This window comes from Mesoplodon densirostris, chromosome 19, assembly GCF_025265405.1.
Source record: "Mesoplodon densirostris isolate mMesDen1 chromosome 19, mMesDen1 primary haplotype, whole genome shotgun sequence".
NCBI lineage: Eukaryota > Metazoa > Chordata > Mammalia > Artiodactyla > Ziphiidae > Mesoplodon > Mesoplodon densirostris.
Window position 1 is genome coordinate 10588098 of NC_082679.1, and position 56401 is coordinate 10644498.

Consider the following 56401-nt stretch of genomic DNA (forward strand, 5'->3'; position numbering starts at 1 on the left):
TGAAGCCCCGCCCCTTCCCCCGTCCCCGCCCCACCCCCACCCCTACCCCGCGCTCCTCCCTGGTATTTGAGCCCACCCCGGCTTCTCTCCGCTCAGATCTTCCCAGGGGAGAGCAGCGTTCAGTGTGGGTTGCCTGAGCCGCCTGCACTTGGTCCTTACAGAGTCCCCCCTGTGTGGAACCCGATTCAGAAGACAGAGGACAGAACACTTGGTAAGTCTGTGTCTCTTGTTTGTTTATTATTGCATTTGTTTCGAGACCGTGGTCCACCCACCCCCCCAGCCCACCCCCGTCCTGCCACACACACACACAGCACACTACTCTCTATTTGTGGGGTGATAAAAAAAAAAGAAGGAGGCTCTGGGAGCTGCAGGCTCCTCAATCATGTCTTCATCTAAAGAGAGTGAAGTCCCATCTGGCTTCTCCCCTGAAGGGTCCCCCAGCCCTGACTCGCCAAACTACATGCTACTCTCTAACCATCCCCAGGTTTCTGCAGGAGTCAGCCCATCGCCCACAGGAAACACTTACTAACAGAACTCACCAGCTTCCTCCCCCATGTCCCTTATCTTTTCACCCACAACCCTCAGAGAATCCCCTGTGTCCCCCAGCTATTGTCACACACTTTGCCCGCAGAAGGGACACTTCTAATGGCCGACTTTACCACATTGGCCATTGGCAGCCCTTGGCTGGGCAGTGTGACCCTCCTGCCTGATTCCACAGAGGGTCCCTTAATCCAGAGAGCAGGTGGGAATGACAGAGGTAGGAGCACCTGATACCAAGTACCACCTCATCCTTCTCCCCAATACCGTGGCCTTGAAGCCTAGAACCACAGTGATTGTTTGGGCCAAATAGTAGAGATACATAGTACATACAACTCCAAATGTCATTTGTTGGAGGATGCAGATTACCATGTTAGGCTGACCAATGAAAAGTAAGGAGCAGAAGAAGCGGAGAATGAGAAATGAGCCGAAGGTAGCTGAGTACCCAGTTTTTGACCTTGACACTGGAGGTTTCTTGATCTTTCACAAAGATCCCGAGAATCACTGCTGTGAGTACAGACAAGGAAAGAGCAGTGCAGGCCAGCACCATCCCTACAGTGTCTTCAAAGGCCAGGAAGGTCACGATTTTGGGGAGACAGCGGTCTCTCAGCGTTTGTGTACTAATGACTTGAGCACGCCACACAGTGTTTCATATCTGAAAAAACAAAAGCAAAGAGGATTTCACATTGAACAATTCATGCTTATTCCCATGACATTATCACATTTTTTATCACTGAAAATACTGTCCACCTCTGACATGATTTTTGGACACAAAACTCATGTATCAGGCCGGAGAACCCATGAGCATGATAAAGTAGTTGTTACAGAGACTATATCAAGGTTAATACTGTCCACTTCTCTATCGGAAGTAATGCTTTCACCCACAATCATCAGAATGTTTTATTCCACATTTGGGGTGGCTTTTGCTGTTGTTTATTTGGTGTGTTGGTTTAACAATATCATCAAGGTTCACTTTGATTTCTTCTCTCTGCTGTCCACAAGAAATGCTTCAATGTATGGTTTCTTCTCAGAGTTATGTGGTGTGGTTTACAGCTTTATCATTACCATTTGAACTGAGAGAGAAAGGCATCCTGTAACTTTTCCAGAGGAGCAAGGAAGAAATTTTCTAAGAATCCTCTACCACCCGCATCCTTCAATGTGAGGGGTGGATGTAGATATCATTCAGTCAATGAATCAACCTTCAACCTCCGATTTTCCTGCACTCTGATGTTTCTGCGAGGGGGCAGCGGGATTTAGGGAAGAGAACACAAGCTTTGAAGACAAGAATTCCTGATTACAAATTCGTTTCAGCATTTCATTGGCATCTTACTGGCTATGTTACTTGGGTAAGTCATGGCAGATGGAATTAAGGTTGCTCATCTGCTGCTCTTTTTTTTTTTTTTTTTTTTTCTTTTTGCGATATGCGGGCCTCTCACTGTTGTGGCCTCTCCCGTTGCGGAGCACAGGCTCCGGATGCGCAGGCCCAGCGGCCATGGCTCACGGGCCCAGCCGCTCCGCGGCATATGGGATCCTCCCAGACCGGGGCACGAACCCGTATCCCCTGCATCGGCAGGCGGACTCTTAACCACTGCGCCACCAGGGAGGCCCCCATCTGCTGCTCTTAATGTAAGGAGATTGCCCTGAGTACGGGTGGCCCAACATAATCACAAGTATCCATAAATAGGGGAGAGGTAGGCAGAAGTGTCAGGCCAGAGTGATCCATTGTTGGTTTTAAAGATGGAGGGAGAGGGCCACGTCCCCTAGGCATCAAAGTGAGGTTTCTGAGAATAGGGAGTTAGTATAACTGATTGATACGGTTGCCATGTGGACAGATCCTCATTTGTATTCACATTCCAAGTGGGCTAAATGGGAAAAGAAAGGGAAGAAAATATAACTTCGGGGGAAGCACCATATGGCAGATTATATTTTCCAACAAATCCTCTAAAATCCGTACTTTTCTTACACTGTGACTTTAACATTCCTCCCACTGAGAGGTTGGGGGAGGCGCATTGATCTTCTTTGCCCTTGAATGTGAACAGGCTTTTGATGATGATGACAGCAACACTATATGTGACTTTTGATGCCAAATCATAAAAAGTGATGCAGCTTTCCCCTTGTTCTCTTGGAGCACTCACACTTGGAACACAGCCGTCGTGCTGTGAAGCAGCCTCGGAAACCACATGGAGAGGCCATGTGTAGGTATTGTAGTTGACAGCCCCAGCTGAGGTCCCAGCTGACCGTCTCCATCAACTACCAGTCATGTAATTCCATTCCCCAGCTGTCAAGTTACCACCCAGCCTGTGGTTCTTCCCAGCTGAGGCTCCAGACATCATGGAACAGAAGAAAGCCATCCTTGCTGTGCCTTTTCCAGTTTATGACCCATGAGCATAATAAAGTAGTTGTTTTAAGGCACTAAGTCTGTGGTCATCTGTTAGACTATAGTAGTAAGGGGGACCTGCCACATAATCACTATGATATATCAGGTTCTTTTTCTAGGCACTCAAATATATACAAGAAGGCAAGCACATGATCCAGCAGTCCCACTCCTGGGCATATATCCAGATAAAACTCTAATTTGAAAAGATACATGCACCCCTATATTCATAGCAGTGCTATTTACAATAGCCAAGACATGGAAGCAACCTAAATGTCCATCAACAGATGAATGGATAAAGAAGATGTGGGGTATATATATATATATATATATATATATATATATATATATATATATATACATATATGTATAATGGAATTCTACGCAGCCATAAGAAAATAATGCCATTTGCAGCAACATGGATGGACCTAGAGATTATCATACTAAGTGAAGTAACCCAGAAAGAGAAAGACAAATAGCATATGATATCACTTATATGTGGAATCAAAAAAAAAGATACAAATGAACTTATTTACAAAACAGAAACAGACTCACAGACATAGAAAACAGAGAAAACAAACTTATGGTTACCAAAGGGGAAGGGGGGTGAGGAAGGGATAAATCAGGGGTTTGGGATTAGCAGATACAAACTACTATATATAAAATAGATAAACAACAAGGTCCTACTGTATAGCACAGGGAACTATATTCACTATTCTATAGTAACTCATAATGGAAAAGTGTGAAAAAGAATATATATACACACATATATAATATATATTAATATGTGTGTGTGTATATATATATATATATATATGAATCACTTTGCTGTATACCAGAAACTAACACAACTTTGTAAATACTTAAAAAAAAAAAGAAGGTACGAGAAGTCCTCTTGCTGAGAAGTCCTTCTCAGCAAGGAGTTCGGATATTTGTTTTTAGCCACTCAGGACTTTTAAAAGGTGACCTTTTTTACTTAGGGCAAATGCAAAGACAGAGAAGAACAGATACTGTATGATCTCACGTGTGGAGTCTAAAAAGGTTGGACTCATAGAAACAAAGAGTAGATTGGTGGTTGTCAGGGGCTGGGAGGTGGGGGAAATGGGAAGATACTGGCCAAAGAGCACAAACATTCAGTTATAAGATGAATAAGTTCGGGGGATCTAATGGTCAGCATGGTGACCAAAGTTAACAATACTTTACTGTATACTTGAAATAAGCTAAGAGAGCAAATCTTAATGTTATCACCACAAAAAAGCAAGATAACTGTATGAGGTGATGGATGTGTTCACTAACCTTATATATCACAATGTAGACATATACCAAATCATGACATTGTACACCTTAACTTTACACGATGTTATTTGTCAGTTATATCTCAGTAAAGCTGGTTAAATAAATAAACAAAAGACAGCCCCAACCAAAAAAAAAATCAAGTCAAGAGCACTAAATAGGAAAAGATCAATGTTTACTGGAAAAAAGTACCAACCATAATGCTTATATAAATATAATAATCATGAACGGTTAGTGATAGAGAAGAATTGGGGGGTAACCACACCTCTTGCATTCAGTAGAAAAAATAAAATACACATAGGAACTGATCCACATATTCAGTCATTTTCATACAATAACATAATGGATAAAATGGTAGAGCTTCAGGAGATGATAACTTATATTGAAATACATATGGCTTGTTTACAGTTTGTAGACCAGAGTTTCCTAAAACAGCCAATTTCAAATTTTCCCTGACTGTCTAAAATTATGCTATTTCCTGTGCCCTAGCCTAGGTTTGTGATTCAGTGGGTTAAGAGTAGGACGTTGGGCTGGGAATATATATTTATTATAATTTCTCTGGAAATTCAGCTAAGCAGATTGGATTGTGATCTACTGTCTATGACCAAAAAGCAATGAGGAAACAAAATATTAAATTGTAAAATACACATATATATGTATATATACATATAACAACACAGAAATCATTCAGTTAAAATTTTTATATGTCAAGACACTAAAAAATAATTAAAACCATCACTAGCAAGACTAAAATCTCTTACTATTTAATCTTGGTTTATAAGGGAATTTAAACTCACAATTAAAGGATGTTCATGTAAGGTAGAGGAAAGCAGCGATCTAAACAGGGAATATTAAATTTTATAGTTTGCCAAAATCTTTAGCAGTTTCCATAACCTTAAATGCTTGTTATAACAACAGCAAAATATAACCAATACATGAATCATAGAACTCAAATTGGGAAGTGGAATGAAAAATAATTGAGGATTAAGAAATCAGTAGGAATGGAGATAAGATGAAAGCAGGATAAACCTACACGGGAAACAAAACAGAAAAAAAAGAAAGAGCTTAAAACCCAAACAGCTGAAATAATCTCTAGAAGAAAACAGAGCATTCAGAATGTACATTTGAGTATGAACCATAATTAGTATTTGACATGGTAACATTTCAAATCAGTTATGAAAACTGGGTAAAAGTTATATAAATAGGCAATTCACCCACCACTGATATATTAACATCTATTCAACATCTCCATAATGAGACACTGTGTTTGGTTTATCAAATTGGGAAAATTTCAAGAAAATTATTATCTCTAGTTTTGATACACTAAGACTGGAAGCATAACTTCACTGGTGGACAAGGCTGTAACATCTAAAACTAAACAATTCTAAGCAACCACTTAAAATTATTCCATTATTTAGTAACGTGGAAAGATACCCATGATATATAAAGTGAGAGAAAAAATAGTTCCAAAATATGCCAATTTTGTGGGGAGAAAAATATTTTTTAATACATATTTACTCTCATAGAGGATCGAGAAGTAAATGGGCCAAGATGTTAATGATGATTGTTTCTGGGTGCTAGGATTACAGATGACTTTAATTTTATCCTTTTTTCTTACATTTTTCCTTTTTTTTTCCTTACTTTTCTCCCGTGTTTTCTTAACATTGACCATGCACTATTTTGGAATTTTATATATATATATATATATGTAAATATGTACTATAATACAATATGTATACATATATAATACATATGATTTTTATATGTTATATACTTAATACATATAAATATATAATAATTATATATAGTTTACACCAAAGCATCAGTAATGCTTTGTATCCCCTGTAAGGGAATGTGGATTTGTTTGAGAATATTGTCAGACTTCCTACAATATGAACATGTTAGTAGTGAGTGGTAACTTTTTAAATTTTTATTTATTTATTTACTTATGGCTGCGTTGAGTCTTCGTTGCTGCGTGCGGGCTTTCTCTCGTTGTGGTGAGTGGGGGCTACTCTTCCTTGTGGTGCATGGGCTTCTCATTGTGGCTTCTCTCGTTGCAGAGCACGGGCTCTAGGTGCGTGGGCTTCAGTAGTTGTGGCACGCGGGCTCAGTAGTTGTGGCGCATGGTCTTAGTTGCTCCGCAGCATGTGGGATCTTTCGGGACCAGGGTTTGAACCTGTGTCCCTTGCATTGTCAGGCGTATTCTTAACCACTGCACCACCAGGGAAGTCCCCAACTTTTTTTGTTTTAAAGAAAGAAAAGTGTAGCGGCGCCCCAAAGCTGAGCGCTGCAACCTTCAGCGCCCCCTGCCCTCCGCCACGCGTCTGGCAAAGCTCCAGGTGGACGCTTATTTCCATCACCATCTGGACTCAAAGACAGAGCGCCGCAGAGGGTTCTGGGAAGTGTAGTCCGGGCCCTTCCTAGTCGCCCACTTCCGCTTCCGGTCGGCGCACCTCTTCCTTGGTTTCTTATGCGATGGTGAGTAGGGAAAGGGACGTGAGTGTTCTTGGAGGTCTTTGTTCCGGCCGCAGGCACAGGGGCCAGATCTCGAGGATCTGAGGGGGAAAGGGCAGCGAATGGCGGAGGGTCGGAACCAGGGAATTTCAACGAGCTCGGCTTGGCGAAGGAAGGGTTTGAGGAGGCGGGTCGCCGAGCATCCCGGGGTGGGATGGGGGTCGAGGCCCGGGCCGGCAGCCCTTGGTACCCCTCAGGCTCGGAAGGAGCAGTTTGAGGCCGGCAGCTCCGACTCTGAGACGGGCATCTCCCGTTTGGGAGACTCCAATCCAGGCAGTCGCGGATTGATGGTATCTTGAATTCTTTAACGGTAGCCACCCACCCACTTCTGTACTAATTTCAGAGATTTCTGTCTGTGAAGGCATTTCTGTATAAAGAGCTGCGGAAGTTGAACCTTCATGTTCTGTATGTGTTCCTTAGAGAATTTTAAAGCACTGTGCAAGTTGTGAAAGATTCTTTTGCTGATGTATTGTTGCTGCATCTGGTTTTTGTCGCGTCTGAGGTACACACAGGTTGAATTCCACTCTGAACGTCACATAGCTGATATAGTGACCAAACTAGTGGTTACCAGTGGGGAGAGGGGTAAGATTGGGGTAGGGGATTAAGAGGTACAAACTGTTGTGTATAAAATAAGCTACAAGGATTTATTACACAACACAGGGAATATAGCCAACATTTTAGAACTATAAATGGAGTATAACCTTCAAAAATTGTGAATCACTATATTGTACACCGTGTAACATATAATATTGTACATCAACTATACTTAAATTAAAAAATCCTTCCTCCTCCCCCCAAAATTTAAATGTCACATAGCATGTGGGAGTCACAGCTCTGAATTCAATTCGAGACTGTGTCCTGATTCTTTTTGTCTCCTGGGAGCTACAGTGAGTGCAGGCTTGTAGACAAGGCGCAAAGCAGGACTGGCATGGGCCCTTCTCTCTGAGTCCTGTAGGGAGGGTCGTCCCTTTCCAGGACACCTGAAGGAAGTAATAGGAGTAGATTACAGGAAGGGTAGGTTAAAGGGAGGAGTAGATTACATCCAGCTGGTGCTCAGAGATTTTTCCCTGTGGTGTGTTGAGAATTATGACAAAATCATGTTATCTCATGGCTCATTTCTTTTCTTGCTCTCTTCCAACTGTTCCTTTGCCAGAGAGAACTGCATCAAAGAGGAAGGAATAATCCCAGGTCTCTTGCTACGGAGCTCCAGGTGAGTAGGACTTTGGTCTCTTGTTGTTGTTGTTTTATGTCAATGCTTGCTGTCTTCCCAAATGGAGATCTGTTTTTCCAACCTTATTGTTCATCCCATGTTTTTGACACATGTCCCGTTCAGGCCCCTCAGGCTTACCTCCTTCACTCAGAAATGGGTTTCTTCTAAGGTTGGGGAATTTCCTGGTGTCTTATTAGTATGTTGTCTCCTTGGCTCCTAGCAGTGGTTCATTTGATCAGTAGATCGCTCAGGCTTACACTGTTTCAAGGATGTGCTACGTATAGGAAAGAGGTAATAACAGTAACTAATGGTATGCATTAATTAAGCGGTTATTGTATGACAGTTATTATGTTGAGGGCTTTCACTGCTGTATCCCTGGTCCCTGGAACTGTGTGTGGCATATAGTAGCCTGCCAATAAACATTTGAGTGAGTAAATTAAGTTTTCTATTTATTATTTATTTATTTATTTGGCTGCACCGGGGTCTTAGTTGCGGCATGTGGGATCTAGTTCCCTGACCAGGGATCGAACCCAGGCCCCCCCTGCATTGGGAGTGCAGAGTCTTAGCCACTGGATCACCAGGGAAGTCCCTGAGTAAATTAATATATATTTAATTTGCTCAGCAACTGCAGAAGTTAGATAATATTAGTCCCACATTACAGATAAGAATACTGAGGCTTAGAAAGGTTAAGAAACTTAACAAGTGTCACTTGGCCAGATGTTATCACCAGAAGGCAGGGCCTTTGTCCTTGCACTTCCCTCTGTACTCTTCTCATGCCGGATCTTTACACAACTGATTTGTTTTATTTATTTATTTATTTATTTGCGGTACGCGGCCCTCTCACTGTTGTGGCCTCTCCCGTTGTGGAGCACAGGCTCCGGACACGCAGGCTCAGCGGCCATGGCTCACGGGCCCAGCCGCTCCGCGGCATGTGGGATCTTCCCGGACCAGGGCACAAACCTGTGTCCCCTGCATCGGCAGGCGGACTCTCAACCACTGCACCACCAGGGAAGCCCTAAGCCAGCATTTTAAACAGAGTGTGGCTGGGTCCCAGAGAGTTTCATCCTATCTGGTGCTGGCAGGAGAAGGCTTCGTTAGAAAGGAGTTCTTGAGGGCCTCCCTGGTGGCGCAGTGGTTGAGAGTCCGCCTGCCGATGCAGGGGACGCGGGTTCGTGCCCCGATCCCGGAGGATCCCACATGCCGCGGAGCGGCTGGGCCCGCGAGCCATGGCCGCGGGGCCTGTGTGTCCGGAGCCTGTGCTCCGCAGCGGGAGAGGCCACGGCAGTGAGAGGCCCGCGTACAGCAAAAAAAAAAAAAAAAAAAAAAAAAAAGAAAGGAGTTCTTGAACTCGAGTCCATGGTGTAATGCAGCAGGTCCATGAACTTGAGTGGGAAAAAAATGTATACTGCTCAAACTGAAAATTAGCATTTCCTTCCATTATGAATGTAGGCTGCAAACTGCAATAGTATTAGCAGAACCTGTGACTCTGTTATCCATGTAAATCATAGATATTCTTTTTTTTATTATTAATTTATTTGTTTTTGGCTGCGTTGGGTCTTTGTTGCTACACATGGGCTTTCTCTTTCTCTAGTTGCGGCAAGTGTGGGCTGCTCTTCGTTGTGGCGCACGAGCTTCTCATTGTGGTGGCTTCTCTTGTTGTGGAGCACAGGCTCTGGGCACGTGGGCTTCAGTAGTTGTGGCATGCGGGCTCAGTAGTTGTGGCTCACGGACTTTAGAGCGCAGGCTTAGTTGTGGTGCATGGGCTTAGTTGCTCCGCGGCATGTGGGATCTTCTCAGACCAGGGATCGAACCCATGTCCCCTGCATTGGCAGGAAGATTCTTAACCACAGCGCCACCAGGGAAGTCCCATAAATCATAGATATTCTTATAATACAGTTGGTGTAGATGTTTCAAAATATTGCTTCTGCTCATTACTATTTTGAAATTACAGTAGTTGATTCATTCTTGATAATTAATAAACAAGCACACACTTGATGTTTTAATATTTTTGAAGGTTGTCTTTCAGTGTAATTAGCTTTTAAAATCATCCTGTGTTGTATTTTATGCATTTAAAACATTATTCTGAACAGAAGTCCATAAATATCACCCAACTGTCAAAGGAGGTCATGGAACAGGAGAGGTTACAAACTCTGATTTAGAAGACATTTGCTCACCCATATCCTGATTTTTGTTTTTATTTTTAAAATTTTATTTTATTGAAGAATAGTTGATTTACAGTGTTGTGTTAATTCCTGCTGTACAGCAAAGCAATTCAGTTACACATTCATATACACTGTTTTTCATATTCTTTTCTTTCTTTAATATTTATTTATTTATTTATTTGGTTGTGCTGGGTCTTAGTTGCGGCAGGCGGGCTCCTTAGTTGTGGTATGTGGGCTCCTTAGTTGCGACACTCAGGCTCCTTAATTGTGGCATGCGAACTCTTAGTTGCAACATGCATGTGGGATCTAGTTCCCTGGCCAGGGATCAAACCCGGGCCCCCTACATTGGGAGCATGGAGTCTTAACCACTGCGCCACCAGGGAAGTCCCTCATATTCTTTTCCATTATGGTTTATCACAGGATATAGGTCCTGTGATATACAGTAGGACCTTGTTGTTTATCCATTCTATATGTAATAGTTTGCATCTGCTAATCCCAAACTCCCACTCCATCCCTCCCCGCCCCCTCCACCAGCAACCACAAATCTGTTCTCTATGTCTGTGAGTCTGTTTCTGTTTCGTAGATAAGTTCATTTGTGTTGTATTTTAGATTTCACATACACGTGATATCATATGGTATTTGTCTTTCTCTGTCTGACTTATTTCACTTAGTGTGATAATCTCTCGGTCCATCGATGTTGCTGCAACTGGCATTATTTCATTCTTTTTTTATGGCTGAGCAGCATTCCATTGTCATATCCTGATTTTTAGAATCCTTGAGGACAGGGATGTGGATTTTTTATTTTTGCAATCCCCAGACTGTTGCGTTAGTGAAGCTTTTACACTCCAGGTTTTCCTTCACAGGGCACAGGTCCTGTGTGTTTGTTCTGCTGCTGGGCCCTCCCTGCAGACACTCCTCTGACTGTACAGCCATCTGCGACATTCATGGCTCTCTGGACTGTGAGTTCCCCCAGAGCAGGGACTGTGCATATAGCCGCTCAGTACATGTCCTCTGAATGAATGGCATCCAGAGGGTGTGAACTTCAGGGCCAGAAGAAAGAACTCAGATAAAGTCAAGTTCCTTCTTGAGCCCACAGGTCTCTGGAACATGGAAACCAAGAAGCAGGCTCTGGAGAGTGGAGGTGGAGGTAGGTACTTGGGACCTCAGGTATCCATCTGAAGCTCCTCATCAGAGCTTGGACAGTCTCAAGAATGAAGAACCACTGGATCTTCTGCTTCTCCAGTTTAGGAAGATCAGAGAATAAATAAAACTGCTGATGCTCCAGAAACCTAGGAGGGGTAACCATGGAGACTTTTTCCTCCTCAAGGCAGGAGGAAAGAGGTGAGAGCTTACGAAGGGTGGGGGAAAATCTAAGCCGGGTGTGGAGAGAGGAAACGTGAGGTGGATAAAGAGTTGCGTCCAGTGAACAGAAACCAGTCTGTAAGGGGACAGACATTCCTGAGGTCCAGGTGGGTAGTCAGAGTGCCCAGGCAGGCCCCACCCTTCTTAAGGCTTCTCTCTTCTCCTGCAGCTCTGCGTTCTCAAGCCTCAGCCCTTTCCCAAGATGGGGAAGACAAAACCAAGTTTCAGGTGGGTTGAGTTCTCTTTTCTCTCCAGAAATAACAACATAAGGCATCAGAGAGTAAACATACGTCCCTCCCCTGGTAAGAGGAAAAAGAGGGGAAAAACACATATTAGGTGAGCACATTACATCACTCAGTGCATTTATGCCCAAAATAGCTGTGTGAGAGAGGTGGTATGATTCTGCTTTAGAGATGAAGAAATGAGTGGTGAGTCCTGGATTTGAGCCCAGGTCTGTAGGACTCTGTAATGTGCCTGTTTGCTCTACATGCGGCCTGTCAATAATGGTTTCATCTAAGGGCCCTGAGCCTGCGTTATGCAGAGAGGTGACTCCAAATAATGAATCCTCCTTCTCTGCCCAGGTTTTTCTCCTCAGTGGGACATTTTTTCTTATTCATTTCCAGATGTTGTATTCTCCACGTAATACATGCTGCCAAAACTTATACCATGAACAAAGTTAAAAGACAGCATATTGGGTGAAAAAAGCTTCATGGACAACAAAATTTTAATATCCTTATTTTAAAAACAGGAGCTGGGAATAAAGACCTGAGCCTTCATGTTCAGGAAGGGAGAAAAGAGGAAAAACAAATGACCAATAATCATATGAAAAGATGATCAGCCTCCAGTAATCAAAGTGGTGCAGATTGAAACAAGATGTGATTCTTTTCCTAGCAGATGACCAAAGATTTGAAAGATCGGTGTTCACTGTTAGCTAACATATGGAGAAAGGGGTACATCCACACAATTGCAGGGGCATTTCAGCCCTTGTAGAAGTTCTGCAAACCTCTGCTCCAGTATTTCCCACTCCAAGAATTCTAAGTCAGAGCAAGTGTTCAAAGAATGATCATCACAGCATTGTTTATAACAGCAAAAAAAAAAAGAAAAAAGTTGGTGGAGTGGACTCCATTTTCATCCATTGGATTGGTGTTGGATCGATGGATTATTGTGGTTTCATTCGTCCTCTTGTCTTGTTCCTGTGCTGCTATCAAGTGAGATAAAGTGGGTGAAAATATTAGGACGTGGAAATATGTGCATGCGTGCTTTCTCTCTCTCTCTCATTATATATACATGTGTATATTGTAACTTACCTTTAAATTGGGGGAAGAGAAGTCAAAGTGAATGCAGAATTTTAAGTACTTTTTCCAATACATGATATTATTTTATAAAGCTTTCTCTAATGAAAAGAGATTATAGAAAAAAATTTGCAGGAATTCCCTGGCGGTCCAGTGGTTAGGACTTGGTGCTTTCACTGCAGGGGTCCAGGTTCATTCCCTGGTCAGGGAACTAAGATCCTGCAAGCTGGGTTGCATGGCCAAGAAAAAAAAATTTGCAAGTTTGAGTCATTTGCTTTAATTTTAAATATTATTGATGAACTCCCTGTAATGAGAACTGAAGAAATTAGCACTTTTACTTCCCACCGTCTCCTAATATGTTATTATTATTATCATGGTTCCCTTCTCATCTGTCACCATCTATTCCCACCATTGGGTTGTCTCAGTTCTCTTTATATAAGTCGTTGCTCACCACTTGTCCTTTTACCACTGTTTCTTCATGCCTGACTAGTTTGATTTATCTGTCAGTTGGCTTAATTTCCTCCACAGTTTGTTGTCTTTTCCAAAGAAGACTTGTGGATGCCATATCCTCTGAGTTTTCCATGCTTAAAAATGTCTGTTGCCTTTATGCTTAAATGGCAGATTGTCTGGGCTTAGAATTCTTAAGTTCACTCTCAGAACTTTGTATAAGTTGCTTCATTTTCTACTGGCATTAAATCCAGTGCTGGCCTTTTTATCATTCCTTCTCCACTCATCTTCTGGTGAGCTAAGTTTATTCTGGTCATTTTCCCCAGAAAGGTCTGTCGTGTTTATACTTGACAATATTTTGGCTGGGTGTCATCTAATTGTTTCCTATATGACTGGGAGCCAGTGGCAACTTCTCATCCCATCCTACTTCATTTCCTCAAAGCCTTTGGATAGATGATCTACTTGTTCACTTAGCCAAATTCTCTTTCTCCTCATAGGAGACAGGATGAAAAAGAACATTTCGAACCTTCAGGAAAAAGGGTTGAGTTACCTCTCACCAGAATGCTCTACTTTGGGCAGATTTGGAAACGAAGGATCAGTGAATTGAGTGTGAGTCAGGATTATGTCATGAATCTTCAAGGAGATTGTCCCCAATATTTAGAAGGAGATGTTTCCCTCTGTGAAGAGTGGGCAGGAGTGTCTGAAAATGGAAGGTATGTAATAAATGCCATTAATTTAGAAAATCAAGACATCACAGCTTGGAAACGCCTGACACAGGTCCTTACCCCAGAATCTTGGAAGAAAGCCAACATAATGATTGAGCCTGAGAATTCTCAGGTAAAGTATACAAGAGAATTCATGTGGAAGAGAAATTGGATGTATGTGCTCAGTGTGATGGCAGCTCCTTTCAGACCTCACGTGATTGTAATGATTTCCAAGAATGTAAAGGAGAGGAACCTTACAGATGCACCGGCTGTGGGAAACACTTGGTTACGAAGTCAACAGTCAAACACAGTCACGTGGTCTATGCAGTGTGGCAACCTTTCGGGTGTAATAACTATAGAATGGGTTTCATAGATGTCGCAAATGCTCATGTTCATCACAGCGCTCACACAGGAGAAAAATCTTATAAATATGACCAGTGTGGAAAGGACTTTAGTCAGAGCTCAGGACTTACTGTTCACTATAACACCCATTCAGGGGAGAAAACTTGTGAGGGTCAGGAGTGGGCTAAGGGCTGCAAACAGCTCAGACCTTCCCAGGAATCAGAAAGGCCCCTTGGGAGACAAAACCTATAAAGGCATTGAATGTGGCAAAGCGCAGTTTTCTTCACAACCATCACCGAGTCCACACGGGGGAGATGCCCTACACGTGTGACGTATGTGGAAGGGGTTCGGATTCAGGTCGCTTCTGTGTATCCACCAGGGAGTCCACACAGGGAAAAGGCCTTATATATGCACAGAGTGTGGGAAGGGCTTCAATCAGAGCTCCAGACTTCTTGTCCATCAGAGGGTCCACACTGGAGAGAAACTACAAATGCAGCAAGTGCAGCAAATGCTTCAGCTCCAGCTCCGTCCTCCAAGTCCACTGGAGGCTGCACGTGGGGGAGAAGCCTTATAGGTGTGGCAAGTGTGGAAAGGGCTTCAGCCAAAGCACACACCTGCACATTCACCAGAGGTCCACACGGGGGAGAAACCCTACAAATGCGACGTGTGCAGGAAGGCTTTCGCCTACAGCTCGTTTCTGCACACTCACTGGAGAGTTCACACGGGAGAAAAGCCTTACACGTGCCAAGTGTGTGGTAAGGGCTTCAGTTACAGCTCCTATTTTCACTTACATCAGAGAGATCACACCCGAGAGAAACCGCATAAATGTGATGAGTGTGGGAAGGGCGTCATTCGGAACTCCGATCTTCACGTTCATCTCAGAGTCCGCACAGGAGAGAGGCCCTGTAAGTGTAAAGAATGCGGGAAGGGCTTCGGTCATAACTCTTATCCTCTTGCCCGTCAGACAGCACATAGGGATGAGATGGACTGTGCATGTCATGAGCATGGCAAGACTCGGGAAATATGTAGCTCAGACCTTCTTACTCAGCCAAGACTGCACAAGAGAACAGAAACATTATAAATGTAGTCAGTCTGTGTTCAATCAGGAAAACAGAAGCCACAGATGACAGAGGCTTACTCAGCCATTGGGAGGGCCAGGGGGAGCAAAGGACAGGGACACGACCACCCATGATGTCAGCTGGCAGCACGTGGTTCTTAAGGGCACTCCAGGAAACCACTGTGGATCTCAACACCACTGTGGATCTCAACACCTTCCTTGAAGCTCTCGTCAACTGCCATCTGCTGTCATGGCAAAGAAAGTGATTCTTTTTTTTTTTTTTTAGGTTTTGAAGCTTTATTTATTTATTATTTTTTGAATTTAGAAAGTGATTCTTGACAAATGGGTTGTTTGTGGCAATAGTTACAGGTCAAATTTCCATTAATGGGTATGCCCAGGAAGGAAATTCTAGTTGGGATGAGGAGAGTAAGAACGTCAGTCCAGCCATAATCTTTAGGTGATTTTTTGTTTTTTTTTTGTTTTTGGAGTCTCCTCTAGAAAGATAGTCTCCGTTAAGAACATTCAAAATAATACTCAAACATGAGAGCTATGTTATTAGTATGGTAAGAATTAGGCCATACTCAGGTTTTCAAATCCATTAGAATTTCCACACAGGAGAAGCTCTGTAGAAGTGATATTTTAAGGGTGTGGCAGAGATAGTGATACGTATTCATATTTGTACTGGTTCTATTTCCTGGGCACATAGGAAGACTCCATTTCCCAGCAGGCCTTGCAGTTAAGGGTGGGCCCATGTGACTGAGTTTCAACCAATGGAGTGTGTGCAAAAGTGATATACGTTACTTCCAGGGCTGGCCCTTACAAGCATCTGGCGATGTCCTCCAGGCTTCTCTTTCCTGTCGTGGTGATTTTGGAGGATGCTTCTTCCAGACGGGAATGATGGGGAAGGTGGCTATCTGTGTTGGACTTTTTTTTTTTTTTTTTTGAGTGAGAAATAAACATTTATTGTGTTACACTACTGGGATTTGGGCAGTTTATTTGTTACAACATTGCCTAGGCTGTACTGCCTAGTACAGAGGGATTTAATAGCAACATATTTCACAGTCACTGGCGTCCACATAAGGAAGCAACATTAGAATTCGAGTTCAAAACTTTAAAAATATACTTACTTATTTATTTTGGCTGTGTGGGGTCTTAGTTGCAGTACGCAGGATCTTCATTGTGGCATGAGGGATCTTTAGTTCCGGCATGCGGACTTCTTAGTTGCAGCATGTGAACTCTTAGTTGCTACATGCATGCGGGATCTAGTTCCCCGACCAGGGCTTGAATCTGGGCTCCTGCATTGGGAGCGTGGAGTCTTACCCACTGGACCAACAGGGAGGTCCCTAAAACTTTTAAATCTTTGAGGCGCTCTGTGGCAGTGCAGGCATTTAAGTGGTGTAGGTAGGACTTCTTTTTTTTTTTTTTTTTTTTCGGTACGCGGGCCTCTCACTGTTGTGGCCTCTCCCATTGCGGAGCAACAGGCTCCGGACGCGCAGGCTCAGCAGCCATGGCTCACGGGCCCAGCCGCTCCGCGGCATGTGGGATCTTCCCAGACCGGGGCACGAACTCGTGTCCCCTGCATCGGCAGGCAGACTCTCAACCACTGCGCCACCAGGGAAGCCCCCGGTAGGGGCTTCTTTAGTGAGAATCCTCATTCTTTGGTCTGTACATAAAAGAGACCTGTTCCAGGTGGTGTGCATGTGATAAAACTTTACCAAAAGTGCAATCTATGGACATAAGAAATCCCATGCAGTAGAGAACCTCCGTAATGTGTAGTGAAAAAGTTTGTCAGCTCACATCTTAAATGCAATTTAAAAAAATGGTGTCCTGCAAATAGTCTTAATAAAATTAAGTAAAACTAACATTTACTGAAGTAACAACTATAGAAGGCCAAGCCAAAGTGTTCATCGTCAGAAGCAGACACCACTGTTTCTCAGCAGTCTTGTTTAATGATGGGTTTTTAGAAGGTGCTCATTTTATCAAGTTTCTACCAAAATAGTGATTTAGTTTCGGATTATAGTTGGATTTGGGAGGAGGAGATACCTTTACAATATCTTTATTCATCTTCAATAACAATATTTTTTTGTATCTTAGTTTATTTATAGGTTTCTTCGTTTGGATCATATCCCTAGTTTTTCTTAACATTACATTTTCATACTAGTTATTGTCTGTATCTGAAACAGCCATTCAAATGCAAATAAAACCATCCCTGAAGTATTACTTTCTTACCGATTCAGGTGTGAAAGATTAATAAAGCTCATTGTCAGTAAGGGAGTAGAAAAAAGTTAGCATCCTCACTTAAGTTAGTGGGGAAAAAAAACAGGTGTAACATTTCTGGAGAGGATTTTGTATATATGTATCAAAGTGTATAAGGAGCATTGTCTTTGATCCTACTGCTCAGAATTTATCTTTCAGACATAATTGCACAAGTTGGAAAAGATGGTTTCAGAAGGGAACATCTAGGAATTTTGCAATAATAAAAATTGCAAAGAACCTAAAGATCCATGAATAAGAGGTTGAGCAAGGATTTCCCTGGCAGTCCAGTGGTTAAGACGCTGTGCTTCCACTGCAGGGGATGCCGGTTCGATCCCTAGTCAGGAAACTTAAGATTCCCACATGCTGCTCAGTGTGGCCAAAAAAAAAAAAAGAGTCATATTTAAAAAAAAAAAAGATTGAGCAAATTATGGCATCCCCATGTAATGGAATAATAATACACCATTAAAAATGATCTAGACCTACAAATTTTTTACATATTGTTTGGAGGAAAAAAATGAAGTTATAAAAGATCAAGTACAATCTGTGACTAATAGAAAAGATTTTTAGAATGCAGAGCAACACTGGAAACTATCCCCCTCCACCGCTCTAGACTTCACTTTTCAGTGTTGTAATGCTTTCCCCAAATTATTTTCCTCATCTGAAAAATCTTTGCTTTTATCTTACCCTGTTTAATATATGTGAAACTTCAAAACTGAGATTACCAAATATTCTTTTTCCTCTCACAAAGATAGAATCTGTTATATAGGAGATCATGTGATGTGTGATTTGTGATAGTGGTTTCCTTGTTTTAAGCCATGTATGTTTTTTTTACATATTTGCTGTTATGTCTTTTTGTTTTTCTCTTTGTTGGAGAGAAACTGGCCCAGGATTTGCAGTGGCTTTGGTTGAACGGAATGTTTCTGTTCAAATACTTTCAGTCCCTTCTATGAAGTATTCTTGCCAAAACAAAAACAAAAACAAAAAAACCTGTATCTAATCTAGCCTTTAAATCAAAATTCTTCTTTACAGGAAATTTATAAGATTAGAGGAGAAAGTATGAGAAGCCGTTAGAGAAATCCAGAATTCAGACACCTAACTTGACATCTTGATTTCTCCAACAGTTCAAGGACATTAAAAAATGGCAGTGCTTGTGTATGTATGTAGGATATAGTTCTAGAATAAATGAGCCTCAGCTGAGATAACAATCAAATACAATGAATTGATCTACTTGGATAGTGACTGGAATAAACCAGCTGTAAAATATTATTATTTTTAAGCAATAAGGTATTTAGAAGGAAATGATAATGTCAAAGACTTTTAAAATCCTTTAGTAACAAAATTTTAAAATGATAAGTGAAGCCAGTGTGGCATGTTGATAAGTTAAATTTAAGGTATATGTATTTAGTATTGATATTTCATATTACTATTCTCCATACTTTCATATTATTTTTAGAAGTTTAATTTTTTAAAATTATTTCCTGTCCAGAAGGAAAGCGGTAAGTACATACTTCCTGTAGTTTCACTTGTTATAGTTATATGAGTCCATCTCCTACATCAACCTACCTACCCCACAGCCTCAAATAATCATGACCTCCCTTTGTTTAAACAGATCTGTAGAAAAGAAATATTCTTAGCAAATATATGATGTCAAAGAGAACAACACAGGAGTAGTCAAAGGGAAGCCTGAGTGTGAACTCAAAAAACTTCGAGGAAAGAGACCTTTTCCCTAAAACAATATTTTCTCCAGTTCCTTGCCAGTGCAGCTCCTCTCATTTGTCAGAAACAACACTGCAGTTTCTGTTTTACGGCCTGAACAGTGCGTGAAACTCCTCGTGGATTCTTGGCATCTTGCAGTAAATAGTTTATACCAGACAGCAAAGTCAGAAGTAGATGAAGACAGGCATAAATAAAGAGACAATGGAGTCAAACCAAGTCTGAAATTCCATGTTCCTTAAGGTCGACATCCAGTGCAGCACAGACCAAGTCCCTTGTCTTTTGTCATAGGCATAGCTTTCCTGCTAAAATGTGTTAATTTTCTTTTAATGTGAAATGATTCTCTTTTTTCCCCCTAAATATCCATATTTCCCTTAAATTCCCACGTTCTAGTTTTTTCTTGGAAAAAAAAATACAAGGTTGAATTTTACCAAAATAAATAGTGGAGGGAAGGCGGAAGCACTATCACGCAGACCATTCTGGGAGTTGTAGTCTGAAGCAGTTCCACCCCAGACAGGCAGGGCTGTAGACCCATTGGGAATTCTGGGAATTCTGGGAAGTGTAGTCCAGAAGCTGCGTGCAATCGACAACACTTCCTTTTCAGGAGTGCGGGGTGCGGCCCATCTCGGATGGTCTCCGGATCCAGGGAAGTGAGTTGCAGGAACATCCGCTCCAGGGGAGGTTGCGGCCATCATTCACCATGTGGAGTGGAGACTTGAGTCCCAGCAACTACTCCGAACCTCCTCAGCCTGGACGAGGGACCAACGGTGGCCCGGCCCCCTGCCTTGAGGAAGAGAAGCGATGGTCGGCGGAGGACAAGGGGTAGAGGTATTTGCGCCTCCCTCTCGGCAGAGCCTCCTAGCGTTTGCAGCGGTTAGCGCGTCCCAGGTTGGGGTAGTGCATCGCTGGTTTGATGGTCTGTGGGTTCTGTGCTGCCCCAGCCTCTCCTTGACTCGCAGTCAGCACAGCCACTTCCTAGTGTTATAATTTTGGGCGAGTTAATCTCTGTGAATCAGTTGCCAGGGTATAATTATATAGTACTTACTGGGATTGTGAGAGTTAAATGAAATTAATACTTTTAAAACGTGTGGAATAGTAATGGAGCACAGAAAAGGTTGCTTGTTATGGATGCACAGAGTTCTAAGCAAAGCAAATATAACAATGATTAAGTCTGTATGGAAAAAAGTTAATTTCCCTATGTTAAAAAGGCAACATACATAAAGGTAGAAGACATAGTAAACTGGGCTGAAAATATTGACCTATTTGACATATATTGACATATATGCTAGAAAATGGCTTAAAATCCTTAACAGGAATCTTAAGATAATGAAACCTCAATAGGAATATGGATATGAATACAGCAAAGGATATGAATAGTCAAGTTTTTAAAAGAAGCAATCGCTATAGCAAGTAAATACATGGAAAAAATGTGATTAATTATCAAATAAGTGAACATGTTTAAACAAGTAGTTCTTCACTGATTCCTCTGGAATCGTGTGAAATATAATCTAGGCTCTAAGGGTAGTAGCCAACCTTCCGCCTTAGGAGGGCAATGACGTGAGGGTTCTGGGAAGTGTAGTCTAACAGCTCTGTAGGCGGCGAACTTCCGCTACAGGGGGGCGTGGCTGTGACTAGTATCTTGTCGGGAATTCTGGGAGCGTAACTAAGAATTGTGGGTAGAGTCACTTCCTCCAGGGAAGTGAGGTCGTGGCAGTCCTGGAGAAACTCAGGCACGGGACGGCAATCCTTCTTTGCTTGGCTGGGGTCAACTGTGACATGTCCTTGGCCTTATGAGAGGGAATGTGCAGCCAGAGGCAGAGGGTGGGGTTGGGCCCTACTGGAGTGAGCCTTCTTGAGTGCCACGACTGGTGGTCGAGGGTTGAGTCTCCTGTATCCTGTGCTGTCTGTTCCTAATCGCCAACTGAGCCGGCAGCTCTGCCACCTCCTAGGGGTGTGAGATTAAGCAGCTAACTTAATTTGTTTGTGCCTTGCATTCCTTTTCTGTAAGAAGAGGGAAATAATAGTACTTACCTAATAGAGTTGTTTGGAGAGTTAAGTGGGATAGTCACAAATAAAAGGTTTAAAGCCAAAGGTAATTGTATCTTTTGGTTAATGTATTTAATTTCCTGAGAAATGTTCAGTTACCTGACAACTTACATGAGGCCAGGAAGAGATGAGTCCCACTTGCAGTGCTACCAGCCCTTTTCTCTGATCCCTGCAGGAATCCAGGCTATTCCTGAATTTCGTCTGGGTTCATTTTCTCTCTCCCTCTTTCAGAAGTGTGTGTGTGTGTGTGTGTGTGTGTGTGTGTGTGTGTGTGTGTGTGTGTGTGTGTGTGTGTGTGTGTGTGTGTTTTCTGTGATTCGTGCAGAAGGGAGACACAGTTCTGATTCCCCCAGCCTCCTTCCCAGCCTTAACTTTTTAAAAAATTAATTTATTTATTTTATTTTTGGCCATGTTGCTGCGCGTGGGCTTTCCCTAGTTGCGGCGAGTGGGGGCTACTCTTCGTTGCGGTGCGCGGGCTTTTCATTGCGGTGGCTTCTCTTGTTACGGAGCACGGGCTCTGGGCGTGTCGGCTTCAGTAGTTGTGGCATGCGGGCTCTAGAGCGCAGGCTCAATAGTTGTGGCGCATGGGCTTAGTTGCTTCGCAGCATGTGGGATCTTCCCGGACAAGGGCTCGAACCTGTGTCCCCTGCATTGGCAGGCGGATATCTTAACCACTGCACCACCAGGGAAGTCTCTCTTCAGAGGATTCTGATACACGTGACTTTAAAATCCTGATACCAAGTATGTGAATCACTGTCGCCCTCTATTGGCAGAGCCTAACATTTGGCAGAGCCTAACATAGACCCAGATGGCAAAGTAAAGAGAATAGCTGCAGATTTCCCTCTCATTCCAGCCCCATAAAGCAATGTAAAGAAGGTTGGGTTTGGAGCTAAGAGATAATTTATTGAATGCATACATGGAAATTTTAAAATTATCTTTTTGTTATTGATTTTTGGCTGAATTTCATTGTATTCAGAAAGCATTTAATTTTATTTCAATATTTTGAAATTTGTTGTTGTTCTTTTGGGCGCACCCTATGACCCCTTTCTGTAAATATTTTATGTGTGCTTGAAAAGATCTGTATTTTATAGGTATTGCCGGCACCTTTTGTTCCCCTAGCCCCAAATGGGTGTCAAGAGTGCTACAGAGCTTCTAGGCTTTTCAGCTCTTTGACTAGACCATCACCCCAGGAGAAAAGCAGCCCCTAATACATGACTCTCCAACTTTTTCTGAAGTTTAGTCCACTAACTCTTCATTACCCTGTGTTTTGATGCCTTCCAATACTTAAAAAAATGTATCCACCTTTCATGTGCCAGATGTTTGTCCCAAATTACCTATTTTCTTATTGCTGGAAGCGTAAGTATACAAAACATTTTCTTTATTTTGTCTAGTGTATTTTTAAATTTCCCTGTCATTTTATCCCCCAAACTTACCTTTTATCAGATTGATCTTCCTTAATACGTAAGCTACGTATTAGATAAGTATTTTAAAAAAACATTTCCTTTTGGGAGAGGTTGTTAAAGAGTCACGTGGTATAATTTCTTAAAATGATCCCCTTCTTTAAACCACTGAGCATTTTCACATAGCGGCTGTTATGTTATTTTTCTTTTACTCCTTAGTGAGAGTACTTGCCCAGCATTAGAACTGGTTTCAGTTGGACACTGTATGGGACCTTGTTCAGCTATTTTCAACACCATATTTTCCTTATTCTTGCCAAAACTCTAACCTTTAACCTCCAGTCCACAGAATATATCAAAGTTTCAGGGCAATAAATGCCAGGTCAAAAAAGCCATCGGACAAATGTAGAATGTAAGCAATCGTACATGACAACTGACCTAGTTACTTCAGTAGGTGAAGGGCATACAAGAAAGGGGAGGGGGAGCTGTTCTAGATTACAAGAGGGTCAAGTGATATAACATCAAATACAATTAATGTACCAGCATAAAGGAAAATAATATGCATTTCTTTTTTTAAAAATTCATTTATTTTTGGCTGTGTTGGGTCTTCGTTGCTGCGCGCGGGCTTTCTCTAGTTGCGGCGAGCGGGGGCTACTCTTCATTGCGGTGGCTTCGCTTATTGTGGAGCACAGGCTCTAGGCACGCGGGCTCAGTAGTTGTGGCACGCGGGCTTAGTAGTTGTGGCGCGTGGGCTCTAGAGTGCAGGCTCAGTAGTTGTGGCACACAGGCATGTGGAATATTCCCAGACCAGGGCTCGAACCTGTGTCCCCTGCATTGGCAGGCAGATTCTTAACCACTGAGCCACCAGGAAAGCCCAAGGAAAATAATCTGTATTTCTTCCCCAAGAGAAGAGTGGGCAATAAAACTTTCTCCTCTCTTTTTTTCTTTATTTCTGCTAGTTTTCTGATAACTTATAGTATTTATAATATCAAGAGCAGGGTGAAAATAGGTGATGTGATAATAGAAGCTCAAAAAAGAAAAAAATTCAAGATTTCATAAAGGATTTATCCCTTCCCATATTAGAATGTTTTATCTGTATCATTACAGCTCCTTCCATTTGCCTTATGACCCACATTTCATAGTTAGCAATTAAAGCCAAGGAAATGTGGAAAACATTTGCTGCTGCTGCTTTATGCCCTGGTCAGTGGTTGCATCTGCTTCTTGTGGATTCTTGGCATTCATGTCCGTTCTTGTGGATCTTGGAATGAACAGCTCATGGGAGGTAGCAGTGTCAAGAGTTCTAGATGCATTCACACCCATACAGAATAAAAGCAGCAATCCAGGCAAAGTAAGGTTGAGATCCTGTATTCCTTACATTCAGTGCGCAGTGCAGGCAGCACAATTTCCTTTTAGTATTGCATTTTTTGCCTACAAATCGCTTTCTTTATATAATCTATTCCCTTCCTCCCTCCTTCCCTTTCTCTCTTCTTTTTTCACATTTCAAGCTTCTGTAGTCTGTCTTTATGGGTAGTTTCTATGGATAGGTAGGTGGATAGGTAAATAGAGTTTGCTCTGGTTGAGTTTGCTTTGTTTTGGTCACGTTAAAAAAATTTTTTTTTGTAAGAAAAAAGGGAGAGGAAGACCAAGCTCAACTAACAGTATAAAGTTGATTCATACTGACTATCCTAAAGAGAATACCGACTATCCAAATACTGTCTACCCAAAAGAGAAAAGGCAGTCTTGCGGAAAGGGCTGCCCCCCAGGAGATTCGGTAATGGTAGCTCAGAAGATCCACAGAATCAGAGACAGTTACGCTCCGAAAAGGCGCCTTTAAGCAAATACAGAATTGTGTAGTAGAGCGCTCTAGGTTTGGAAGCAATTCGGCTCCAGGAAGGCGGGGTTACGAAATTCACTCTGGGACGCTGTGAAGTACAATCCACACGCTCAGTATAGCAGCCAGCACTTCCGCCCTGGGAAGGCGACGAGGTGCCTGGGAATTATGGGAAGTGTAGCCCGGGAACACCGTAGTTGGATAACTTCCGCTACAGGAGGATGAGGCTGTGTCCCTGCTCCCGTCGGGAATTCTGGGAAGCGTAGTCCAGGAGGTCTCTGTAGGCAGAGTCACTTCCGGCCCAGGTACGCGAGGCCGCGGCCTTCTTTCCTCTCGGAAAGGTGAGCCTTCCCTCCCCCGGGCTTCTCTCCCCGCGTCTACACTGACCTTTCTTCGCTTTGTTGTGGGCCAATAGCGACCCGGCCCTCGACCTTGGGGAAGGAATCCATCTGGGGCGAAGGGCGCGGTTGGTGCTCCCTTTGAATGAGCCTCCTGGAGCGTGGGACTGCTGGTGCATCTCTGGTGTAGGGGCCCGGGCCAGGGCCGTATGTCTCTGGGGTTGGGGGTCTCCTGGGTTCTGTACTTGCCCCCCACCCCCCCTTTTCGCGACCACCAGCCCGCGCTGCCGCTTCCTAACAGTATATTCGGCGAGTATGTACATGTCTCTGTCTTCTCTTCTTTAAAGTTGGCCTTAGTGTCTACCTAATAGGGCTGTTTTGAGAGTTAAATGAGAATGTACAGGAAAAGACTTAGAACAGAGGCTGGCTTGTGGTTAAAAATCACAAGGTCTCTTGTTCCTAGTATTTTTTAATTTCCCGAAAAGCGCTCAGTTCCCTGAAAGCTTTTGTGAACCCGGGATTGGGTCAGAGCTCCTGCTACGGTGTCCCTGGCCCTTCTCTGATCCCTGAAGGAATCGGGGCTGAACCCAGACTCCTAATTTTTTTAATTAAAATTTTTGGAGAGGATCACTTCTGGCTGTTGTCTGGGATGTGCCCTGTGATTTATGCGGGAGTACTGGTGAAGTTCTGATTTCTTTCAGCTTCCTTTCCTCTCCCAGCCTTAACTTCTTGCAAAAGGCTGCAGTGAGGAGGGAGTGACCCTTTGGCCGCAGGCAGCAGAGACTCACCTGACTAGGACTTAGCATCCTTCTTCCTCTTATGTCATCTCTTCGCAGGGGAGAAGACATTTCCATCACTCACGGGCAAATTCTGCTACAAAGATGCCCTGATATTTGTTGAATAAATGCAGGAAGGGATGGGGGAATACGTGGGCATGAGTAATAATGATAATGTTTAAACATTTAGTGCTAAACATTAATCTAGGAGCTTTATATGAATGAACATACTTAATCCTCACAAGAGCCCTATGGGAACTGGGGATACTGTTATTCCCATGTTAAAGATGAGGAAACAGACACAGAGCCTGTGTTGTTTATCCTAGGTCACAGCTAGTAAGAGGCTTAGCTGGGATTTGAATTTAGGTAGTTTCGATCTGCTGCCTTAGTTCTTAATGTGTTTAGTGTCAGGTTGAGAAGGCATGTTTGGATTTTTGTAGAGGGCCATGAAAGCTTTGAGTTTTTGATGAGATTTTTTTCAGTTATTTGCAATTTAATTGAGTTTTATTTGAAATAATATAGTTCATATTCTGATTATAAAAATAATGATTGCATATTATAAAGAATTAAGAAAATTTATGAAGGATGTAGTACAGGATGTAGAGATAACAATATTAATATTTTCTTGTTTTCCTGTTCTGTAGATTTATTTTTGGACTTTTACTTAAGTTTTTCAAAATAGGTATCATAGGTTTTATTTTCCCCTTAAGTTCTTACTGTGGAAAGTTACAAACAGCCAAATGTAATAAGAATAAAATAATGAACCCCTGTGGAACCATCACCCAAATTCAACCCTTGTTAACATTTGTCAGTCTTGTATCAACACACCCCTGCTCCAATTTTTTTTGTTTCAGTATTTTAAAGCAAGTCCCCAACATTGAGTCAGTATGATAGTGATTGATTTATTGTTATAATTGCCAAAAATTGACTATCATCCATTGTTTATATCCAAGACCAAGAAAGGGAGATGTTAGCAGCTACTCCAAGGTTTTTATTTTTGCAGCTTGGAGAATGGCACTCATTTGAGAAAGCTAGGGGACACAAGAGCATTGCACTTTGGAGAGGGATGGTTCCAAAGTCCAATGCTCTTTGTTTTCCCGTGTACGGTGTGACTTACCTATGTCTTGGGGCTCTTTGTTTCTCATCTCTCTCTTTTCATACACTGAAAGTTCTTCTGTTGCTGGGACCATGTCATATTTTTCTCTGTGTGCCCGGCACACAGTACAAGATTGGCAAGGGTTTGGAGTTAGAGTAGCTACCCAACAGACTGCCGGCATCAAGAGTTTGCAGTGCAGAATTCCTGAAATTGGAATTAGGTAACAGAACAGAATAGAAATAACCCATGGAGATGTTCCTTAATCTTTAATGTTGGTGAGCTGTAGAATCCACCATCTATTTCAGATTGTTGAAATGCTTATGAGTAATTATTTTCATGATCTAAAACAAATTTCCTGAGAAATACATTGATAGAAATGATAACAGCTAACATTTATAGCTTGTGTTTTATGACCAGACAGTGTTTCCAGTGACTTACAGATACTAACTTATTTTTCATAACAAACCTATCATTACCCTCATTTAACAGATGAGAAGCAGGTTTTTTAAAACAATCATCGTACAGTAAAATTAACTACTTTTTTCCTGTTTGGGGTACAATTCTATTAATTTTACCACAGGTGTAGATTCGTATAATCACCACTTTCATCAGCCACAGAACAGTTCCATCACACCAAAACATTCTCCTATTTTCCTTTTATAATCACCCCTCACCGCATCTGTAACCACTGGTGATCACTATAACCCTATAATTTCATCTTTTGAGAATGTCACATAAATGGCCTTATACCATGTGTAACCTTTTAGGGCTGTATTCTTTAACTCAGCATAATGCGTTTTTTTTTAATGAAAAATTTTATTTGAGCCAAATCGAGGATTATAACCTAGGAACAGCATCTCAGAGAGCTCCAAGAACTGTTCCCAGCTTAATGCCTTTGACATTCATCCTGGTTGTGTATCAGTACTTTGTTTTTATTGCTGATTAATATTACATTTATGGATATACCATAGTTTATCCATTCACCCATTGAAGAATATTTGGAATGTTTCTAGCTTTTGGCATTTATGAATAAGCTGCTATAAATATTTGTGTACAAGGTTTTCTTTGCTTATTTTTCTAGAATTCATAACCAGGAATGGGATTGCTGGGTCACATGGAAAATGTATGTTTAACTTTGTAAGAAGTGGCCAAACTGTTCTCCAGGGTATCTACTATTTTGCATTCCCATTAATGATATATGAGAGTACCAGTTGCTCCACATCCTTGTCAGCACTTAGTATTTTCTGTTTTTGTTTTTTTAATTTTAGCCATTATGGTAGGCATGTGTTGGTATCTTATTGTGACTTTTATATACATTTCCTTAATGACTAATGATGTTCAGCAGATATACCTTTTTTTCAGCGTATTTATCTTCTTTACTAAAGTGTTTTGCCCAGTTTTAAATTGAGTAATTGAGTTGTGTTTTCCATATTGTTGATTTTTGAGTTATTCATATATTCTAGATACAAGTCCTTTGTCAAGATATGTCCTTTGCAAACATTTTTTTCTCAGCCTATAGCTTATCTTTTCATTCTCTTAACAGTGTCTTTTGCAGAGCAAAAGTTTTTAATTTTGATGAAGTCTGATTTATCAGTGTTTTCTTTTATGAATTGTGCCTTTCATTTCTAAGAACTCTGCCTAATTCTAAGTCAGGAAGATTTTTCTCTTATATTTTCTTCTAGAAGTAATGATATCTACTTTTTCATTCCTAATATTGGTAACCTTTGTTATCTCTTATTTTTTGCCACTCTTGCTAGAGTTTTTGTTATGGTAAAAAAAAAACAACTGCTTTTGGTTTCATTGATTTCTATATTTACCTTTATGATTTCCTTTGTTTTGCTTGACTTGGGTTTATTTTGCTTCTCTTTTCTAGTATCTTAAGTGTAACTTATAGGTTTTCTTTTAAGAAGTTGAGCAAATCCCAAACAGGCTGAACTCATAGCAATCCAAGCCCAGGCACATTATAATCAAACTGCTGAAAACTAAAGACAAAGAAAGAAACTAGAAAGGAGCCCGAGAAAACTAGTGCATTACCTTTATGCTCTAGTTGTCATATATTGCATGTATATAACTTGAAAACCCTATAGTGTTAGAATTTTTGCTTCCAATGGTCAAATATATTTTAAAGAACTCAAGAGACGAGTAACCTATCATATTTTCCCGGATATTTACTGTTCTGTTGCTCCTCCTTCCTGTATGATGCAAATTTCTTTCTTTTATTTCCTTTGAAAGTTCTCCTTCACCAGTCCTTTTAGAGCAAATCTGCTCCCTGTGAATTCTTAGTTCATCTGAGAATATCTTTATTTCACCTTCATTCCTAAATATTTTTCTAAACTATTATCTTTAGTATACAATTCTGCTTTGACAGTTCTTTTCTTTCACTACTTTAAAAGTATTGTGCTACTTCCTTCTGGCCTCATGGCTCCTAATGAGAAATCTGGGTTCATTCGAATCATTGTACCCCTGTAGGTAATGCATTGTTCTTCTCTGGCTGCTTTCAAGCAGCATTATCACCTGGGAGCTCTATATAAAGGCATGTCCTTGGGTCCAGTTTCATGCCAATTTATTTAGAATTTTGAAGGGGTGGGACCAAGGCTCTTCCTTTTAATAGGAGCCCCAGGTGATCTTTATTTACTTTAACATTGAACAAGTGCTTGTTGAACAGCCTCATTTAATTTTTAACGTTTATTGTTTAACCTGCATACAGTAAAATTATTTTTAGTGTACAATTCTGAGTTTTGGCAATCGCATCACACTAAAAATTTGTGCGGAATGAAGATCTGCCTTGTTTTAACTTTTGACAACAATGGAAATTTATAAAGTAGCTTGGCACTACTTGGGATTCAAACAAAATTAGTTGTCATTGAAATGACTTTACTACAGTATAAGTGCTATTTTTGCCTTCTAGGTTGAATTCATTAAAAAAAAAATCATGAAGTCTGCAGCTAAAGCTAATTTCCAAAGCCATTCAGTATTCAGTAATAGTGGTGGAGGGCAGCTTTTCTCATTTAGAAAGCCCGAGACTTAAAACATCACAATAAAACTTGACTGCAGCTCAGCCATTGAACTGCTGGGTGGTAAGGCAAGTCAGGATATTTAGCTTCTGTTTCTGATGAAATTCATGAAACTTTTGATGATTAAGTCCATGAGAGCAATGAAGTTCACTGTTGATGCTACTGCGTCAATAGCACCTGATACATGAAAATATTTTCTGCAAAGTACCTGCTGATGAATAATACAATAAAGAACCATAGACTACAGACTTACATTTTTTCCAGCTTTATAAATTTGTAATCAGTTTTCACACAGTCCAGAAGATTACAGTTCAGGTTACACTGAATTAGTATGTTTTCAACTTCTTTGAAAATATTTTCAACTGTAGTTGTTCCACGCAGGCTATTCTGGTGACTTACTGATTAGTCACTTCAAACTTGTCAATGATTCCTTCAATAAACAGTTACTGAGCAACATCTGTGACATGCTGAATTGCCAAGAGCCAAATAAAGTTTGTCAGAATTATTTCCCTTATATTTTAATTGACTATAATGTTCCCATTGTATTCAACTCTTTGAGCAACGATTCTTGCCCAAAGTCTAATAATCTTAGAAAAGTTTATTTTTTCAGGACACATTTCTTTGGCTGCCACAGTCAAACATGATTTAATTAACTCGTCATTGGTAAATTGCTTTATTTGCTTGGGGCAGAAATAGAAGCTGAATATCTGAATATCCAAAACTTATTTTGGTTGCAGCCTCATTTTCATTATTTTTGTGAAGAATATCTGTTCCAATGAGACATTTCATTAAAAATTTTAAATTCTTCTGACCAGTGCTTACTGTGAATTGAGCATATTTGTGATGAATGCTTAGTCTGCTAATGTTCACATATATTGTATTCTTTTAGCATAGCTATTGTTGTTGCTGCATAAAAGGCAAAAGGCTTTGCCATCTACTTCTGTAACAAAATATTTTACTTCCAAGTGCCTTAAAAGTGCAACATTTGAAGTCTCTTTTTCTCTTGTTTTGACATGATGAGTATGTGCTAGTAATAAAAAAATTTAAATGTTGTGGTCCATCATTACATGCGATACTTAAAAAAACACACATGATACTTGAAGTGCTGTTGAGCTATAGCTAGGTCACTATGATTTGTACTGTGTTTACCAACAGTATAAAGAAATGAGAGGGGCACATACGGTCTCTGTTGTAACTACACAACTCTGCTGCTGTAGTATGAATGCAGCCATAGGCAATATGTAAACAAATGAGCATGGTAATGTTCCAATAACACTTTATGGACATCGAAATTTGAATTTCATGTAATTTTTATGTGTCTTAAAATAATATTCTTTAAAAAAATTTTCCCAACCATTTAAAAAACTCAGTCCATCTCTAAGAATGTTAAAAACCATCATTAGCATACAGCCTATACAAAAACAAGCAGTGGACCATAATTGGCCATATTTTGCCAACCCTGATTTTGTCTAGTGTTTTCATGTTTTCAGTTACATCGATTTATGTTTTATGTTTATTTTGGATTTATGGACTTCTGTCTTATGTTTATTATTTCCTTTTTTTCTGTTTGTTTTAGGTTTAATTTATTTTCCCTTTTTCCCCTAGTTCTTAGCTTAGATAATGAATTTAAGACTCCTCCTGTTTTCTAATATATACATCATTGAATACATTTTTAAAAATAATACCTGCTTTGGCAGCATCTCATACATTTTGATATGTTGTGTCTTCATTTTCATTCCATTCAAAATATGCTCTTTCGTTCTTTGGTTGCGCTGGGTCTTAGTTGTGTCAGGCAGGCTCCTTAGTTGTGACAGGCGGGCTCCTTTAGTTGCAGCTCGAGGGCTCCTTAGTTGTGGCTGGCGGGCTCCTGAGTTGCGGCTCACCAGCTCCTTAATTGCGGCATGCAGTCTCCTTAGTTGTGGCATGTGAACTCTTAGTTGCGGCATGCTTGTGGGATCTAGTTCCCTGACCAGGGATCAAACCTGGGCCTGGGCCCCCTGCATTGGGAGCACAGAGTCTTAACCACTGCACCACCAGGGAAGTCCCTGCTCTACTTTCTTTTGTGACTTTGTTCATTGGTTGCTAGAAGTATGCTTTTTAATTTCTGAATGTTTGGAGATTGTCCAGATATCTTTTTGTTATTCATTTCTTGTTTAATGCTATAATAGTTAGAGAAAATATCACTTCTGGATACATCATAAACAAACTTCTGGAAATTAAAGATAAAAATCCTTGAGTACACTTAGAGAACATATGTGGTAGAACAATGATTCATACATCTGCAGATTTCTCATTGGAAATCATGTAGGCCAGAAAACATTGGAACAGCATCTTTGAGGTGCTTAAACAAATCGTCAACTCAGAATTATATATCCAGTGAAAATTTCCTTCAGGAAGAAGGGGGGAAAATGTCGCACCTATGCTAAAAAGGAGTGTTAAAGGAAGTTCTTTAGGTTGAACAGAAATGATACCAAATGGAAACTAGGAACTTCAGAAATGAGAAAAGAGCAACAAAAATAGTAAGTTTTTTGTAAATATAAAATATTGTTTTTCTCCACATAAAAATGCAACTGTTTAAAAATTATAGCTTTCTTGGCTAGAGCACTGTATATAGAGAATACATACGACAACTAATACAAGAATGGGGGAATTGGTAAAATAATAACACTAAGTACACTGTGAAAGATATGTATATTGCAACCCCAGAGGAGGAAAAGAAAGGTGATGATAGCCAAAAACTAATAGATAAAAAGAGATGAATTTAATTCTAAAAAAAATTCACCCCAAAAGAGGGCAGAAAAAGGGTCATAGAGGAAGAAAATCAAGAAGGAAAAACAGGGGAAAATAATGAAATGGTAGACTTAAATCTGACCATATTAAAATTACATGAAATGCTAATGACCTAAATACGCTAATTTTAAAAGATTGTTAAGATTGGATAAAGAACAAAAACTGAGTATATGCTGTCTAAAGGAGCCCCACTTTAGCTATAAGGATATAGATAGGTTAAAAGGATTTAAAAAAAAAAGTACCATGCAAACATCAATCAAAAAAGGCTGGAGTGACTATATTAATATCAGACAAAATAGACTTCAGAACAAGGACTATTACCAGGGAGAAGTAGGGACATTACACCAAGCATCAATTCACCACGTAGACATAACAATCCTAAATGTGTATCCAGAAAACAACAGAGCTTCAAACTACATGAAGAAAATCTGACAGAACTGAAAGAAGAGATAGAGAAATCCACAATTAAATATGGAGATTTCAACACTCTTCTCAGTAGTCAATACAAGCAGACTGAAACTCATTAAGAATACAAAACTGATGATTCCTACCTGAACAATACCATTAACCAACTTGACCTTGCTGACATTTCTAGAACATGCTATCAATACAACAGAGTGCACATTACTTTCATAAGCTTCAGTTTTAGCAATTTCGGTTGACCTGTCTTGAGTTCACTGGAGTTTCTGCTCCTTGTTTCTGATCTGTTTCTCCCACTCAGTTGCAGGTTTCTATGTAGCAGGGACTAGGTCAAGTTCTCATTGTGCTTATTGCCAAGTACAGGGATTAGCAGAAAGGAGTTATTCAGTATCTGTTTGGGGTTGGTGTAGTTTTCCAACAGGCAGCAGAAAATAGGAACCTTCAGCTATGTGAGATTGTATTCAAATTTTCTGAAAATGGATGTGGGAGAATAAACAGTATACTATTCCCTGTCCTTTATCTCAATAAGTTTTGGTGGGATGCCGAAGCCACCAGCTTTTTCAGAATATTCCAAAGGTAATATACACCTATGGATAATTACTACCTAAAGTAAATATATGTAGAAACAAACCAAGGCTAATGTGTGGCTTCTGTATATTTCATGGTGATAATGAGGATGATACAAATAATAGCTAACATTTATTAGGTGTTTATTATGAACCTCACTGGCTTTCTAATGCTTTGGTGCATTAACTCATCTGTTCTTCATAATAACCCTATTTTTATTTCCATTTTACAGATGAAGAAACAGAGGCATCAAGAGGTTAATTAACTTGTAAAAGTTTACTCTGCCAGTAGTGGCAGAATCAAGATTGAAGCTTGGTGGCCTGATTCTATAGCCTGGGCTCTTGGCCAAAGTCCTGCTTTTTTTTATTAGACTGGCAAAGTGGGTTTTAGGAATTAATAAGGCTGCAGCCAAACCTGTTAAAAGGTATCCTGGAGCAGCTGAGTGTTAAAAGCTAACAGGGTCAAGGATGCAGGTGGGCAAACTACTGCCCATGGCTTATTTTTGTAAATCCCTTTTTCCTCCCCAGCTAAGAATGGTTCTTATTGGGTTGGCCAAAAGGTTCATTCGTTTTTTTCCGTAAGATGGCTCTAGTAGCCCTTAGTTGTCTTTAACTTCATTTGAAACAATTTTGTTAGATTGTATGTAACAGCTGTCATATCAGTGTGCATTTAAAAAAAGACATGAATTTTTGTGTAGCCATTTTAATATTGAAGATGGAAGGAAAAGAAAGCAACATCTTTGGCATATTATGCTTTATTATTTCAAGAAAGGTAAAAACGTAACTGAAACGTGCAAAAAGATTTTTGCACTGTATGGAGAAGGTGCTGTGACTGATCGAATGTGTCAAAAGTGGTTTGCGAAGTTTCATGCTGGAGATTTCTTGCTGGACGAGGCTCCCCGGTTGGGTAGACTGGTTGAAGTTGATAGCGATCAAATCGAGACATTAATTGAGAACAATCAACGTTACACCAGGCGGGAGATAGCCGACATACTCAAAATATCCAAATCAAGCGTTGAAAATCATTTGCGCCAGCTTGGTTATGTTAATCGCTTTGATGTTTGGCTTCCATGTAAGTTAAGTGAAAAAAGACCTTCTTGACCATATTTCTGCATGCGATTCTCTACTTAAACGTAATGAAAACGTTACGTTTTTAAAACAAATTGTGACAGGCAATGAAAAATGGATACTGTACAATAATGTGGAACGGAGGAGATTGTGGAGCAAGTGAAATAAACCACCACCAACCACACCAAAGGCTGGTCTTCATCCAAAGAAGGTGATGTTGTGTATATGGTGGGATTGGAAGGGAGCCCTCAATTATAAGCTCCTTATGGAAAACCAAACAACTAGTTCCAACAAGTCCTGCTCCCAATTAGACCAACTGAAAGCAGCATTCGACGAAAAGTGTCCAGAATTAGTCAATAGAAAATGCAAAATCTTCCATCAGGATACTGCAAGACCACATGTTTCTTTGATAACCAGGCAAAAACTGTCGCAGCTTGGCTGGGAAGTTCTGATTCATCTGCCATGTTCACCAGACATTGCACCTTCGGATTTCCATTTATTTCGGTCTTTACAAAATTCTCTTAATAGAAAAAATTCCAATTCCCTGGAAGACTGTAAAAGGCACCTGGGACAGTTTTTTGCTCAGAAAGGTAAAAAGTTTTGGGAAGATGGAATTATGAAGTTGCCTGAAAAATGGCAGAAGGTAGTGGAACAAAAGGGTGAATACGTTGTTCAATAAAGTTCTTGGTGAAAATGAAAAATGTGTCTTTTATTTTTACTTAGAAACCAAAGGGCACTTTTTGGCCAACCCAGTACATATGACAGGTTGTAAAAAGAACAAAAAGAACAGCATTCCACAGAGACAGTTTGTGGCCACAAAGCCCATGATTAGCCCTTTTTTGAGTTCTTTTTCTTCCACAGATGACTTTGAAGTTGCTTGGGAATAGTAAATAAGATAAATAACAGTAATTAACTATTGAGAACAGTAAATAACCTTGAGGAAGAACCCAAGAAATTAAACTCCTGTTCTCCAAATCCTCCCAAGGGTCAAGCAGTGAGCCAATGCTTTACACAGATATGGTAGCATCACGGGCTTCTTTAATCTTTATTATATCCATGTGGGAAGAGGGAAGTATCAATACCAGTTGAGCCTCCTCCCGCTTCAGGAGGAATATTCACCAGCCACTAAACTTTTCAGAAGGGTGGGCGCAGTGTCTAAACAAACGTTATTATCAGGGCAACAGCTTATTAAGTGAAAAGCCATAATCTCTGCCACGCAGATTTCTTTCAACCCCATCTGCAAGGACAGTTTTATGATGTAGAATAGTATCTGCTTCTCTGCAGCTACAATAGAAAACATTGGTATAGTTACAACGGTTTTCCACTACTCACGCACATAATCCTAACAGCAATCTTATAATGTTGGTACTATTACGATCCCAATGCTGCAGCTTGCAGAAATGAAGCCTAGAGAGGTTAATTAATTTAACCACGATTAAAAATATATAGCAGTGCCAATATATGCAATTTTCTAGCAATGTGAGGTTTTGAAAACGAATTGTCCCCAGAGGCCACTTTTAACCAGTACCTCTCCTCTCCCACTTAACTGTCTCTCCTTTCCCACATTTCCCAGGATCAGAATGAGTACCTGGGGAACCTCGAGGTGTGTGAGAACTGCCAGGTATGGCGGTGCAGGCTGTCCCATGCTTGCGGGCATCCTGCCGGGATAGCCTAGTGGCAGCTGGACCCCAGCCCACACCCTGCTTGTGAAGGTGTGTGTGCCTGGGAGGAGGGACGCCTTTTTCTGATTTGCACAGAGATGCATTTCCCCCTCTCTCATGGCTTCTTTCTTTTTGCCTTTTGTGCCTCTTCAGGTCTCTGCCTTTCCCCAGGAAACGGAGAAGATGATCAAGTTCCAGGTGAGCTGGATTTTTATTTCCGTCACTTAACAGGTATTTCATTTCTCAGTAAGTGGACACCTTTTTTCTCTTCCTTGCCAAGCTTAAAGAATGACAGCAGACATTTAATACCATTTGTGTGCTGTGCTCTTTTGTTTCATTTTTTTAAAATTTCCCTTTTCAGTTTTTATTATCATTGTATTTCACAACTAATGGTGTGAAAGAGAATAGAAATTTTTAAAATGGGAAAGCCCACACATTATTACCCTGCTTACAAATCACCTGTGTTTTCCATGCTCATTTTTCATGTGCTATAACTATACTTGCAATAATAGATACAATTTTGAATTTTTTTTCACTTAAAATTATAGCACTTAATTTTTATCATCTAATATTATTTCAATGAACTGTTATACACTCTCCCTCATTTTTTTTTAACTATTTGTCATTCACAAGCTTTTAAATTCATGAGGATTCTCACAGTTTTACACAACAGTATCAGTTTCTATACATCTAATCTTTACTCAAAAAGCAATTCTGAGAGAATTCTGATACTATTTGTCCTTATGTTCTAGGGACTCAAAACTTAAATTTTTTTTTTCTTAAGTGGTACCTTTGTACAAAGACTACTTAAAGGATGGTTTTGTCTAACAGGGTCATACTGAGGCTGAACTCAGAAAAAAATAGTGTTAGCTGTTTTCGTTCAAAAAGAGCTAGATTCTTTCTTTCCAGGACCTGAAAGCTTTCTTTGTGTGTGTCTGTGTGCCTGTGTGTCACACCATTCATGAATTAATTGATTAGAGCATTACAGGTACTTACTTTTAAAATTTTAGTCATACTATAAGACACACAGGCACTTTCCATCTGTCATGCTATTCACTGCTCTAAGAGGGACTTGGAATCATCTTCACTGTCAACTTGAAGATAAGAGGTTCATGTAAGTTTGAAGACCTGTTCAGGTTCCTGCAGTAGGCAAGTATCTGGCCAACTCCAAAGCCTTTGCCTTCTGGATTAAGAGTATCAGGCATACCATTTGGGTGGAAAGAGAGACAAAAACAACCCAACACCTGCCATTATGGTTTCAAAACTTTAAAGTTTGTTATTCTTCAACATTACCATTTCTACTTTTTGTAATTTATTTTAAGGAGATAACCAGCAGAGTTCCAGGGACTAAGGTCTATATGGAAAGATTTTTTGCAACATTGTTTATAATAAGTAATCTAAAACTAAGCATGCATTATTTAGATCAGTTCACTGTATTCTCAGTCATCAATTTCTTGAATTACTATGCAGCCCTGAAGTGGGATGCCAGAAATCATCATCATCATCATCATCACAATAATAGTTATCATTTATTGGGTACTTACTATGTACCAGTCACTGTTCCTAAGTGCTTTACCTATAGTCACTCATTTTATTACCAGTACCCTAAGGTACAGTTATCAGCCTACAAATGAAGAGAGGATGAGGACCAAGTCCAAGGTCCCACAGCAGAGCATCCTAATGTGAACACAGGCATTCAGGCTCCAGAGCTGTGCCCATAAATGCTGCACATCTAGATGGGGCACAGAGGAGGAGCTACATACTCGAACAGTAAGGGTGACTCGTGCCCTGTAAGATCAGCACATTGAGTAAGTGGTGTAAGTGTATAAAAGAGGGAAGACAGACTCCATCACACGCTGTTGGAACTAAAGCTTTTCTAGCAGCCCACGCGATGCACCGGAGTTCCAGGGACTTACCTATAGGAGTACTAACAAAAGGCAGCAATTTAAAGTGCAAGGATTTCTTTTCCTGCAGCCCTTCTGGTGGATGGCATTGGCAGTGTGCAAAGCAAACAGAAGGCCGCTACTGAAATTTGACTCGGTCCCTCGGAATCCGAACAGCTTCCCATTCTTGACACTTTCTCAGTGCTGCCCCTCTTCCATAAACATAGTCTGTGTGTGTTTGGTGTTGTAGGAGCCAGTGTCCTTCAAGGATGTGGCTGTGGTCTTCACCGAGGAGGAGCTGGGGCTGCTGGACTCCGCCCAGAGGAAGCTGTACCGAGAGGTGATGCTGGAGAACTTCCGGAACCTGCTCTCAGTGGGTGAGGACGGGCGCCCTCTGTGACACAGTGTCAGCCTCCTGGGGTGTCTTTGTGTGCGCAGTTGCTTGAAGCTCCGGGACTCCTAAAATCATTCTCTGAGCTTGGGTACCTACGAGTCCTCATAATCCCTGTGCAGCAGAGACAAGATGTTTCTGATGTTTCTGTCCAGGAAAAAGAATCTGTCCTTTGAATTATAAGTGGGCAGCTTGTGGTGCTGCTCCACTGGTTTGTCATAAAATCAGTTTAGTGAGTTGCTCCAGCTTCTTTGTTTTTCAGGGTTCCAGTAACTGTAGTTGTTTTTGTTTGGTTTTTTTGGTGTGTGGGGGGGCACCACACCACACGGCTTGCGGGATCTTAGTTCCCTGACCAGGGATTGAACCTAGGCCTTCGTCAGTGAAAGCAGAGTCCTAACCACTGGACCGCCAGGGAATTCCCACTGTAGTTGTTTATAAATGTGATTTTTCACAGGTATTTTGTTTTTTGCTTTAATGATGTATTTGTAAATAACTTCAGACTTACAGAAAATTTGCAAAAGTAAAAGTATAGAACAAGAACACCCATATAGCTTTTACCTAGATTGACCTATAGTAACATTTTACCCCATTTAAATTTTATCATTTATGTGCATGTTCTTTCTCTCTCCATAAATATTTATGTATATGTATGAAAACATATGTATATACCTAATTTTTTTTCTGAACCATTTAAGGGTAATTTACGTATGCCATGGCCCTATTATCTCTAAATACTTCAGTGTATATGCACAGTTCAGGAATCCCAAGACTACCCTTACTCTGACACCAGTTCCAAGCTCGGGGGGGTCCCCTGAGCCTCAGTAATTTGCTAGAACTCTCAGAAGTCACTCAAAGCTGTTATACTCACAGCTACACTTTATTACATGGAAAGGATACAGGATAAAATCAGCCAAGAGAAGAGACGCCTGGGGCAGAGTCCAGGGGAGTTTCCAGCACAGACTCCCAGCTGTCCTCTCCCAGGCGAGTCGTGGACAGCACTCACTCTCCCCATCAGTGACGGGTGACCGTACATGCGGAGTGTTGCCAACCAGGGAGGCTCACACAAACCTTGGTGTCCAGAGCTTTGATTGCAGCTTGGTCGCATAGATGTGGTTGGACACCTGTGTGGCTGACTTTGGTTTCCATACGCCCCCTCACTTCCGGAAATCAAGCTGATACACATGGCCTAAAGGCCCCACCATAAATCACATTGTTAAACTCTCTGGTGTGGCCCAGGGCCTCCAGGTAAAAAAAGGACACTCTTATCAGGCAGTACATGGCCAGTGCTTAGTTATCATCTCCCAAGAGCTGAGGGCAAAAGCGAGACCTCTCTTTGGGCAAGGTTAATACTTCACTGGACAGTATATTTTGTAGAAATAGGAATATTTCTTACATATCCCCAGTGCAGATATAGCACTTTTATCCAATCTATCATTTATGCCCTAATTTTATCAGTAGAGCCAATTATATAACTTAAAGCATATTTTTCTGTCTCCAGGGCAAGATCCAGCCTAGGGTCTAGTCTAGCTGTCAGTGTTTCTTTAGCCTCCTTTAATTTGGAGCATTTTCACAGCATTGCTTTGCCTTTTAAGACTGTGACTTTTTAAGGAATACTGCTACTCCCTCCCCCCATTTTTAATAGAGCATTCCTAGTATTTCCTCATAATTAGATTCAGATGATCCATTCTGGCTGGAACTCTGCAGTTGGTAGTGGTGTGTCCTTCTGAGGGTATCACATCTAGAGACACACCATCTGTCCCTCATTAGTGATGCTAATTTTCATCACCCTGTCAAGATGTCCAATTTCTCCACTATAAGATTACTTCCTCTTGCAGTCACAGGGCATCACTTTTTAAGACCACACAAACATTTCCCTATAGACTTAGCATCCAATGATGATTCTTGCTGTATCCAGTCTCTACCATGATAGTTACCAAATGATGATTTTCTGGCTTCGTGCTTCCTTCACACGTAGCAGTGAGCACTTGGCATTCTGCAGAACGCAAGAGCCCCTCTCTCTTAACCATTTATTTATTTATTATTTGTAGGCACTTGTGAATTCTCTTATAAAAATGATTTGTAATTTATTACAATAATAATTATCTTGCTAAAGTTGTTCCAAATTTGACCCCTTTAAGCTGACTCCTTGCCCTTGTAATATGCCCCCAGCCTTTTTTTGAGCACTCTCTTATTTGGGGGCATAGCATGCTGTCCTAGGCTCATCCTTTACTTTGCCCCAGCTCTGGAATCATTTATTTCATTTATTGGGGAATGGTATTTAACACCACGGTCTGGATGCTAGGGATTGTCCTTGCCACTGTGGTTTCTTTGTTTCCTGGTCTCAGGGTTTAGAGCTGGGAGGTGGGGATGTATCTGGTTGTGTATATTCATATACATACACATATACATGCACACATATTGAAATAAATATGTATACATATGAATAGTTATTCCGTTTCATTCAAAATAAGAGAGATGTTAATTCAGATTATACTGAAACATCATTTTTCATCCATGAGATTAGCAAAAATTCAAAAACATAACACTATTTTTGGGGCAAAGCTGTGGGGAATAAAACACTTTCATGCATTGAAAGTAGGAGTGCAACTCGATACCACCCCTAAGGAGAGGAATTTGACAATATCTAACAGAACTATGGAGTTACCTTTTTCCAGTTCACTTGTAGGAATTTTCCCTAAAGATAACAAAGTGCAAAAGAGCATTAATAGTATACTAGTTTGTGTAAGGAGGAAGGGAAAATAAGTAAATATATGAATATCTGCCAACCTTTATAAGAAGAAACACAGGAAGGATTAATCAGGAAGTCATGAAGTTAGTTTTTTATAAGTGGGTGGAAGGTAATAGTGTGGAAGGGATGTTTGAGAGAGTTACACTTGTCTGGATACACCTTTTTGTCTAGTTTGGACTTTTGAAAATATGTTGGTTCAACACATTCTGAAACGTAAATCAAATAAGAAGACAAAGGGATGATAATCTAAAAGAAAAATGAATTGTATTTGAAATTAATACCTTAACCACAATGAATAGAGAAAAGAAAGAATTCACGGAAGTAGCTAAGGAACACAGTGTATAACTCTATACCCTTAGTTTTTGGTACAGTGGGAGGGGGATGGGAGAATGACTTGCAATCCTGAACACTTTTTAGTGGATTTGTTTATTGCTCTGATATGGAATAAGCAATTCTGAGACTATTTTAGATGTACTACAGGTGCCAAGGCCATTCAGTGGAGAAAGTATCATCTTTTCAACAGATGGTGCTGAAGCATTTGGACTTCTGTATGCATATATTTGCATGCCTCACACCTACCAAAAAATTAACTCAAAATGGATAAGAGACATAATGTAAAATGTAACTTCTAGAAAGAAACACAGGAGAAAATCTTCATGACCTTGGGTTAGGCAAAGAGGTCTTAGACATGATCCCAAAAACATGATTCAGAAAAGAAAAAAAAGAAAAAAACACAAGTGGGACTTGGTCAAAATTTAAAACTTTTGCTCTCCTCGCCTTTTTACAGGGAATCAGCCCTTCAAACCGGAGCTTATATTACAGCTGGAGAGAGAAGAAGAGCTTTTGATGATGGAGACAGAGACCCAGAGAGATGGGTGTTCAGGTGAGAACCATCCAGCAGTGACCCAGAAGCCAGAGAGCCCCTCCTGACACATGAGTCAGAAAATGTCAGCCCCTGAGGTGTCTGTCGCCTCACCCCCTCTAGCTTTCCATATTCTAGCTCATTCCTTCTGTCCCAGCTGCACTGGCCCATTGCTGCCCATCGGACCTGTCAGAATTATGCTTCTGCTTCAGGTTACTTGGCTTGCTTTGCTCTGTGCCTTGACTGAGTGAATCGGTTAATACATGTGTGGTCTTCACTGTCTTCGGTCCTCCTTGAGGCAGCTAATAGGTGTGGAATAAATCAGTGGGATGGAGGGATACTCTAGAATGTTGTTTGTCAACTGATGAATGCCTGTCCTAATTCTAACTGTTCAGGTGTCCTTGAGTATTCATGGATAGGTAGCCATTATTCCTAAAAGATGAATAGCCAGTCAGCTAAAGGAAATACCAAAAATGATCAATGCCAACATTATAATTGACCCTTCCCATGCAGCAATTTCAAGTGAGACACTTTTGCATTAACTTCCTCATTCAGATGCCCAGCTCTTTATCTTCCCATCTGTCCTCTCTTCTCACCGTCGCATCCCCTGACACCTAAACAGTCTCTTGACCTAGCTACGGTTTTTTTAAAAAATTTTATTCAATTTACTTAAATTAAAAAAAAACAACAGTTCACCTATTTTTCCCATCCCCCAACCCCTGCCTCTTGCAACCAACAGTCTGTTCTCTGTATCTGTGAGCTTGGTTGGTTTTGTGTGTTTGTTGCGGGGCGGGGGGTGGTGACTTTAGATTCCACGTATAAGAGAGATCGAGCGGCATTTGTCTTCAAATACCTCAAGGTCTACCCGTATTGTTGCAAATGGCAAGATTTCATTTTTATTTATAGCTGAATTTTCTTTATCCATTCATCCATCAGTGGACACTTAGATTGTTTCCTTATCTTGACTGTTGTAAATAATGCTGCAGTGTACATGGGGGTGCATATATTTTTTCTTTTTATGAATTTATTTATTTATTTTGGGCTGCGTTGGGTCTTTGTTGCCGTGCATGGGCTTTCTCTAGTTGCGGTGAGCGGGGGTTACTCTTTGTTGTGGTGTATGGGCTTCTCATTGTGGTGGCTTCTCTTTGTTGCAGAGTACAGGCTGTAGGCGCGTGGGCTTCAGTAGTTGTGGCACGCGAGCTCAGTAGTTGTGGCTCACGGGCTCTAGAGCACAGGCTCAGTAGTTGTGGCACACGGGCTTAGTTGCTCCACGGCATGTGGAATCTTCCCGGACCAGGGCTTGAACCCGTGTCCCCTGCATTGGCAGGTGGATTCTTAATCACTGTGCCACCAGGGAAGCCCCATGTATCTTTTCGAGTTACTGTTTTCATTTTCTTCAGATAAATACACAGAAGTAGAATTGCTGAATCGTATGATAGTTCTATTTTTAATTCTTTGAGGACCCTCCATACTGATTTCCATAGTGGCTGCACCAACTTCCATTCCCACCAGTAGTGTACAAGGGCTCCCGCTCCTCCACATCCTTGCCGCCATTTGTTATCTCTTGTCTTTTGATAATAGACATCCTAACAGGTGGGAGGTGATCATCTCATGGTGGATTTGATTTGCATTTCCCTGATGATTAATGTTGAGCATCTTTTTATGAACCTTTTTATGTTGGCCATCTGTATGTCTTCTTTGGGAAAATGTCTATTCTGGTCTTCTGCCCATGTTTTTAATCAGATCGTTTGTTTTTTACTATTGAATTGTATGAGTTCTTTCTATATTTTGGATATAACCCCTTATCAAATATATGATTTGCACATAGTTTTCTCCCATTCAGTAGTTTGCCTTTTCGTTTTATTGTTGGTTTTCTTTGCTGTGCAGAAGCTTCTTAGTTTGACTGTAGCCCCACTTGTTTATTTTTGCTTTTGTTTCTTTTGCTTTTGATGAAGGATAAAATGATTTTTATCCTTCATTTTGTTAATGTGGTGTACCACACTTACTGGTTTGCAGATGTTGAACCATACTTGCATCCCTACAATAAATCCCATTTGATTTTGGTGTATGAGCCTTTTAATGTGTTGTTGAATTCAGTTTGCTAATACTTTGTTTAGGATTTTTACATTATGTTCATCAGAGATATTGGCTTGTAATTTTCTTTTTGAAGTGGAACTTCCAAGTTGGACATATATGCGAGTCCAAACATTTTAGTAATGTTTTTGAGTCCTCAGACCCTGGTGTCAGAAGCCATGGTCACACCTGTGTAGCTAAGGATGCTCCTGGGTGAGAAGGAGAGTCAGTTGAAAATTTCAAAACCAATTACTTCACTTCTATAATTTTTTGTTTCCATCTCAGTTAACATTCAGAGTCATAACAGGCAATATACTCTCTAGAGCAGGGGTCAGCAAAGTTTTTCTCTAAAGGTCCAGATAGTGAATATTTTAGGCTTTGCTGGCCATATGTGGTCTCTGTCACATATTCTTCTTTGTTTTTTCTTACACCATTTTAAAAAATGTAAAATCTATTCTTGTTCTTAAGCTACACTAAAACAGGGCTAGGGCCGTAGTGTGCCAGTCCCCCTGCCTGATAGCATCAGTAGGAATGTAATGTCATATTTTAAAATATCTTTTTATTTAATTTTTTACATATACTAACATGTATATACCTTATATTAATGCAAAATTTTGAAAATGTACATTCTTTTTTTTTTTTTTTTTTTTTTTTTTGCTGTACGCGGGCCTCTCACTGCTGTGGCCTCTCCCGTTGCGGAGCACAGGCTCCGGACACACAGGCTCCGCGGCCATGGCTCGCGGGCTCAGCCGCTCCGCGGCATGTGGGATCTTCCGGGATCGGGGCACGAACCCGTGTCCCCTGCATCGGCAGGCGGACCCTCAACCACTGCGCCACCAGGGAAGCCCCTCTTATTTTTAATATACTAATTTTTCTCCTTCATGGTACCTTGAGCAAGAAATCCCTCCCAATCTGAGATTATCTCTTCTTAAAAATAATCATCACTATATAATCCAGTATGTGACTATAACATGTATCATTTACCCATTTTTTAATTGATAGGCATTCATTTCTCCGCCGTCTCCCTTGTTTTTTTACTACTAATATAGAAAGTACAGCAATAAAAACCCCAATCCAAATGTCGTTGGGTACTAGTGATTTTATTTCTGTGGAATAAATTACCTGGTGACTCAGAGATTCAAAGAGAAAAACCATCCTACTGAGCTGGTTTTTGTTTTGGCTGTGTTGGGTCTTAGTTGCGACACATGGGATCTTTTCATTGTGGCGCAGTCTCTTCGTTGCAGTGCTCAGGCTTCCCTCTGGTTGTAGTGTGCGGGTTTTCTCTCTAGTTGTGGCACGCGGGCTCCAGAGCACGTGGGCTCCGTAGTTTGCTGCACACGGGTTCTCTCATTGAGGCGGGTTCTCTCACGTGAGCTCAGTAGTTGTGGCGCACAGGCATAGTTGCCCCGCGGCATGTGGGATCTTAGGTCCCTGTCCGGGATCGAACCTATGTCCCCTGCATTGGAAGGTGGATTCTTTACCACTGGACCACCAGGGAAGTCCCCTTACTGAGCTTTAACTTTGGAGTTGTAACCAAGAGAGACATAATTATCCCCATTGACTTTCCTGCAGCCTCTAGGAGCTGATTTAATTGACGTGGGCAAAGAAATATTTTTAAAATGATAGTTTTACAACCACTCTGTTAGCGGAACTATCTCAATTTCCACTAGGAAAGAGAACGATGTCAATAAATAATGGCTTCTTTTTTTTTTTTTTTTTTGCTGTATTGGGTCTTTGTTGCTGCGCGTGGGCTTTCTTTAGTTGTGGTGAGTGGGGGCTACTCTTCATTGCAGTGAGCCGGCTCTAGGTACATGGGAGTGGTGGCATGTGGGCTCAGTAGTTGTGGCTCACGGGCTCTAGAGCACAGGCTCAGTAGTTGTGGCGCACGGGCTTCATTGCTCCACGACATGTGAGATCTTCCTGGACCAGGGCTCGAACCATGTCCCCTGCATTGGCAGGCGGATCCCTAATCACTGCGCCACCAGGGAAGTCCCAATAATGGCTTCTTAACTGTCCATCTCCTTGCAAGATGTTCCAAGTCGCAGCCCATCCATCTCTCCCAAAGTCAGCATCTGCATAAATTTCCTAGTTTTTTTTCAGGCCAGGCAAGGAAGATTCAAGGTGAGAAAAACAAGAGTTGGGAAGACCAGCCCCTGTCTTTCTTTTCATCCCCTATTAAAAAATAAGTATATATTTCTTCTTCTTTATTTCATACACGTTAGCCATTAAATAAACAAATGTTAATGTAGATTTTAGACAGTTTTCAAGCCTTCATCCCCATAAAGATCTAGTGTATAATTTTCAGCTGGTGACCATTATAACCTGAAAAAAGAAGTTGTACTCTCAGGTTTCATACATCCTGAGGGAAAGAAAGAATATATCTCAAGTGGTAATTTGTTCCCAGTATTCTTAAACTTCAGTCCATGTAGGCATGAAACTAAGAGGTACAAACCTACCTATTGATATTTTTCCAAGTTTCCGCATTTGAACTTTGCATTTGAGCCTTATAATTGTTTCATTACAAGCTTTATACCTTCCTCAACTATTTACACCAGTGGTTTTCATACTTTTTGGGCCATGGCCTTCAGTGTGTAATGTAACCCAGTACAGACCTATGTGTGTATACATATCTGCAAGTCTGAAACAAGCATTTATGCCATGATAACCTGACATGCAGTGCAACTGTAATATTTTCTGTCCTTTTTAAAATTGCATGTCACAATCTACTAAATTGATCTTAAGCCTCACTAATGGTTTCCCACCATTAGTGTTCTTGTGCTGTTATAGGCTGTTCATTCCAAATACATCCAGTAATATTCCATAATCTGTTTTCAGCCTTCTCTGCCAGTGATTAAATTTTGTCTTCTATTGGAAAGTGATAAGAAAAATAATTTTACTTGGAGTGCAAAAGATGATGTGTAGTCCATGTTTACATAAAATAAGCTTGTCAGTCCACATAAGTAAACAAAATCTGTTTCATGGAATTGCCTGATTAATTTGATCAGAGGTGCAGAGTCAACAACCTTTTAGAGCCACCTGCACCTGTTGCTGACGTGAGGCATCACGATCCCCAGGGGCTCTGAAAGGTGATCCTTTACCAACACTATACCTTAATACTGCTGACTGCCGCTGATGCGATCTGAAACTCCCAGCAGGGATGGAAAGGGAAGTTTCTGGTCCGTAGAGCCAGGCAAGCATCATTGCTGTATAAACCAAGGGCTTCTGGGCTTTTTTTTTTTCCCCATAGCAGATTATTCCTGTTTTTCATTTCCAGTGTTATCTCTAATTATAGCAAAACCATCTACTTCATTAACCAGGAGATACTTACGTTCAGTAATCTCCATCTTTCAAGTAATAAGGTGCTCCCTGCAAATTATCTTGCTTTTTCTTCTCTTTCCTTGGTAGTTTGCTGGTTCCAGCTAGATCTGAATACCATTCCTGTCAGTAGTTCTCACGTAGCTGTTTTCAGCTATTTCCTTTGATAATTTTAATTCCTTTATGGCTTAATTAGAATATCAAACATCACTGGGTTAAGAGTTGTTGAAGGCGTAACTTAACCTTATATGTTTTTTTTACATCTTTATTGGAGTATAATTGCTTTACAATGGTGTGTTAGTTTCTGCTTTATAACAAAGTGAATCAGTTATACATGTACATATGTTCCCATATCTCTACCCTCTTGCATCTCCCTCCCTCCCACCCTCCCTATCCCACCCCTCTAGGTGGTCACAAAGCACTGAGCTGATCTCCCTGTGCTATGCGGCTCCTTCCCACTAGCTATCTATTTTATGTTTGGTAGTGTATATATGTCCATGCCACTCTCCTGCTTTGTCACAGCTTACCCTTCCCCCTCCCCATATTCTCAAGTCCATTCTCTAGTAGGTCTGTGTCTTTATTCCTATCTTACCCCTAGGTTCTTCATGACATTTTTTTTTCTTAAATTCCATATATATGTGTTAGCATACGGTATTTGTCTTTCTTTCTGACTTACTTCACTCTGTATGACAGACTCTAGGTCCAACCTTATATGTTAACCTTAACTAAACCTTAAGTTTTAATGCAACGTTTCATCAATACCTTATGAACCTTATGATATCTTACACATGCCAATCATGTTGATCTAGCATTATAATTCCTTGCCAGAATTTCCTTTTTAATAGAAAACTTACTACATTTGCATTAACTAACTGCAGACATAAAGTACATATGGGTAAAATAGCATGTTGTTAATAAAATATGACACATCTCTTTTTTAAATTATACATATGTTTTATTACTTTTTTCTTATAATTTTTAGATTACTTTTTTGATCATTTACAGTGGTGACATCTGATCTCAGGCTGTGATAGGCTGGCCATTTTATGCTAGAATAGTCTTTGCTTTCTGCATTTCACTTCTTCTGTCTCCACCCCACATAACCCTGTTCTTGTTTTCAAACAGGCAGATCTCAGAGATATTGCAGGTTCAGTTCCAGAGCACTGCAAGAAAGCAAATATTGCATATAAAGCAAGTCACAAATTTTTTGGTTTCCTAGTGCATATAAAAGTCATGTTTATACTATACTGTAGTTTATTAAGTGTGCAATAGCATTATGCTAAAAAAACAATTCACATACCTTAACTAAAAAATACTTTATTGCTAAAAAATGTTAACCATCATCTGAGCCTTCAGTGAGTCATAGTAGTAACATCAAAGATCACAGATAACTATGACAAATATAATAATGAAAAAGTTTGAAATATTGTGAGAATTACCAAAATGTTACACAGAGACATGAAATGAGCAAATTCTGTTGGAAAAATAGTGCCAGTAGGCTTGCTCAACATAGGGTTGCCTTCAGTTTGTAAGAAACTCTACCTGTGAAGCACAGTAAAGCAAAGCACAATAAAACAAGGTATGGAGTATATTTTTCCCTGTAGACTGAGTTAAAATGGCTTCTAAAATGATAGCTTTGTGGCATAGAGTTGGATGTTGTAGCCATTGTTAATGTACATGATTAGAAAGAACTCTTCTTCTCAAGCTCACATGGAACATTCACCAAGATAGACCATAATCTGAATCATAAAACACACCTTAACAAATTTAAAAGAATAGAAATCATGCAGTGCCTGCTCTCAGACTGCAATGGAATTAAACTAGAAGTCAATAAATCAAATAACTGGAAAACCTCAAATGGAGATTAAACAATACACTTCCAAATAACACATGGGTCAAAGAAGAAATCTCAAGAGAAATTTTAAGATATTTTGAACTACATGAAAATGAAAACACAACCTACCAAAATTTGTGGGCTGCAGCAAAAGCACTGATTAGAGGAAAATTTATAGCATTGAATACATGTATTAGAAAAGAAGAAAGGTCTAAAATCAATCATCTAAGCTTCCACCTTAGGAAACTAGAAAAAGAAAAGCAAATTGTAAGCAGAAGAAAAGTAAGTAGAAGACAAGAATAAGAATTGGAAATAAGAAATCAGTAGAGAAAATCAATGAAACCAAAAGCTGGTTCTTTGAAAAGATGCCTAAAATGGATAAGCTTCTTAGCTAGGGTAACTAAGAAAAAGAGACACAAATTACTAATATCACAGAAATGCAAATTACTAATATCAGAAATGAAAGAGGGAACATGACTACAGAACCTGTGGACATTAAAAGAATAAAAAAGGAATACTATGAACAAACTCTATGCCCACAAATTTGACAGCCTAGATGAAATAGACCAATTCCTTGAAAGACACATTTGCCAAAAGGAAAGTAAAGCTATTTACTTTATTTGACATGCCTCGTATTCTGTGTCCCTTCATTTCATTATTATATAAAATATTCATATAGTAATTGAAAGCTTTGCTTTTGAGAAACCTAAGACATCATTAGGCTTTTTTTTTTTTTTTTTTTTTTTTTTTTTTTTGCTGTACGCGGGCCTCTCACTGCTGTGGCCTCTCCCGTTGCGGAGCACAGGCTCCGGACACACAGGCTCCGTGGCCATGGCTCGCGGGCCCAGCCGCTCCGCGGCATGTGGGATCTTCCGGGATCGGGGCACGAACCCGTGTCCCCTGCATCGGCAGGCGGACTCTCAACCACTGCGCCACCAGGGAAGCCCACTAGGCATTTTTTAAATTAATTTTTTATTGAAGTATAGTTGGTTGGCATCTTTTTTTTTTTAAGTACTACTGAGATGAGTACTCATAGACATGCCGTAAAGTGTTACCCTGCAGTCAGGGCACTGCCCCAGATCCTACTGCCACTGAATCATCAGTGCGGCCTTTTATTTTTAATTTTTTTAATAAATTGGTTATAGGGTGGGGCTACAGGTAAGATTTTATACAAGAAAAACTACACCATTTATTTTCAAAATTAAAAAGACACAATCCACAAGATTCTTGTGACCTTTGCTTTTCTCATCAGCAGGTGATATCTGAGTGTAGCCCTACCTCTCATACAGCCTTTCAACATTGCAGTAAAACTGCCATCACCAGTTCCTTTCCCATGAAAAATAACTTAACACATATATGCACTTTCAGTTCTGTGAGAGTAACTCAAGCTGTGATCTATTCATTATGTGCTTATTGAGCAACTACTGTTTGCTAGGAGTGTTACAGGCAGTGAGGGTAATGCTGTGTACACAACGAAGTGCTTGTCCTTGTGGGTAATCCACCCCAGTGTGGAGAGACAGAAAAACACAAAGAGTTATTATGTTTGAGGATAATATTCATGTTATGAAAAAAATCCTCTTTTACTGCTTTTTTTTTCCCCCCGGATGCTGAAAGAGAATTAACGTACTGCCAAGTGTTAGGAGAGTGCATGTTATTACTTCAACCCTGTTGGACCACCGGTCCTCAGGGAGTATACTTCTCACTAGGATATGAAGATCTGCTGCCTGCTGATAATCCGAGCTTTCATAACTAAGGGACAAGACATTTTCACCCAAACATACCCATCTTCAACTCTTCTGGAGCCTCAAATTCCCTAAACATTAAAGTAATTTTCTAGCAGAATGGTGCAAGCCAAAGTCAATGTTCATTGAGTTTAGTTTGTTTGATAACAGAGGACACCTACTGGTGCCATAAAACTTGCCTATGCTTCCCTCAGCCTCCATTTTTTTCTGATGTCTTTGGAGTTGAATTCTGTCACCCGTGTTTTACATTCTGACCTGCACCATGGCCCTTGATAATTGCAAAATATCTTTTGAAAGGAGTTAAGCTGATAATGGCTGACAGTGACTTAGAAGAGCTTATTAGTCTCATGAAGATAAAGAACGAATTAGAGATAGGCAGTTTGATGCCTCAAGCATAGATTAAAGATCTACTTTTACCTTCATCTGCACAGCATTTAACATGCAGTCTTCTTAAAAACAAACAAAAATGTTACCATGCCCATTACTATCAGGGCAAAAAGCATTTATCCACTTGAAACTATACTCTTTCCAATTTGAGACTATCCCCTTCTGTTTTCTTGAAATCTCCAGGCAGCCCATGATAATTTGTGTATGGTTTAACTAGGCATTTTGAACAGGGCACCGTCTTCAATGTCCAGGTTGTGTTGCAAAGCCCTAATTTTGAGGCACGCAGATAGCCAGAATTCTGTGGATCCTACTTATATTCCTGGTATAGCCAAAGATGAGCCATTTTCTAAGTATCATCAGAGGTAGTAACATGAATTTTCCTCCAGTTTATTGAAGTTGCATATCATCATCTAAGTGCAAAATCTTGAAATCTCTGAATAAAAGCATTCACTGTGTACACGTCTAAAATCTCTTTATTTTTATAGGAACCAAGAGTCAACATAATATGGAAAGTATTCAGGAAGTGGGATTAAGCTGCCTTTCCCCCAAAGAGCTTTCCACCTGGCAGACCTGGCAACAAGGTGCAGGCAGGTTAACCGGGTGTCAAGATTCCATGAAAACTTCTCAAGAGAATATTTCTCAGCTGCAAAAGCAAGGCGATTCCCCCTGCCAAGTTTGGGCAGGAATACCGATTCAGATTTCTGAAGATGAGAACTATGTATTGACTCATATAGGAGATGGTTCCCATGACCTAAAAGGTCAAGAATTTCCCTCTTGGAGAGCCCAGCATTCTTGGAGGAAAATGTATCTTACAGAGCCACGTAATTATCAGTGTAGATGTCAGAAAATTTCCATGAAAAATGATTTCTGTATGTCTGAAAGTATCCGTTGGATCTCACATCACAATGATAATCTGGGTGTACACAGAACAGAAAAAAACTATAGCTGCCATGACTGTGGAGAAGATGTCATGAAGGTCTCATTGCTTAATCAAGACTTAATTCAGACAGGGCAAAAGCTCTACTCTGGTAATGAGTACAGAAAAGCCTTCAACAATGACTCCAGCTCTGAAGTTCTTCAGCAGTTACACTTGGAAGGAAAGCCCTGTGCATACAGTCCATGTGGAAAGGACTGTAGTTACAGTTCAGTTCTTCATACTCAGCAAAGTGTTTGTAGAAGAGACAACTGTGTTTCTGAGAGTTCACATCTGCAATGCCATCAGAAAGTACATGCAGAGGAGGTGCCACTTAAATATGAATACAGTGAGACTGTCAATCAGTGTTCCTCTCATAACACATATGAACTTACTCACACGGGAGAGGTGTCCAGCAGATGCAACATTTATGAGAAGGGCTTCAGTCATAGCTTAGACCTTAGTAGCAGTTTTAGGGTCCATACTGAGCAGGAGCCCTATGGATTTGAGGAGAACAGGAATGCCTTTAACCAGAATTCTTGCCTTCGAGCCCATCAGAAAATCCAAACTGAAGAGAAACTCAACACAGATGTGGAGTGTGAGAAGGGTTTCATTTGTAACTCAGATTGTAACATTCAGCACAGAGTTCACATGGAAGAGATTCCCTATAATTCTGAGGTGTGTGGTAATGGCTTCAGTCTGGCCTCACATTTTCAAGACCTTCAGATAGTCCACACTAGGGAACAACCATATAAACGTTATACATGTGGTAACAGCTTCAGCCAAAATTCATATCTTCAAGGCCATCAGAAAATTCACATTGGAGAGAAACCTTACAAGGAGTGTGGGAATGGCTTCAGTTGGAATTCAAAACCTAAAGATCATCAGAGAGTCCACACTGGAGAGAAGCCATACAAATGCAACGCATGTGGTAAACTCTTCAGTCACAGATCAGTTCTTAATGTTCATCAAAGGGTCCACACAGGAGAGAAACCTTTTAAATGTGAGGAGTGTGATAAGGGATTCAGTCGGAGTTCATACCTTCAGGCCCATCAGAGAGTCCACACTGGAGAAAAACCATACAAATGTGAGGAGTGTGGGAAGGGATTCAGTCGGAGTTCATACCTTCAAGGCCATCAGAGAGTTCATACTGGAGAGAAACCATACAAGTGTGAGGAGTGTGGGAAGGGATTCAGTCGGAGTTCACACCTTCAAGGCCATCAGAGAGTTCACACTGGAGAAAAACCATTCAAGTGTGAGGAGTGTGGGAAGGGATTCAGTTGGAGCTTTAATCTTCAAATTCATCAGAGGGTTCACACAGGAGAGAAACCCTATAAATGTGGAGAATGTGATAAGGGCTTCAGTAAGGCCTCAACTCTTCTGGCACATCAGAGAGTCCACACAGGAGAGAAGCCATACCAATGTGATGAATGTGGTAAGAGCTTCAGTCAGAGATCGTACCTTCAAAGCCATCAGAGTGTCCACACTGGCGAGAGACCATATATATGTGAGGTATGTGGGAAGGGCTTCAGTCAGAGAGCATATCTTCAAGGTCATCAGAGAGTCCACACCAGAGTGAAGCCATACAAATGTGATATGTGTGGGAAGGGCTTTAGTCAGAGCTCACGCCTTGAAGCACATCAGAGGGTCCACACAGGAGGGAAACCATACAAATGTGAGGTGTGCACAAAGGGTTTCAGTGAAAGTTCACGCCTTCAAGCACATCAGAGGGTCCACACGGAAGGGAGGCCCTATAAATGTGAACAGTGCGGTAAGGGTTTCAGTGGGTTTTCAAGTCTTCAAGCCCATCACAGAGTCCACACTGGGGAAAAACCATACAAATGTGAGGTGTGTGGTAAGGGCTTCAGTCAGAGATCAAACCTCCAGGCTCATCAGAGAGTCCACACGGGAGAGAAACCATACAAATGCGATGCATGTGGTAAGGGTTTCCGTTGGAGCTCAGGTCTTCTAATTCATCAAAGAGTCCATAGTGGTGATACATTCTATAAAAGTGAAGAGTATGGTAAGGTTTATCTTTCTTCAGAGAATCCATACAAAAGTGAAATTCTGTAAAACGGTATTCTATTGCGTTCTGAAGTCCTCAAATGAGAGCTGAAATTTTCCACTCACTCCAGTTCTTGAAGTAGAAAAAGTTTCTTTCATGAAAAGGTAATGTTTCTGCCCAACATCAACATTCACAGTAGGAGACCACACAGCAGAGACATCTAATGAGAGGGGTTCCACATGGGATTTTGTGAGAACTTTAACATGTCATTGCACGTTACTTTTTTTTTTTTTTTTCTTTTTTTTTTTTTTTTCTTTTTGCGGTATGCGGGCCTCTCACTGTTGTGGCCTCTCCCGTTGCGGAGCACAGGCTCCGGATGCGCAGGCCCAGCGGCCATGGCTCATGGGCCCAGCCGCTCCGCGGCATGTGGGATCCTCCCAGACCGGGGCACAAACCCGTATCCCCTGCATCGGCAGGCGGACTCTTAACCACTGCGCCACCAGGGAGGCCCATTGCACGTTACTTTAACCAGTTGTTGCACTAGGGCTTAAAAAAGATATGAGTATAGTCAGGATTTTAACAGAAGCACAGTAATGAGCATGCCTAAATGGAATGTAAATGGAATGTAAAGTTAATGAGAGAAGGGGCTTCATGCATTGTTAAGTCTCCAAAGCCACGACACTGCATAACTCAATATTAGGTGCTCAGTACTTTTTGCTAAATGACTAAAAGTGTGTAAAGGTATCATGTTTGAAATTTTTATTAAGCTATTTTCCCCAAAAAGTCATTTAAAAATGTATTTGGAGGAGGAATACTGCAAGTAATGTAAGCACTTCAAGTAAATATTATTTGAAATGTATCAGCAATATTGCAATCTGAAATTACATGAGTTTGGTTGTAGCCCTGTTGGGATTGGTTCTCTCCCTTTGTCCCTCATGTAAGCAGGGGTGAACTGAATTTCTTACCATTTGGTCTCTTTCTCTACAGTATACTATCCATTTAAGTTTAGCTGTGAGTATGTACACCTGTGTGCACTTTAAAGGACAGTACAAACTGATAAAACAACGTTTCTGGTTAACTTTACAAAAATGGAACACTGCATTTCACATAATTGAATTTTTACTCCTGCCCTGTGTGTTAGGACAGAGTTTTACTGTAATATTTGGAAAGTGGCAGAAATTGTTACTAATGACAAATACTTTCTTAATAAATGTCAAAATTACAATACTTGGTTTTTTAGTCTCCATATTTCCATCAAAATCCTTTTGATCTGACTGATTTCTAAGAGTTATAGCCTTTGTCCAATTCAGACCTCCTTAGGCAGGATCCGTGACAAGTTTGGAGGACTTTAATTTTGTTAAGTTTCACATCCCCATACTTCTTCCACTCACACAAAGAAAAATATCTTTTTTTTTTTTTTTTTTTTTTTTGCGGTACACGGGCCTCTCACTGTTGTGGCCTCTCCCGTTGCAGAGCACAGGCTCCGGATGCGCAGGCTCAGCAGCCATGGCTCATGGACCCAGCCGCTCTGCGGCATGTGGGATCTTCCCGGACAGGGGCACGAACCCGTGTCCCCTGCATCAGCAGGCGGACCCTCAACCACTGCGCCACCAGGGAAGCCCTCAATATTTTTTTATTGAAGTATAGTTGATTTACAATGTTATGTTAATTACTGCTGTACAGCAAAATGATTGTTATACAATCTATTTTTTATTCTTTTCCATTATGATATATCAGGATATTGAATATAGTTCTCTGTGCTATACAGTAGGACCTTATTGTTTATCCATTCTATATATAAAAGCTTATATCTGCTAACTCTAACATCCCACTCCCTCCCTCCCTCAACCCCCTTCCCCTTGGCAACCACCAGTCTGTTATCTATGTCTGTGATTCTGTTTCCGTTTCATAGATAGGTTCTTCTGTGTCATATTTTAGATTCCACATAAAAGTGATATCATATGTTATTTGTCCTTCACTT

General features: G+C 40.7%; 2 protein-coding genes across 4 annotated transcripts; both read left to right on the forward strand.

Moving 5' to 3' along the window:
- The first annotated feature begins 10962 nt into the window (after nucleotides 1–10962).
- ZNF285 (zinc finger protein 285) lies at nucleotides 10963–16234 on the forward strand. The gene is given in 10 exon segments (XM_060084659.1): nucleotides 10963–11431; nucleotides 11622–11680; nucleotides 13689–13751; nucleotides 13754–14034; nucleotides 14037–14437; nucleotides 14439–14510; nucleotides 14512–14576; nucleotides 14579–14720; nucleotides 14722–14867; nucleotides 14870–16234. Coding segments are annotated over 10 exon segments (1743 nt in total). The 5' UTR covers nucleotides 10963–11366; the 3' UTR covers nucleotides 15319–16234.
- A 3640-nt stretch (nucleotides 16235–19874) lies between these two features.
- ZNF112 (zinc finger protein 112) lies at nucleotides 19875–55602 on the forward strand. 3 transcript variants are annotated; one of them, XM_060084254.1, is made up of 6 exons: nucleotides 19875–20091; nucleotides 36179–36317; nucleotides 36420–36464; nucleotides 38400–38526; nucleotides 42077–42172; nucleotides 51988–55602. In XM_060084254.1, the coding sequence occupies exons 3-6, from the start codon at nucleotides 36450–36452 to the stop codon at nucleotides 54486–54488; spliced, it is 2739 nt and encodes a 912-aa protein (XP_059940237.1). In that variant the 5' UTR covers nucleotides 19875–20091; nucleotides 36179–36317; nucleotides 36420–36449; the 3' UTR covers nucleotides 54489–55602. The 3 variants fall into 3 exon arrangements, with proteins under 3 accessions (XP_059940237.1, XP_059940236.1, XP_059940238.1); XM_060084255.1 differs by lacking the exon at nucleotides 19875–20091 and adding an exon at nucleotides 24840–24878; XM_060084253.1 differs by lacking the exon at nucleotides 36179–36317.
- The last annotated feature ends 799 nt before the right edge of the window (nucleotides 55603–56401 follow it).

Bases quoted from the DNA above. Each gene is read 5' to 3' on its own strand.
- ZNF112 (XM_060084253.1), top strand. From the start codon at position 20,065: ATGGTCGGCGGAGGACAAGGGGTAGAG. The intron at 20,092-36,419 runs GTATTTGCGCCT...GTGCCTCTTCAG, and splicing joins GCGGAGGACAAGGGGTAGAG to GTCTCTGCCTTTCCCCAGGA. The intron at 38,527-42,076 runs GTGAGGACGGGC...GCCTTTTTACAG, and splicing joins CCGGAACCTGCTCTCAGTGG to GGAATCAGCCCTTCAAACCG.